The 71,012-nt window shown below is 45.5% G+C and overlaps 3 protein-coding genes across 6 annotated transcripts; 2 read left to right on the plus strand and 1 right to left on the minus strand.

Annotated features, from left to right (window-relative positions):
• The first annotated feature begins 7,053 nt into the window (after nucleotides 1-7,053).
• Nucleotides 7,054-60,405, plus strand: LOC307205593 (T-lymphocyte surface antigen Ly-9-like). 4 transcript variants are annotated; one of them, XM_079958196.1, is made up of 7 exons: nucleotides 7,054-7,192; nucleotides 8,104-8,404; nucleotides 37,050-37,394; nucleotides 38,322-38,621; nucleotides 55,546-55,887; nucleotides 55,994-56,296; nucleotides 59,475-60,405. In XM_079958196.1, the coding sequence occupies exons 3-7, from the start codon at nucleotides 37,271-37,273 to the stop codon at nucleotides 59,588-59,590; spliced, it is 1,185 nt and encodes a 394-aa protein (XP_079814322.1). In that variant the 5' UTR covers nucleotides 7,054-7,192; nucleotides 8,104-8,404; nucleotides 37,050-37,270; the 3' UTR covers nucleotides 59,591-60,405. The 4 variants fall into 4 exon arrangements, 2 of the variants coding, with proteins under 2 accessions (XP_079814322.1, XP_079814321.1); XM_079958195.1 differs by lacking the exons at nucleotides 7,054-7,192; nucleotides 8,104-8,404 and adding an exon at nucleotides 35,446-35,609; XR_013834044.1 differs by lacking the exons at nucleotides 37,050-37,394; nucleotides 38,322-38,621; nucleotides 55,546-55,887; nucleotides 55,994-56,296; nucleotides 59,475-60,405 and adding exons at nucleotides 10,384-10,487; nucleotides 11,267-13,504.
• Nucleotides 15,678-31,838, plus strand: LOC307205735 (uncharacterized protein). The gene is made up of 5 exons (XM_079958505.1): nucleotides 15,678-15,769; nucleotides 22,445-22,517; nucleotides 24,708-25,043; nucleotides 25,123-25,167; nucleotides 30,958-31,838. Exons 1-5 carry the CDS (start codon nucleotides 15,683-15,685, stop codon nucleotides 30,978-30,980), a joined length of 564 nt encoding a protein of 187 aa, XP_079814631.1. The 5' UTR covers nucleotides 15,678-15,682; the 3' UTR covers nucleotides 30,981-31,838.
• A 2,841-nt stretch (nucleotides 60,406-63,246) lies between the features above and the next one.
• On the minus strand, nucleotides 63,247-69,908 carry LOC307205218 (vomeronasal type-2 receptor 26-like; the record flags this gene model as incomplete). Its single annotated transcript, XM_079957414.1, has 4 exons — nucleotides 63,247-64,148; nucleotides 66,078-66,204; nucleotides 67,606-67,764; nucleotides 69,765-69,908. 4 exons carry the CDS (start codon nucleotides 69,906-69,908, stop codon nucleotides 63,247-63,249), a joined length of 1,332 nt encoding a protein of 443 aa, XP_079813540.1.
• Nucleotides 69,909-71,012: the final 1,104 nt, after the last annotated feature.

Raw genomic sequence — 71,012 nt, forward strand, 5'->3', positions numbered from 1 at the left:
TAGATGGGCAGAGAAGTTTTCCTCCCTCCCTCCCTCCCTCTCTCCCGTTACTAGAACGGGTGTGGGGGGGCACATCTTCTCTGGATGCTCCAGGAGGAGGAGAAGGGGCGGACCTCCTCCTCCTCCTCCATCTCGCCGCCCCTCCCGTCTCCAAAACATGCTTCCCATTGGTTTGGCGGCTCATTGGCCGCCTCCTTCCCTTTCTTGCCCTATTCTCTGCACATGAGTCATGTGCCTTGGAATAGCAAATTTTCGCTCCGGCACACCAGGCCGGGTTTTCCATTCCTGCACTTGCGCTTTTTTCTCCTCTCTCTCCCTTCTTCCCCGTGCAGAGGCGAGAGCAGGCATGTCCGATCCGCGAAGGTAAGATCGTAGCGCTTCGGCCGCGAAGAAAGTTTGCAGGGAACGTCGCACACTGATGTTGGGTGGATAGATAGATAGATAGATAGATAGATAGATAGATTCCTGTAGCACCTTAGAGACCAGCGAAGCTGTCAACGTTTCGCTTTTCTCAAGGGAAGTTTTCTTACTCCTAATAGGATTCCTCGCAAGAAAAGGGAAAAGTTGACAGCTATGATGCACACTTCTTCAGATACACACACACACTCTCTCTCTCTATAAGGGTCTGGTGACTTCCTCTTTCAGTGTATCTGAAGAAGTTTGCATGCACACGAAAGCTCACACCCAGAACAAACTCAGGTGGTGTCTAAGGTGCTCCTGGAAGGAAATTTTTTTTTTTTTTTTTTTTTTTTTTTTTGCAGTTTGTAGAAAAGGCTCATGGAACTCCCTGCAATGCAGGAAATCCTTTTGCCTCGAGTCTCGCTTTCCCGATTTAGGCACCTTGGGGAGTTGGTGAAGTTACATGGGCAGAGAAGTTTTCCTCCCTCCCTCTCTCTTGTTACTAGAACTGGGGGCGGGAGGACGACACAGCCAGGGAAGTTTAAGGTTGGGAAAAAATTAAGGACAGATATATTTAAAAAACCCGATCCTTCTTGATGCAGCGCAAACTTGGGGAGCTCCCTCTTGCACGTGGCTGTGATGCCTCTAAAACTTAATCAACTGTTTGTTGGGTGTTTTGTTTGGAATGTTTTTTACTGGATTAATATTCGGTGTTTGCCGCCCTGAGACGGGTCTTGGCCGGGGAGGGTGGGGTATAAATAAAACATTATTATTATTATTATTATTATTATTATTATTATTACTACTAAAAGGGGTTTAGGCAAATTCTTGGAGGAGGAGAGGGCTGTGGATGGCAACTAGGCAAGAGAGCTCTCTGCTCTCTGCCTCTTCAGTCTGAGGCAGCAGCCAGCAGTGCCTCTGAATGAGAGTTGCAGGAAACTTGGAAGGGCAAAGGGGCAGCAGAGTGGTATTGTCTTTCCACTCTGGGGTTTCCCTCTCATTGCAGCAGCTCCAGTCCATTCTTGGCTGTTTGCAGGACCAATTACATCACGCCACTCAACGTCAGTGAAACAGTGACGTCTCTCAAGAAGTGTGCATGCACATAAAAACTTAGACCAAGAGCAAACTTAGTTGGTCTCTAAAGTGCTACTGGACATTTTTTTATTTTTTTATATTTTTCCACCCAACATCAGTGTGTGACGTTTCTTCTCCTGTTCCCAGCTGGTCTCCCCCCCCCCCCCCCCAGTTTCATCATCTGGTAGCTCAGCTCATTGAAATGGGAAAATACCAGCCTTCTGTACAGCTTTTGACAAGAGCGGAGCTTCTGGTATAAGGCTAGCTTCCCTTTGTGGTGCTGTGTGGCAGCTTTTACATTGCCGCCACCACCTCCAAGCCCCCCCCCCCCAATGCAGGCACCACCAGTGTTATGTACTGAAGTTCTCACCCTGGGCCAGCAGGGGGATACTGTACATAGTTATGCAAATGAAGGATTGAAAGTGACGTTCAGTGATTGGATGGATACTGTAGATAGTTATGCAAATGAAGGATCAAGAGTGACGTTCAGTGATTGGATGAATACTGTACATAGTTATGCAAATGAAGGATTGAAAGTGACGTTCAGTGATTGGATGGATACTGCAGATAGTTATGCAAATGAAGGATCAAAAGTGACGTTCAGTGATTGGATAGTTTTAGAAAGTGGTTACAGTTGCGTTGTAGTGGAGCTCTATATAAGCAGGCTGACTGAGCCCTTCAGCTCAGTTTTGTCCTGGCCTGTGAATAAACAAGAGCTGTTTGAAGAATCGCTGTGTCGTCTGATATGTTCACCCACAACTTAACAACCAGCACTCCCAACAGCTGCTTATGGAGGCCAGCTTATGGAGGTTTCTCTCTCTCTCTCTCTTATAATATTTTTATTGGTTTTTACAAATATTTCCATCATAACGTCAATTTTACAAATAAAATAAAGAAACATTTGGCTATATTAGCCGGGAACTTCCCTTATCCTTGACTAATGGTTTTCCAACTTGATCTCTAATATGCATTTTATAAATAATAAATAATTTTTATTTATACCCCGCCCTTCCCGGTTCAGAAAACCCGGCTCAGGGCGGCTAACAACAAATTTAAAACACTTAATTGATGCAACAAAAAACAGCATAAAATACAGTATAAAACGTGAATAACAATAAATTCAGAATTCAAAAATCATTTTTTTTTTTGGGGGGGGAATCCATCCAATAAACATTAGATGATTGCCAGAGCTAGCTCGTTAAATGAGTCCTACTTGGGCCAGTGAGGAGACCAGGGGAGAATTAGCTGTGGGATCCCAGAGCGGGGAATCTTCATAAAAAGGGGAGGGGCGTTTTTTCGGGTGGGGGACCCTGAAACCTGGAAGTACTGGAACGGGTTACTTCCGGGTTTTGGCGGGCGCGAATGCGCAGAAGCGCCGAATCGCAACCCATGCATGCGCAGACACAGGTCCTCCAAGACCGTGATGAACAATAATGGAGGTAACGGACAACTCTGCCTAGTACCTTTTGTAATTTCAAGGCGTGGGTGGGTTTCTCTCCTCGCCCCTGGAACACCCCAAGGAAGCAAGGGGACAGGCCAGGGGCAAGTAGAGGAGCGCCTCTCTGCACCCACCTGCTGTCTAGAGTGCTGGTGCGCAGGGGGCGCACTGGGCTGGCAGCCCTGACCTGGGGCAGCTGCCCACCCAGGCAGGTTTCTTCACTCTGCCTAATCAGGGAGCTGGCCCAGCCCCACTTTTCAACTTCAAAACGAGGAAAGCTGGTCAAAGTCATTGACACCCTTGCTTATCTGGAAACCCCCCAAACCCCACCCCCACCCCTCCATTGAATCATAGAACTGCAAAGTTGGAAGGCACCCTGTGGGTCAATCCCCTGCATTGCAGGAATCTCAGCTGAACTATGCTCGGAGTCGAGAGTGGATTTCCTGCTCTTTAGTGGTGAGGAGGAATGGAAGTTCCCCCAGGATGTCTGCTTTATATACATTATTTACACAATGGGCCCCACGTGATTGGCTAATTCCGGGATTCTCCTGTAGCCCAATCAGGTTGCAGTTTCCCTTCCACCTGGAGCTGGATTGGGTGGCTCCTGTGGACCAACCAGACTGCAGCATTCTGGATCCTATTGTTCTAGGACAAAATCAGACTGCTGCATTCTGGATCCTATTGTTCTAGGACCAACCAGACTGCAGCATTCTGGATCCTATTGTTCTAGGACAAAATCAGACTGCTGCATTCTGAATCCTATTGTTCTAGGACCAATCAGACTGCAGCATTCTGGATCCTATTGTTCTAGGACCAACCAGACTGCTGCATTCTGAATCCTATTGTTCTAGGACAAAATCAGACTGCTGCATTCTGAATCCTATTGTTCTAGGACCAATCAGACTGCAGCATTCTGAATCCTATTGTTCTAGGACCAACCAGACTGTAGCATTCTGGATCCTATTGTTCTAGGACCAATCAGACTGCTGCATTCTGAATCCTATTGTTCTAGGACCAATCAGACTGCTGCCTTTTGGATCCTATTCAACTCAGTACATAACATCAACTATCACACCCAAGGAATACACAGAGGTGAATCACGAACAAAACAACTCTGTAGATGGCTTGTGAAAATTCATTCACAATAATGTAGGACATTTCAACTCCTTCTAATACATGGAATCTTAAATAATATGTACAATGCAAAAATTTCAAAACAATGACAGACGCAGCTCACTATTTTGAAGCCAAACAGTCCAGGTATTCCCGAAATAAGTCCGTGAGAATGACTATGTATACTTGGGCTGGTGTGATCCTAACGGAACTCCCATGACGAGAGACCCAGATTTCAATCCCTGTTTCGTGATTCTCTTTCTGGTCGGCCCAAAAAGGGACTCTAAATGATGCCTGACTTGCTCATAAGAAGTTATTAATTATATAGTAGTTCCTTGAGATTCATTCTGGGGAATGTATATGGGAGAACAACAGCATGAACCAGAATGAATGTAGCCTTTGGTGAAGCCAGGACAAGTTCCCTGTGCTGGGGTTAAGCCATGGGACAGGTGCAGTCCCTTTGAGCATGTGCAGAGTGCATGTTGCGGAGCGCCATTAGCCATCCTCCATACAGTTAGCATTAGAAAAAATACCTGTATTCTCCAGACTGAATTCCAGGCAAACTTGGTGAACGGGGAGGGTGGGGTCTAGGCTGGGGCTTTCCTGGGGAACCCAGAATGGAGAGAGATTTACACCCCCTACATTTAGGATGTCTTCTCTTTTCAGACAGGTACTTGCTGCTAGAGGGACTGAAGACGTGAATCTCTGAGCCAGACTCCCAAGTTCCGATCTGCAGAGACCAAAATCGTGTGCAATCGCCTTCTGATGTGCCAAGCATGGGTGGCAGTCCATTCAAGTTTTTACTTCGCTTTGGAATAGTCATCAACCTTCTCCTTGGTAAGTGGTCCAATTGCCATAGAAGGTCTGTCGCTCAGGTCTGATGGCATTGCCAGGGAGCGTTGATAGGGGTGACCCCAATCAAAAGCCTGGAGAAGTTCTGCCAGTCTGTACACAAAACAACGCTAAATATACTACATCAAGGGAAGTCATGTTGTTGTTGTTGTTGAGTCGTTTAGTCGTGTCCGCCTCTTCGTGACCCCCTGGACCAGAGCACGCCAGGCCCTCCTGTCTTCCACTGCCTCCCACAGTTTGGTCAAACTCATGCTGGTAGCTTCGAGAACACAGTCCAACCATCTCGTCCTCTGTCGTCCCCTTCTCCTTGTGCCCTCCATCTTTCCAGCATCAGGGTCTTTTCCAGGAGTCTTCTCTTCTCATGAGGTGGCCAAAGTCTTGGAGCCTCAGCTTCAGGATCTGTCCTTCCAGTGAGCACTCAGGGCTGATTTCCTTCAGAATGGATCGGTTGGATCTTCTTGCAGTCCATGGGACTCTCAAGAGTCTCCTCCAGCACCAGAATTCAAAAGCATCCATTCTTTGTGATCCAGTGGGTAGGGTAGGATATAATTTTGATAGTTATGTTTAAGAGTGACGCTTATGATGCAATTTGTGCATTATACAGTAAGTCTAATGAATTTAAGGAAAACTCAGTCTTTATAATGGTGATAGGCAGTGCTGTATTTCTAGAAAAGGTGCCAAAACACTTCTCTCGTTCTCTTAGAATGGCAATGGCACCCACCTGAGAGATAAACAAGCCACAATTTTTGAGGTTTCCACATTTAAACCCATTAGTGAATATTCCTGGGTTATCTTCAGGAAGTCTGAGGCTTAAGGATTTCCAGCCGAGGAGCGTGTCCCTCTACCAGTGGGGGGAGGAAAAGTGCTGCCCCACCTGCCCACCCACTCTGTGTGTGTGTGTCTGTGTGTGTGTGTGTGTTGTATTGTGTGCTGAGATTCCTCCTGTCTGGTTGATGGAGCTCCTTTGTAGCACCATGCCCAGGACGCCAGTTGTGCCTGGGTTTAGGTGGGCTCAATTCTGTTTTAGGAGCTGGTGCCAGGCCCAGCACACTAGAGCCTCTTAAGTCTCATCCAAGGATCCTCACCATCAACTTAATTAATTTATATCTGCATATCAGTTCATTATCTAAGTATTTTGTCCCTCTAAATTATCCATAATTTTTGTTACTTTACAAGTGTGGTTAAAATCCTGCTAATGTTTTTGTCTGTCTACAATGGTCTCGTAGATATATTATAATTTTCCCCCATTCTTTTTTTAAAGTTCTTGTTCTTTTGGTTTCTGAGCTTCCCAGTTAATTTTGCCATTTCAGTATAGTCCATCAACTTGGTTTGCCATTCTTCCCTGTCTACATTGTTTCTTCCTTCCATCTCTGGCTAGTAAAGTCCGTGCAGCTGTTGTTACATACATAAAAAGCCTTTTCTGGTCCTTGTGATCTCGGTACATGTAATTCCTAGAAAAGCTTCTGGGTTTTTTATTAAAATAAAAGTTACTTTAAACATTGTTTTCATTTCATTATATATCATCTCCAGAATGTTTCTGTTATCTTGCACTTCCACCACATATGATAAAATGTTCCTTCCTTTCTTTACACTTCCAGCAGATATTGGTTCTTGTTCTATACATTTTTGCTAACTTAGTAGGAGTCAAATACCACCAATACATCATTTTCATATAATTTTCTTTCAGCGTACAAAATGCCTTAAATTTCAAATTTATTTTCCATAGCCTCTCCCAATCTGCCATCTGTATCTTGTGTCCCAACCTCTATTGCATTCTAAACCCTCACTGTGTACAGGACCCAAGAATTGGAACGGACTCAAGGAGTCATTCACACCATCTGGCAAACACGCAACAATATTATGATATCCTGCTCTACCTGATATAAAAGAAGCATCAATATTTGGCACTCCCCATCCCTTCACTGTCTCACTTTCTCCTTTTACTTATTTTTCCCTCCTGAAAAACACTTAGGCCTTGTAAGCAGTCGGGAACCGAAGACTCCTCCGATTCAGCTGAACAGGATCCTGGAAGAATCTGCCTTGCTTTCTGTACATATAACCTCGAACAATACCGTGTCCATCGTTAAATGGATATTCCACCCTCAACATGGCGAGGCAAACGACCTTGGGCGATTCAGCGATGGGAAATGGAAGCGGTGGAATACGAGCGACAGTTTGGGGCAGCGTCTGGAAATGGTTGATGGCACCACGCTGAAGATAAGCAACTGGTGGTGAAGGACAGTGGGAACTACATGGCTTATGTGACGTTTTCCACAGGAGTGACAGAATCACACACATTCAACCTCACTGTCTATGGTATGTACTTGTTTCACCATCACACACTGTAAGGATGAGGGAGAAATTCAGTCTTGTTCACTTTCACCTGCCATGGGGAAAGTCCACCTCCTTCCTTACAGACTCTTTCAGGTGTTGAGATCGGCAGTCGGGACCCTCTTGGTAGTCCTGCCATCCTCAAAAGGTTGGGGAGGGTGGCCTAGGGACGGGGATGGAGAGAGGGCCTTCTTGGTGGTGGCCCCTAGGCTGCAGAATGCATCGCTGTACATGCATAAGAACATAGGAAGGATCTGCTGAACCAGGCCAAAGGGGACCTCTCTAGTCCAGCCTGTCTTCACTGGGCAGACCAGATGCCCATCATGGGAAGCCCACAAGCAGAACCCGGGAACAACTCTCCCCTCCTGTGATTTCCAGCATCTGACACTCTTGTTTCACCAAGCCCATCTGATGGATGTGGAAGTGGTGATGAGGAAGCAGCCAGCACCCCTCCCCCCAAAAAACCCCCCCTAGTCAGTGAAACCCACAGGGGCATCAAAGTAAAACACAGTTCCAAATGTTGGTGCTGACCTTTAAATCCCTAAACGGCCTTGGCACAGTCTCCACCCCCATCGTCCAGCCCAGACAATGAGGTCCAGCTCCGAGGGCCTTCTGGCGGTTCCCTCCTGCGAGAAGTGAGGTTACAGGGAACCAGGCAGAGGGCCTTCTCGGTGGTGGCGCCCAGCCTGTGGAACGCCCCTCCCAATCAGATGTCAAGGGGATAAAGAACTACACAACTTTTAGAAGACATCTGAAGGCTGCCTTGTATTGGGAAGATTTTAATGTTTGGTGTTTTACTGTGTTTTCATAATCTGTTGGATGCCTCCCAGAGTGGCTGGGGTAACGCAGTCAGGCATACAAAGAATAAAATATTTTTAAAAATTCATTTCTAACAGAGCCAGTGCGGGAGCCGCAGGTCACCCATAAGCTGATCTCCAACACGCCTGATGGCTGCAATGTAACCCTGCGGTGCCAGGCGTCAGGAAAGGGTGACTTCCGTGTCTCCTGGAAAAGAGGGAATCCCCTCAGAGCCCTAGGCGAGAGCCCGGACTGGCACCCAACTCTCTGACAACGGGGAAGATCTCCATCTGTTCTGGCATCGCAACGCCTCGGATGCCAACATCACCTGCCTGGTGAGCAATCCGGCGGATCAGAAGAACATTTCCATCAACCTCCTCAGCCTCTGCCCAGCTGAAGGTAAGGAACCCCTGGCCCATTTCCCCATTAGCCTTTCTTTATTTAATGGATTTGTTTCCTGCCTTTCTCCAAGTTTGTTTTATTTGTCAAAATATTTGTATGCTGCTGGGCTGTAAAAAACATATCAAAGCGGTTTACAGCAACAAGACCATAAAAGCATATAAGAAAAGTTAAAAAGAGACATCAATTAACTGTTGTGGGAGGATCAAAATGATTGTAAAATCAGTGGAATGTATAAATCTGAAAAGTATAAATAACATTTTTTTTTTGACAAAAAAGACCGGAGCAATTAAAACTGCAGCTTTCCCTGATATCAGCCCAGCAGGCAAGCAGTGTCTGTGCCTTAGTTTCCAAAGGCCTGTCTGAACGGGAAGGTCTTAGTCTGCTGGCAGACTAAGGAGACCAGAGAGGGAGCCAGTCAAACCTCTTCTCAGGTCACCACCAGCTCTGATGGTGTTGGGACCAAGAGGAGGTGCTCATCTGAGGGCCTTGGCACCCGGCCAGCTCCGTAAAGGGAGATACAATATTTTGGGTAACCTGGATCTAAGCCACGTAGGTCTTTAGAAGTCAAAACCAGCCTTCCTTTTCTCTTTCTCACAGGGAGGGAGGAAGCAAGCACCATGGGGGCACGTGTTGGCGGGTGTGTGGTGAACACACAGGGTCCCCGGACGTTTCACTGTCTACTGATTCCTGGGCCACCACTTTATTTCTCGCTGCCCCCACCCAGGCCCTACCTGGGACAATACTGAGTCCCAGTCAGGGTTAATTTGGAACATAAACCTTTGTTTATTTACAGTGGTACCTCGGGTTAAGTACTTAATTCGTTCCGGAGGTCTGTTCTTAACCTGAAACTGTTCTTAACCTGAAGCACCACTTTAGCTAATGGGGCCTGATTAGCTAATTGGTGTGGCACCCTCCCTGTGGAACGCCCTCACCATCAGATGTCAAAGGGATAAAGAACTACCCGACTTTTAGAAGACATCTGAAGGCAGCCCTGTTCAGGGAAGCTTTTAATGTATTTTAATATTTTGTTGGAAGCCACCCAGAGTGTCTGGGGAAACCCAGCCAGATGGTCAGGGTTATGTATGTATGTATAAATAAATAATAAAAAAATATTAACAATAAATTAATAATAATAATAAGAATAAGTTCTGCAAAGCCCTGGTGCAAAAACAGCATAAGTTTTTCATTCATTTAAGGAGGGTAACCAAGATGACCAAGGGTCTGAAAACCAAGCCTTATGAGAAAGGTTGAGGGAGTTGGGGATGTTTCGCCTGGAGAAGAGCAGAGGGACGTGTGACACGAGAGCCACCTTGGCGATTTGATGGCAATTTGGATGGCCGACTGTCCAGGGATTCTTGAGCTGGGATAGATGAGCCCTGGGGCTCCCTTCCAGTTCTACAGTTCTATCATGTCACCTCCTCTGTGAGTGTATTAACTAAGTTGAAATGAAATGCAGCTTATCCCTTAAAGCACTGTACAGTGGTACCTCTGGGTGCGAGTAGAACGTAACACATGACTGCGCGTCTGTGTGTGCGTGGGTCGCGTTTCACCGCTTCTGCGCATCCCCGTGAGGTCATTTTGAGTGTCTGCGCATGCGTGAGTGATGAAACCCGGAAGTAACACGCTCCGTTACTTCCCGGTCGCCGTGGAGCGCAACCCGAAAGCGCTCAACCTGAAGCACATTTAACCCGAGGTAGGACTGTATTCAGTTTGAGTAATGAGCTGTTAAGTTGGTGGTTCCAGTTTGGCTTCCAGTATTCCAAAACTGCAAAATTGGGATGGAGTGTTCGGCAGTCCAGGCAGCTGTGTGGTATATACTTCATTTGCTCAGCTAAAAAAGCAAATTAAGGTTTTGTGACAGCACAACTCTCATTCTGCCTGGAGAAAAGCTGAAATCAGTTCACAGTCTTTTCTGATGCCCTCCGTTGTTGTTGTTGCTGTCGCCCTCAAGGGAGAATTTTTCCTTATTATTGCAGGTGCAAATTGGAAGATTTTGGGGATTATTCTTGGGATCATGGCTCTTATAGTTGCTGGACTCATCTGTTGGAAGCAGAAAGCATTAATGTCCATATTGCAAACGGTAGGAATATGTGTGTGTTATTCTTCTGCACCTCTCATCTGAGTTTGGGTTGCCACTTATTGTTTTCCCTTCCTCTTTGTTTATCCTGAGAGGCAGAATCTGGCCAGTTCCTCCAAATGATGTGTTTCATTTTATGTGCCGCAGTTTTTACATCTGCAAGGCCAAAGGCACAATTGGGTGCCACCCGATATTAACGCTCCTCTAGTGCTTTCTCTCAAGTATTTCTGCATAAGGTTGGAACTCCACAAAGATTTGAATCCTCTTTACAAAACTGCTTTTAAAAAGAAGGGTGTGTGTGAAGGAGAAGTGTGCTTTGTTCTGCCTGCTAAAGCGGGAGGCGCCCGGCTGATGAACAAGCCACAAGTTTTGAGGTTTCCACATTTAAACCCATTAGTGAATATTCCTGGGTTATTTTCAGGAAGTCTGAGGCTTAAGGATTTCCAGCAGAAGAGCAAGGCGTGTCCCTCTACCAGTGGGGGGAGGAAAAGTGCTGCCCCACCTGCCACCCACTCTCTCTCTCTCTCTCTCTCTCTCTCTCTCTCTGTGTGTGTGTGTGTGTGTGTGTGTGTGTTGTATTGTGTGCTGAGATTCCTCCTGTCTGGTTGATGGAGCTCCTTTGTAGCACCATGCCCAGGACGCCAGTTGTGCCTGGGTTTAGGTGGGCTCAATTCTATTTTAGGAGCTGGTGCCAGGCCCAGCACACTAGAGCCTCTTAAGTCTCACCCAAGGATCCTCATCATCAACTTAATCGACAGCCCTGTTTCTTCCTTTCCCTGCAGGTTTTCTGCCGCAAGAATTCCACATCCAGCGCAATTGAATTGCAGGAAGTGGAAACTTCACCAAGTGCCTCTCAAAATGGCTATTCAAAATGTCCACCTTCAGAGCCAGACAAACCAGCGACTCCACCCCACAGACCACATGGAAACTCCTGATGGGTCTTGGCAGACCTCTTCCTGATTTTTGCAAAGTACCATGCCAAGGACTGTTTTTAATTCGGTTTTTATTACTTTCCTTATTTCTTATATTGCATTTTGTTGCATTACAATCTGCACTGGATATAATTCAAATTGCAGTGCAGTACAATGCAATACAAGGTCTAAATGGAACAGTAAAATGTTCAATGTGAATATTTAATGTGATGGACGGTGCCATCTCCTGCCTTCAAGCACAAATTCACAGACAACCCACAGGGCACCTGTCTGCTCAAAAGATTCCAAAATACTCTTCTTGGAGGTTCTATTAATTGGGACTGTGTGAATTGTATCAGTTCATTTTTGGGATTGCTTCATTTCTCCTTTTTATAAGCTCACATTTGGTTCATCACATTTTCACATTGATTTGCTGGGGAATCCCTAGACTAGGTCCAAGCACTGATCGTGGGTTGGGGGACCATCCAGTCATATGGAAGGCTTCCTGATCTGCTTACGGTTCTCCTAGAAGCATGTCAGCAGCTGTCATGCAGAGTCCACTGTGGGACGCAGTGGACCTCCTGCCTGATGTCATGTGCCGTAAGCTGCGATCAAATGCCGTTTTCTTCTCTGACATTTGAATGTGTTTTTATTTTTAACTATAGCGCTTTTATCACTATAGCATTCTTGGTCTTCCTGAAGGACTTCCAGTGGGTGGGGTAGGATATAATTTTGATGCTTATGTTGGAAGAGTGACACTTATGCTGCAATGTGAGCATTATACAGTAAGTATGAATTTAAGGAAAACTCAACCTTTATTATCGTGATAGGCAGAGCTGTGTTTCTAGGAAAAGGTGCCGGAACACCTCTCTCGTTCTCTTAGAATGGCAATGGCACCCACCTGTCAGATGTCAGAACTGAGTTCTGGCAAGTTCTAGCTGGAAAAATATCACTTCCAAAGGTATAATCTAAAAAGTAATACAAAGTGCATGGAAGCAAGTTCCTTTCAGTTACTGAAATGTTTTAAGACTTCTTTATATCCATTTTAACCTCTTGACCATTCTTACGGGGATGAAATTATTTAACGTTACATAAACTGGTGGAAAATTGTAATTGTATTCAGGTTACTGTGAAAAAGGGCTGTATTTTAAACACTGATCATAGGCTTTGGTAAGGTCTAGTGTTTTTTCATTGCAAAGGTAGGGGGTGAGTCTTGAGCTCCTGGATAGAGTTTGAAAGTGTTTGCACACGGTTTCAACTGGCTTGCTAAACCCTCTGTGATTTAGGGCTTGCCCTGCATGCAAAGACAGGCTCTGGCGAACTGAGCGGGCCAGACCAAGCGTGGCTCCAGCAGTCGAGAAGGCGGTTTCAACACATGCTGTAGAGGGGAGTTGAAAGGCTTCTTTGCCTCTGTGATATTGATTGATTACTTCCTCTAATGTTGTATCGACTGAATGTTATCCTTTGTGAATCCACTGTACATTTTCCGCTTAAGAACTGTGAAATAATGCGTGCTACCAATATTTTGTTAGGCAAAAAGCTGCTAATAACATTTTCCAGGCTTCTGCCCCAGGGAGACAGCTTTGGATTTGATATCCCGCTTTATCACTCCCCTTCAGGAGTCTCAAAGCGGCTCACAATCTCCTTTCCCTTCCTCCCCCACCACAAACACTCTGTGAGGTGAGTGGGGCTGAGAGACTTCAGAGAAGTGTGAGTGGCCCAAGGTCACCCAGCAGCTGCATGTGGAGGAGCAGAGATGCGAACCCGGTTCCCCAGATTACGAGTCCACCGCTCTTAACCACTACACCACACTGGCTCTTTGGTGCTACCAATGCAGCGGTTTGACTTCACTCCTCGAGGGGCACGCCATGATCTCTCGAGACAGATGGATGCCAACTGAGGATGCCAATAGCAATAAAATACGCCAATGAACTAGCTTTTAGAGACTTAAGAGACGATGAATGCACATATACACCTCATCTCTTTGTCTTAGTGTTAGCTCCTTGGAGCCAACCAGCTTGAACCAAGCTGTGAAAATGGAGACAGAAGGACGTCTACATTTTATTTTCCTTCTCTCTCTCTCTCTCTCTTGATGTATCTTTGTTCCTTTTTCTACCTTGTAGTTTTGTAAGCTTTTTTAATGTATATTTTTGTGTTTTTAATTTCATAATTTATTTAAATATATTTGTATGTATGTAGAGATTAAATTAAAATAAAGGACAAAAAGGGAGGTAGAATTACCAGCTGTGCCTTAGACTACGACCAACAATGTATGAACAAATTTATGTAGCTGACACCATGTAGCTTTTGTTGGTTTTGTAATGTTTGAAACTCAAGTCCTTTTAAGTAAAGCTTTGAAAACCATATTTGGGATCGCAGAGTTTTATTTTCACACAAAAGTCAGCAGAGATTAAAAAACAACAACAACCCTCCATTTGCTTCAACACTCTCAATACATTTGCCATGTTGGCAGCTGGAAGCAGGAGTCCAGCGACATCGGAAGGAGGGCATATTTCCCCAAATGTTTGGAGGCTGGAGCGCCATGGAATGAGGTTCGGCCTCAGACAGGCCCCTAAGTCTCAGCTTGCCTGCCTGTGTCATCCGGGGCCACCCCTGCCTTGGCTACAGAGAACGGTGCCTAGTTAGTGGCCTTAGTCTGCAGATCGGGGCCAGATAGCGGGACATATGTGGCCCCCTAGTCCTCTCCATCACCCTGCTGAGCTTGGGGGTGTTGCGGAACTCTCCACAACAGCCAACCTCCCTGACCGTATGCCATGCTGGCTGCTGGGGATGGTGGCCGTTGGGAAGGCCCAGAGGGCAGCATGTTACACAACACACCAGACAAAACAAAATAAAGTTCCTTCCAGTAGCACCTTAAAGGGACCCCTGACCATTAGGACCAGTCGTGGCCGACTCTGGGGTTGCGGCGCTCATCTCGCTTTACTGGCCGAGGGAGCCGGGGTACAGCTTCCGGGTCATGTGGCCAGCAGGACTAAGCCGCTTCTGGCGAACCAGAGCAGCACACGGAAACGCTGTTTACCTTCCTGCCAGTACCTATTTATCTACTTGCACTTGGATGTGCTTTCGAACTGCTAGGTTGGCAGGAGCAGGGACCGAGCAATAGGAGCTCACCCCGTCGCGGGGATTCGAACCACCGACCTTCTGATCGGCAAGTTCTGGGCTCTGGTTTAACCCACAGCACCACCTGCGTCCCTTAGTAGCACCTTAGAGACCAACTAAGTTTGTTCTGGGTGTGAGCTTTCGTGTGCATGCACACTTCTTCAGATACACTGAAACAGAAGTCACCAGGCCCTTATATATAGTGAGAGGGTGGGGAGGCTTCACCCATTCCCACCACCTTTCTGAGTAATACCCCTCCCTGGTCCCTAAGTCAAGTCAAATACACCCCTTTGTTTTGTCTAGGCTTCATCCCACTATGGGATGCAGGTGGCGCTGTGGGTTAGAGCCTAGGGCTTGCCGATCAGAAGGTCGGTGGTTCGAATCCCCATGACGGGGTGAGCTCCCGTTGCTCAGTCCCTGCTCCTGGCCACCTAGCAGTTCGAAAGCACCTCAAAGTGCAAGTAGATAAATAGGTACCACTCTGGCGGGAAGATAAACGGCGTTTCCGTGCGCTGCTCTGGTTCGCCAGAAGCAGCTTAGTCCTGCTGGCCACATGACCCAGAAGCTGTATGTCGGCTCCCTTGGTCAGTAAAGCGAGATGAGCGCCTCAACCCCAGAATCGGTCACGACTGGACCCAAAGTTTAGGGGTCCCTTTACCTTACCTTTACCTTTACCATCCCACTATGGGGCAGGTAGGCATTGTGATTGAGATGGTTATCTGTCTGGCACTCTTGGAGCAGGATATCACCAGTTATGACTTCAGTGATTATGGTGGGCTCTCACCCACTTCCCTGGGACCTAAATGCCATTGGAACTGAGAAGATACAAGAGGTGATTTCTAATGAATGTCTAAAGTTTTCCCACTGAGCCTGTACGTGGATACATTTATCAGCAAATTGCTGCATTTGGTAATGCGCAGCGGAGGCTCTTTGTCTTTGCCTCGTGGTGTGCTGAGGCAAGGCTCATGAGACAATTTCCCGTTAACAATGCCAAACACACACACACACACACACACACACACACACACACACACACAGAGAGAGAGAGAGAGAGAGAGAGAGAGAGAGAGAGAGAGTTTTGTCTGCCTCACGGCACAGTTCCCTGAATCAAGAAGCATTGCAAAATAACCTGTGCAGAGAAAAAAGAAAAGAAAACAGGAAGTGGTGATGTTATCCACACCAAGACACACAGATAAGCGCACTTGTCTCAAGCAAGCATTCCTTGCTGCTGGTCTCTCCAGGTCCTTTGGAAGGGTAAGTTCTGTTCTGGGACTGGGGAGGAAAGACAGCTGATTCACCAAGGTCCAGTCTTTCTGAACTTAGTGCAACTTCATCACTGAACCCAGAGCAGCTGGGCTGATCCCTTGTGCTCCACCTTGACCACTGAGATCATCTGATGGGACACGTCTGGGGGTTCCTCAGGCAGGGCTTTGCTTGGCACAGGGCCTTGTGGGTGGCAGCCCCTACTCCCTGCCAGCAGAAGAGGTTCAGCAGGAATCCTTGCTGCCTGTGAGCCAAGCACTGTGGTACCTCGGGTTACAGACGCTTCAGGTTACATATGCTTCAGGTTGCAGACTCTGCTAACCCAGAAATAGTACCTCGGGTTAAGAACTTTGCTTCAGGATGAGAACAGAAATCGTGCAATGGCAGCAGGAGGCCCCATTAGCTAAAGTGGTGCTTCAGGTTAAGAACAGTTTCAGGTTAAGAACGGACCTCCGGAACGAATTAAGTACTTAACCCGAGGTACCACTGTAGTTGCATGAAGTGGGAAATGTGGTGGGATGGCAGGAGGTTGGTGGGCAGAGCCAGTCCCTGGGACACACATAACTTCACAAAGTCACCCCCCCAAATAGAATGCCTGGGTTCAACCCCCCCCCCCACTTGGCCATCATGAAGCTCCCTGGAGGTCAGGATCTTGGGGGCCAGCCACTGCCTCTCAGCCTAACCTATCTCACAGGGTTGATGTGGGGTTTAAATGAGGAGGGCAATAATAATAATAATAATAATAAATTTTATTTATATCCCGCCCTCCCCAGCCGAAGCCGGGCTCAGGGCGGCTAACAACAATAAAACAGTACAAAAGTACAGCACAAACAACACTCTAAAATCATTTATTATAAAATTAATTAAATTCAAGCCACTGGCCACCATTGGGTCAGAGCTCTGCGAAGATTGCCAAGGGAGGGAGTCAGGCTGTGCCCTGGCCAAAGGAACAGCTCTGTCTTGCAGGCCCTGTGGAAAGATGTCAAGTCCCGCAGGGCCCTAGTCTCTTGTGACAGAGTGTTCCACCAGGTCGGAGCCACAGCCGAAACAGCCCAGACTCTAGTTGAGGCCAGCCTAACTTCTCTGTGGCCTGGGACCTTCAAGATGTTTTTATTTGAAGACCATAAGGGCCTCCGTGGGACATACCAGGAGAGGCGGTCCCGTAGGTACGAGGGTCCTAGGACGTATAGGGCTTTGAAGGTTAAAACCAGCACCTTAAACCTGATCCTGTACTCCACTGGGAGCCAGTGCAGCTGGTGTAGCACCGGGTGAATGTGATCTCGCAGTGAAGACCCCGTAAGGAGTCTTGCTGCAGCATTCTGCACCTGCTAGAGTTTCTGGGTCAGTCTCAAGGGCAGCCCCACATAGAGCAAGTTACAATAATCCAGTGTGGAGGTGACCGTCGCGTGGATCACAGTGGCTAGGTCAGGGCGAGAGAGGTAAGGAGCCAACTGCTTAGCTTGGCAGAGATGGAAAAATGCCGCCTTTGTTATAGCTGCAATCTGCGCCTCTATGGAGAGGGAGGTATCGAAGATTACACCCAAACTCTTAACGGACGGTGCTGGCACTAATTGCGTCCCCGCAAGAGATGGGAGTTGCCCCCCCCCCCAATCTCATATCGTCCCGTCCCAGCCACAGTGAGGCATCTAATCATAAGCTTGCATTTTTATCAAGCTTATATTTTTTGATCAAGGTTGTATCTTAAAAATGAGTTCAAATTCACAAATGTTTCATGCCAGGCAGGAACTAGGCTGGCTAAGATTTTGGCAGATGTTCATCCTCTTGGCCAGAGAGGCCCTCTGGTTTATTGCGGTCATAAAAGGCTGAGCGAGGTCACTGACCTTGCATGTTGCAGAGTACAATTAAGCTACAATTAAGTTGGTAAATAGTAAGAATTATTGTGCCTCCCATTAGAGACTTGAGCCACATTTTCCTAAGGGCAAGAGCTAATGGAAATAGGGAAAGAAAGTGTTTTTAAGTTTTTTCTTACTTCGAAAACGTCTTTGCTTATAAAAAAATTATATATTATGTATTAAAAATATATTGGCTTAAATGTAATTATGCAAAGGAATTAGAAGCTAAGAAATGTTAAATCCTTATGCTAGATTCTTATTTCATATAGTTGGAAGAGATCACAGGGGCCATCAGCCACCAGCCTAGCCCCCCCTTGCTAAGCAAGAAAGCACCATCAGAGCACTCTAGACAGATGGTTGTCAGGTTTTTGTTTAAAGGAACCTCCAATGAAGGAGATCTTTCATTGATGATGCGTACAAAAGATCTTTGATACCTGTTTAAAATAGAATTAGCCACCATCTGTTTTAGCCATCTGCTCTATTTTAGGATTAAGGGGGCAAAGGTGATTTGGTAATTAAGGTGCCTTGTAGAGGTTAATGGCTACTTGTTTGCCAATTATAAATATAGCTTTTATTTCCCATAAAAGGGCAAAAGGAAATGGGTGTATCTTTTGTGATTGGTTCTAGCAAACAGCCAATAGGAATTTCAACCAGGCTGATTGGACAGAGGCAGCCACAGGAGGAGCAAGGGGGCTGGATTAAGGAAATATAAGTGCTGGCCAGAATGGCAAGAGGCCAGGCCAGAGCTTGGTAACCATATACCACTGTGCCTCATATTTATTTGTCTGACAAATAAATTATTATTTTAATTTCTCTATTGCTGCGTTGAATATTTCATTCCAGCTAAGCGTTAACCACAAGCAGGGTGCTACAACAGGACCTCTATCTTCGAAGGATTTAGCTTCAACCGGCTCCCACGTAACCATCCAGCCACAGCTTCCAAACATCTGGTCAGTGTGTCTGGGGCTGAGTCAGGATGGCCATCCATCAACAGATAGAGTTGGGTGTCATCGGCATACTGATGGCAAACCAGCCCCAAACTCCAGACAAGCTGGGCGAGGGGGCGCATAAAGATGTTGAAAAGCATCAGGGAGAGTATCGCACCCTGAGGTACTCCACACCCCAAGGAGTGGCGCGATGACAATTCCCCCCCAAAGCCACTACCGACCTAAAGAGGGGGTGGGGTTGTGGGCTCACGCCCCATCATCAATCTCGCGGGGCTAGGGTTAGCCCCGTGAGAAGCAGGGATTCCCCCAGCACATTAGTATTCACCGCCCACAGCGGCAGCCAATCGGCTGCTGCTGAGGGCGGGACTCCCCAGGATCACTTAAGGTCGGGGCACCCCTGGCTCGCCCCTTTTCGTTCTCACAGCAGCTGCAGTTTTTTCCCACCCACCCGCCCTCTAGGTTTGCATTTGGACTTTGCTATGGGCTTCGGCTGGTCGCCGCAAGGGGCCTGGTAGGAGTTTTTCCATTTGGCTAATTGGCTGCTTTGAAGCCACTTGGTTTTTTCGCCTACCTCGTAGCAAAACGTCACAACTCCTTGGTTTTGGCGGTTAGGCATTGGCAGGGGTATTGTTATGGAAATGAGGTCGGGGGGGAGGAACGCCTAACCTCCCCCAAAGCTTGAAGGGTAGTTCGTTAAAGGACTCCGGGGGGCGTCGCCTCGTCCGAAACCTACGGAGGCTAGGGCCTAAAGCGCGCTCCCGAGCGGTAACCCCCTGGGGAGCGCCCCAGGGATGTGCATCTCGGGGGCTCCCCCGGTTGGTGCTTAACCCTTCCCGGTTAGACCGGATAGTCTGGTAGGGCCAATGCCTAAAGCCAATTACCACTCTTACCTGTAATCAATAAAGTTGTGGCCATTTTCGCCCATTAACCTAAAATTGGTGTCCTGTGTCATTATTTACTTCATCTTTGGGATGGGGGCGGGAATTGCCACGCAAGCGCCACCCTCTGTCCCCGACCAGAGAGAAACGAGCGCAGCCATTGAAGGACTGTGCCCTGGATCCCCACGTCGGTAAGGCCGTGGTCCAGAAGTTCGTGATTGACTATGTCGAAAGCTGCTGACAGGTCTAGAAGAATCAGCAGCCCCGACCCGCCTCGATCCAGCTGTCTACGAAGATCATCTGTTAGGGCAACCAGAGCCGTCTCGGTTCCATGACCAGCGCGGAAGCTGGACTGGAATGGATCCAGAGCCGATGTTTCATCCAGAAACCCACCAAGCTGTTCAGCAACCGCAAGAACCATCTATGCCACCTTGAGTAAGTAAGTAAGTAAATAAGATTAAGCCTTGAGATGTGTAATGTGGCAACTCGGGAGAAGAGAGCCCCTGAGCATCTAACCAAGTGCTGTTGTCGTTTTAAACGAGCTACAACTATTGTTGCACTCAGTGCAGAAATTAGGGAAAGGCTGTAATACGGGTAGTTGCAAGCTACATATATGAAATTCGATATATTAAGAATAAGTTTAATTATGATAAAAGTGTGTATTGGCAATAAGTATCATGAAATTGAAATATGGAATAGACGGGAGGTTGGGTCTTTAGTGTTAAGACCAATATATGTTATATTGGTTGTTAAGAAAATTATGTGTCTATTAAGCCTTGAGATGTGTAAGATGGCAACTCGGGAGAAGAGAGTCCCTGGGCATCTAACCCAGTGCTGCTGTTGTCATTTTAAATGAGCTACAACTATTGTTGCACTCAGTGCAGAAATTAGGGAAAGGCTGTAATATGGATAGGTCCAGTGCTTTCCCCCCAAGACAAATACAGCGGAACCTCGGTTCTCAAACGTCTCCGTTGACCAACGTTTCCGAACCTGAACGCCGAAAACCCGGAAGGAAATGCTTCCATTTTCAAACACACCTTGGAAGTTGAATGGCTCCCCCTGCGTGTTTTTCAATTTTCTCAGAAGAATTTGCTGACGTGCCTTGGTTTCCGAACGTTTCAGAAGTCGAACGGTGTTCCTGAATCACATTTGAAAACTGAGGTTCTGCTGTAAGTGCTGGAACTTGCCATGAAGTGGTTAGAGTAAGTCGACTTGGGGCAGCCCTGAACTCATGCTGGTCTGACTACAGCCAGGTTCTCCACCGGCAGAGGTGCTATCAAGTATGGCAAGCTGTCTCCCTCACTGCTTTGGGAGTTGCCCCTGGTTCTGGTGCAGGTCCGTTAAATGTGGCCTGGCTCCCTTCTGCTCTAGGCCAGCTTGGAAGAGAGCCCTTTTGCAAAAGCTCATGCATGCCACGGGAGAGACTTAAAGCTGGCCGTCGCTACACGGGAGTTGGATCGAAGAAAAGGAAATAAGAATTGGCTCCACTCCACTGGAGAGACCTGTCAGGAGTAAGCATGGAACAAATGGTACCAAATAGTATGGGAAACAGCCCTACTAGAAAAATTAACCAATAAGCTGAAACTGACACGGGGACAAATAGAAGAAGACGCCTTCACCCCGGTATGGCTCCCCTTTATCACACACACAGCCCAACAAGACAACGACAAAAATCCACCAACAGCATACAAATCAATATGGCTAACCTGATCCAAAACACCCACCCACCCCACTCACACACGAAAACAAAGGCCACCACAGCCAACCACAAATGAACAGCCACACTTTGGCCAACCCCAACCTCTCTCACCATCAAAGGAACACAAGTGAATAGCAGAGAACCTGCACAAGCAACGCTGACACCAAACCCCACATATAGTACGTAAAATAGAAACATCGCCACCCACCCCCACCCCCACTCACCTCCCCCCCTCTCCCTCTACCTCTTTCCCCCTTTTCTTCCTAATGTCTCAACAAATGAAACTGATTTGTAAAAATGTTACATGGAAAAAATACGAGAGAGAGACATTACACATACTTCTGTAAATCAAGAAAATCTTTAATAAAAATACATAAGAAAAAAGAATTGGCTCCACTCCAAAGCTTGACCAAGTGTGGCTGGGAGCCAGATGGAGTCGTAGGTCTAAAAGAAGTGTAGACTCGCATGCGCTGGCCAGCTTCTGTTCTGATTTGAAATGTTTGTTTGGGGCTTCTCAGAAGTACATAAAGGCAAGAAGCGGGCGAGGGGAGTGCTGGCCTGCAATGGTGCCCACCTGAGAGGTGCCAGAAATGTGCTCTGGTGCCCTCTGGCTGGGAAGAAAGACTGGGCAGGTCCCTAATGCAGGCGAATAAGGTAAAGGTAAAGGGGCCCCTGACCATTAGGTCCAGTCGTGGCCGACTCTGGGGTTGCGGCGCTCATCTCGTTTTATTGGCCAAGGGAGCCGGCGTACAGCTTCCGGGTCATGTGGCCAGCAGGACTAAGCCGCTTCTGGCGAACCAGAGCAGCGCACGGAAACGCCGTTTACCTTCCCGCCAGAGCAGTACCTATTTATCTAATTGCACTTTTGGGTGCGCTTTTGAACTGCTTGGTTGGCAGGAGCAGGGACCGAGCAACGGGAGCTCACCCCGTCGAAAGGATTTGAACCGCCGACCTTCTGATCAGCAAGTCCTAGGCTCTGTGGTTTAACCCACAGCCCCACCTGCGTCCCTAATGCAGGCGAATATGTGACATCAAAAAAGGAAGTGCAGGTTGTACTGTGTAGTGGTGATAATTGGACAGGATGTGTGTTTGGAGGGAAGGAGCCTGACATGAGCGTGAAGAAGGAAATCTCACCCCCACCGCACTCCACAGCGGCTCTCCTGGACTTGCACCACGTGCCACCGCTTGTGCCTTTGCAGGAGAAGGAAAGCAGAAGTCTTGCTTCTTGAACCACCACTTCAAATTGCTTCCGCAATAAAGTTGTTGATGCATCTATCTGTTCACCACAGGCCAAGATGACTGCGAGAGCTTCAAGCGAAGGCTCCTTCACTCTCTTGGGGGTCCTCATCGGCTTGTTCTTTGGTGAGTTACCAGAGGTTCACCTCAGAGGTTTCCTTGGACAGGTTTTCTTTAAAATGTATGAGCAATCACACGGGGCTGCTTAAACGGATTGGGAATATGTTTATGAAATATACTTGGAGTCGAGAGTGGATTTCATGCTCTTTATTCAGCTCCTAGTGGTGAGGAGGAATGGAAGTTCCCCCAGAATGTCTGCTTTATATACATTATTTACACAATGGGCCCCACGTGATTGGCTAGTTCCGGGATTCACCTGTAGCCCAATCAGGTTGCGGATTCACTTCCACCTGGAGCTGGATTGGGTGGCTCCTGTGGGCCAATCAGACTGCTGCATTCTGGGTCCTATTGTTCTAGGACCAATCAGACTGCTGCGTTGTGGATCCTATTCAACTCAGTACATAACAGTTTAACTCTGTCATATGCTATTTTCCCGGTCAAAATCCTCCCTAAAAACAGCCGCTGTTAGACTCTGTGTGCCAGGGGCCCTCTCTTCAAAAGCCTCAGGAGCTATTAGGTTGCAGTGGCTGAATAGATCCTTCATGTTCAGAGGCACTCTACCTTGGAATATCATTCACTGCTGGGTGGTGGGGAGGCAGAGAGAGGAAGAAGAGAGCAAGGAACACCTTATGCTTTTACGCATAAGGGAGTTATTCTTCATTTTTAAAAAACAGTTTTCAAATTTATACAATAATATTTAAGAAAATACAAACCATACATTTGTCATTGACTTCCCTCGCCCCCGTCTCCCCCGTCCCCGGTTCGTTTTATTAAACATTTGCCACTGCATATTTTGATTTTTCTGCATTCTCTCTTTCCTACTTCTATTTCAGTATCATCATCATCACTTTTAATTTGTATCCCGTCTTTCTATCTTACAATACTCAAGGTGGTTTACAAGCTGAAGAAACAAAGAATGTACACCTTATAACAATCTAATGCAATACAAAAATGTGATAATAAAACAGCTTTAAAATAAGCATTCTACATATACTTCATACTGCTGAATTTATCCTAATCCTGTTATCATTTTAATATGTTAACAATGCCAGTCTGTGCAGACACTGCTGAGTATAATGGTCTGACTGTATAAGGCAGCTTCCTATGTTCCTATGCATAGCTGTCAACTGTCCCTTATTTGGTGGGAAAGTCCCTTATCCCAGCGCCATGTCCCGCTGCTGTCCCTTATTGATGATGTCCCTTAAATTTCCCGGGTTTCAAAGGAAGCAGCTCCTCTCCCTCCCTCCCTGCCGGCCAGGGAGGCTCCAACTGTGTTGCTTGGCTGCGTTGCTCACCCAATAAGGAGTCGAAGAACGACTGGGGGGTGAAGCTTGCATGCCTTGTGCCGATCAAATTGGCCGCGTTGCTGGGGACTCAACTTTGCTCAGCGCTTCCCAGCGGAGAGGTGACGCTGGTTTTCCTTGCTGCATCCCCTTTGCCGGGTTGCTGCGCTATGGGAACCACCACTTGAGGCTTCGTTTGGCTGCTGGTTGACTAAAATCCCTTATTTTGGCTGCTGATCCCTTATTTTCGAGGCTGCTGGTCCTTTATTTTCAAATCTGTAAGTTGACAGCTATGTTCCTATGTTCCTATGATCCAAGATGCAGCCACCAACTTGCACAGCTTTCAAAGAGGAAGGAGGAGATTGTTGTCAGCCTCAATGGATATGTTTCCCTCCCACTGTTGGACGCAGCAATGCTTCTGAAGACCAGTTGCTGAAGCCCCAGAAGGAGAGAATAGCAGCTGTGCTCATGTCTTGCTTGTGAGCTTCCCTTTGGGGTACCTGGTTGGCTACCAGGATGCTGGACTAGATGGGCCCCATTGGCCTCATCCATTACGCTCTTCTCATGTTCTTATGGAGCAGGATATTGTCCAAACCAATAGCCCCAAATACAACTCTCTCCAAGCTTTACATCATGTCTCGGAAGAACAATTGTTTCTTCTTCTTCTTCTTCTTCTTCTTCTTCTTCTTCTTCTTCTTCCTCTTCCTCTTCCTCTTCCTCTTCCTCTTCCTCTTCCTCTTCCTCTTCCTCTTCTCCTCCTCCTTGATTTTCCTCTTCTTTCTTGACCTTCTTGATTTTTTCCTCCTCCTCCTCCTCCTCCTCCTCCTCCTCCTTTTCCTCCTCCATTTTCTTGTTCTCATTCTCTGGATCTTCTTCTTCTCCTCAACTCTTTCTTCTTCCTCTTCTTCATTAGGTGCTGTTGCTAACCCGAAAAAAGCTCCTCTTCATCAGGTTACTGGGATGGCTGGAAAACCAGTCCTTTTCCCTTTAAACATAACCTCTGGGAAAACTGTGCTGATGATCAAATGGGACTTATACCCCCAAAATGGCACCCCCTTTGAGCTTGCTGTGCTCAGGAACGGACAACTGAGGACTTCTAACCTGAAAGACATGGACAGACTAGACGTGCTTAATGAGACCACGCTGCGGATCAAGGCCTTGCAGGAAAACGAGACTGGGGTTTTGAACTGTCGAGTGACATACACCACCTCCAAGATGGAAATATTCTCATTCAATCTCACTGTCTCTGGTAAGTCACGACGAATCCGTCCATTTTTGTCCATCCTTCTGAGCAATTAATAAGATGGCTGCAACTTTCCCCCTGACAGTTCCTGCACCAGAGAGTGACCCACCTGATGTTTCCCAAAGTGAAGGTAAGCAATTCATTGCTCCCCTACCACATTCTCCACATTTTCTGCCTGGGAAATTTAAGCATTCATATATAATTCATAGGGACACAGGTGGCACTGTGGTCTAAACCACAGAGCCTAGGGCTTGCTGATCGGAAGGTCGGCAGTTCGAATCCCCGTGACGGGGTGAGCTCCCATTGCTCGGTCCCTGCTCCTGCCAACCTAGCAGTTGGAAAGCACGTCAAAGTGCAAGTAGATAAATAGGTACCACTCCGGTGGGAAGGTAAACGGCGTTTCCGTGCGCTGCTCTGGTTCGCCAGAAGCGGCTTAGTCCTGCTGGCCACATGACCCGGAAGCTGTACGCCGACTCCCTTGGCCAGTAAAGCAAGATGAGCGCCGCAAGCCCAGAGTTGGCCACGACTGGACCTAATGGTCAGGGGTCCCTTTACCTTTACCTTAAGTTGTGTTTCGCTGGAAATTCTGTTGTGTGTAACTGAAGCCCCTTGTGTTTTCAGTGTTCCTACATGCTTAGCTTTGGAGCACACAGAGCAGCTCTGCCTCAGTGCCCCCCCCTTGTGCCCCCTTGCCTCTTATTCCACGGCCTGCTGGGGGGGGGCTGTCACCCACTCTGGGAACTACTGAGTTAAAGCTATTTTCAAATGCAGGGGCAGTTATTAACACACACCATTAAGGTGCACCAAATGCCTGAGTTTTTATCACTTCGATGGCTTTGTCCTGTCCAGCAATCTATAAACATTTTAATAGAACAAACCCCTTCAATTTAAAACTATGGAGAACTTAATAGTTTTGGATTGCAAATTGAACCCATTTGCTTATTTTCATCATTTAATATCCTCATTTTACCTTGGGATGCGCAAACTGGCATTTCGATTGCAGAAGCCCCTAAGGAATAACGGAGGAAGACCCTGGTGTGCTTCATTGTTGCCATGACGGTTGCAGGTTTTCGCTTCATGCAAATAATTTTCAGAAGGTCTGGAAGAGGTAGGGAAGAGGCGTGTGTTTGTTTATTCATAAGACTTCTTACCTTCGCCATACGGTCCCAGGGTGGGTTACAGCCAGGCCTAGACCATTGTAAGGACAGATTAGAAAGGACCCAGCCAAAATGATGATGGCGGGGATGGAACTACTCCCTGATGAAGAACGGTTGAAGCATTAGCTCAGTTGGTTAGAGGGTGTTGTTGATAATGCCAAGGTTGTGGGTTCGATCTCTGTACAGGCCAGTTGTGTATTCCTGCTTTTCAGGGGTTGGACCATGATTCTGTGAGTGGCAGCCAGTGTCATTCTGAACATTTGGGACTTTTTAGTTTGGAGAAGAGGCGAGGAAGAGGCTTTCAAGAATTCTGCTCATATGGATCCAGAGCAGATTCCAATGTATAGTTAGCAGAGTAAAAACTTAAAACACGTTGCAGGATTCCCCCCAAAATAGACCAGAGGCAATTCATATTTCATTCAGCAAAGCTACTGAAGGCAAAAGAGCATAATGGTCACCAATCCATATACATTCAGGATTGTCCATAAGAAACCCAGTTGCGGCAGACTTAACTTAAAACTTTGAGAGAGCCAGTGTGGTGTAGTGGTTAAGAGCAGTGGACTCGTAATCTGGGGAACCGGGTTCGCGTCTCCGCTCCTCCACCTGCAGCTGCTGGGTGACCTTGGGCCAGTCACACTTCTCTGAAGTCTCTCAGCCCCATTAACCTCACAGAGTGTTTGTTGTGGGGGAGGAAGGGAAAGGAGAATGTTAGTCGCTTTGAGACTCCTCAGGGTAGTGATAAAGCGGGATATCAAATCCAAACTCCTCCTCCTCCTCCTCCTCTTCTTCTTCTTCTTCTTCTTCTTCTTCTTCTTCTTCTTCTTCTTCTTCTTCTTCCAATAACTTATAGTAAGACTAAAACCTTAACACTAAGCAAATGATAAACAGAACACCACACCAAATGCAAACTGACAGAGGCAACACAATAGAAGTTCATTAAAAATGTACATGGCATGGAAAATGTGGTTAGAGAAAGGGTTTTCTGCCTCTCTCATCACACTGGAATTTTTTGGCCTGCGACAAAGCTGAACATCGGAAGATTCTGGACAGATAGAAGGCATCCCTCCTTCACACCGAGGTAAACTATGGAACCCCCTGCCACAGCATGGATTCCTTTAAGAGGAGATGATAGACATTCATGGAGGACAGGGCTATTGATGGCTACTGGCCACAACAGCTACACTCTTGTCTCCACAGTTGGAGGCAACAAAGCTTCTGACGACCAGTTGCTGAAGGCCACAGGAGAGGTCGGATCCTGCTTGTGGGTTTCAGCCACTGTGAGAAGAGGATGCTGGGCTAGATGGGCCGCTGGCCTGACCCAGCAAGCTCTTCTTGCATTCTTATGTACTTATGACTCCCTGCCTGAAACCCTCAAGAGCTCTTCCTGGTTCAAGTAGGCGATAGTGAGCTGGATGGACCAGGGCCTGTGGAAGGAGAAGGCAGCTTCCTCTGTCCTACCATGATGGCATTGGGTACGCCTCTGCTGGGGGGAGAGAGTTCCACAATTTGGGGGCCACCCCCACTGCTCTCTTGAGGATATAGGGAGGCCAACTTTGGTCAATGCAGTGACATGACCTGTATGTATTTCATTACACCCCACAGTGCCGAATAATAGACCTCCCCTGAGCTTCATTATGGGGAAGAAGCAGAGGAAGAAGAGAAGATCCTTTACAGACAAGAATTGTGACCAGGTGAGGCGATCTTGCAGAGCGGCATGTAATAAATGGAAATCTGCCCTTATTCCCTTATGGGGGACACAATAGCCCTTATAGAGTCCTTTGTAGGTTCTCCATCGGCCGGAGGAAAAAACAGAGGCCAACCAGAGAATATTGAGAAGCAAAGCAGCTAGTAAGCTTGATCTTTATTAAAGCTGTTGCAACTGGGTGCTCCCCTCACATGCAGGAAAGGAGGAGGACCCAGAACCAAGGTGTGTCCACCCTTATATAGGCATTTTAAATTGACCGCCCTGGAGTACAGACCACCCACAGAAACATCATATCTACATCACAGAAAGGGCGGTCTACAACAGAAATCTGAGTGCGTTGTTTACCTCCTGTCTGGCAGGTGACCTGTTAATGCTCACTTGATTGGATACCCTGGGGAGACTGGCCAGTCTTTTGTAATGATAAGTACTTACTTTCTGAGCCAAGTCACAGGCTCACACCCTATTCATACACAGAGAGACTTACCCTTAAGACAGGATTTGTGGAGGAAAAGACAACGGGGAGGCTCCTCCATTTGACCTTGCAGAGAAAACACCTGGTCAGCCTGGGAGTCAAAATGGCTCCATAGCTGCTCTCCTGTGCAGCTTCAACATGTGGCCTATATATCTATGTACGCGTTTGCTTGGTACATTTATGAACCTTTATTATATACATAAGACCTTAATTTATTTATTTCAGGCGGAACACTGGGGTGCTTTTCATTCACTCCCTCCATCAGGTGGTGCATGCACTGATAGGAACAGAGCCCAAACCAGAAGGAAGTCTCCAAGTGTTTGGGAGAACCTCAAAGTTTGCTGAAGAAGAAATTAAAAGTGAAGGGGGCAAATGAAGCCCAGAATTAGGCTCCCTAGCAAGGGAAGGGGGAACCAGGCTGGGGCCCTCCAGATATTGATGGACCCCAGTTCCCATCCTGCTCCCCGACCAATGGTCCTGCTGGCTGCTGGGGCTGAGAGGGAGTGAAGAGTCCAGCAACCATGATGGTCCTTTCAGGCCAAGACCCACGCCCCCCAATTGCCACTTCCCGCAAATTCCAGTAACTCTTGCCAGTGTTGCCCAGAACTGTCTCAGCCTTTGTAGCACCCTGCTTGTGGTTAACGCTTAGCTGGAATGAAATATTCAACGCAGCAATAGAGAAATTAAAATAATAATTTATTTGTCAGACAAATAAATGAGAGGCACAGTGGTATATAGTTACCAAGCTCTGGCCTGGCCTCCTGCCATTATGGCCAGCACTTATATTTCCTTAACCCAGCCCCCTTGCTCCTCCTTTGGCTGCCTCTGTCCAATCAGCCTGGTTGAAATTCCTATTGGCTGTTTGCTAGAACCAATCACAAAAGATAAAACCATTTCCTATTGCCTTTTATGGGAAATAAAAGCTATATTTATAATTGGCAAACAAGTAGCCATTAACCTCTACAAGGCACCTTAATTACCAAATCACCTTTGCCCCCTTAATTCTAAAATAGAGCAGATGGCTAAAACAGATGGTGGCTAATTCTATTTTAAACAGGTATCAAAGATCTTTTGTACGCATCATCAATGAAAGATCTCCTTCATTGGAGGTTCCTTTAAACAAAAACCTGACAACCATCTGTCTAGAGTGCTCTGATGGTGCTTTCCTGCCTGACAGGGGGGGCTGGGCTGGTGGCTGATGGCCCCTGTGATCTCTTCCAACTATATGAAATAAGAATCTAGCATAAGGATTTAACATTTCTTAGCTTCTAATTCCTTTGCATAATTACATTTAAGCCAATATATTTAATACATAACATATATAATTTTTTTATAAGCAAAGACGTTTTCAAAGTAAGAAAAAACTTAAAAACACTTTCTTTCCCTATTTCCATTAGCTCTTGCCCTTAGGAAAATGTGGCTCAAGTCTCTAACGGGAGGCACAATAATTCTTACTATTTAGCAACTTAATTGTAGCTTAATTGTACTCTGCAACATGCAAGGTCAGTGACCTCGCTCTCAGCCTTTTATGACCGCAATAAACCAGAGGGCCTCTCTGGCCAAGAGGATGAACATCTGCCAAAATCTTAGCCAGCCTAGTTCCTGCCTGGCATGAAACATTTGTGAATTTGAACTCATTTTTAAGATACAACCTTGATCAAAAAATATAAGCTTGATAAAAATGCAGGCTTATGATTAGATGCCTCACCTTAACTAGTCACATGAACTGAGCCCCCAAAAAGAATCACAAAACAAACTTCTCATCACAAATCTGTGTGTATAAATATGCACCACCTGCCTCAGAGGTCAGGAAAGAGACACACACACAGAGGTGATTTATTTGGTTGGCCTAATAAAGGTATTATGGGACGTGGGTGGCGCTGTGGGTTAAACTACAGAGCTTAGGGCTTGCCTATCAGAAGGTCGGCGGTTCGAATCCCCACGACGGGGTGAGCTCCAGTTGCTCGGTCCCTGCTCCTGCCAACCTAGCAGTTTGAAAGCACCTCAAAGTGCAAGTAGATAAATAGGTGCTGCTCCGGTGGGAAGGTAAACGGCGTTTCCATGCGTTGCTCTGGTTCGCCAGAAGCGGCTTAGTCCTGCTAGCCACATGACCCAGAAGCTGTACGCTGGCTTCCTCGGCCAATAAAGTGAGATGAGCACCGCAACCTCAGAGTTGGTCACGACTGGACCTAATGGTCAAGGGTCCCTTTACCTTTACCTGATAAAGTTATTGCCCTTTGGATTTTTTCTGTACAGGCCAGACTTTACTATTTTTGGATGAGTGGGACATGGTTTCCAAAAACGTTTTAAAAAGAAATGTAGAACAGATAAAGTGGAAGGAAGTTGTTCATTGATCCAGTAGAAGGGCACACTGGCCAGGGTTTGATTAATGTTTGGCTTGTTCAGGTGGACTTGGGTTACCTGAATCTTTTCTAAGCTGCCGCCTGGGCCTGCATTCTGGATCTGGTCAGGTCCTGCATAGCTGGTTCTTCATTCTTCAGCCGCTCAGTTCATGCATAGCTGGTTCTGCATACTGGAATGGCTCAGATCCTGCACAGCTTGTTCTGTTTTTCTCTGTCCTTGCAGGTGGATCAGAATGGAGACGGTAAAAGGTAAAGGACCCCTGGATGGTTAAGTCCAGTCAAAGGCGACTATGGGGTTGCAGCACTCATCTTGTGGCCAGCAGGACTAAAACGGTTTTGGCACAATGGAACACCGTGATGGAAGCTAGAGCGCATGGAAATACCGTTTACTTTCCCGCCAGAGTGGTACCTCTTTATCTACTTTCACTGGCGTGCTTTTGAACTGCTAGGTTGGCAGGAGCAGGGACAGAGCAACAGGAGCTCACGGGGATTCGAACCACCAACCTTCTGATAGGCAAGCCCAAGAGGCCCAGTAGTTTACACCACAGCGCCACCCGCATCCCAGAATGGAGAACGGCAGTAGCTTTCTCCCTGCCAATGGACCAGTTCTCTCCACAAAGTTTGGAGTTGATTCAGGTGTGAATCTCAGGAGCCACTATTGTTTACATCCAGCCGGCTGATGGCTTTTCTATTTTTCTTTTTAAAGAGAAGGTTACCTGAATCAGTATGCAAACTGAAGCACAGCTGTCCTTTGAAATGTGCTAGAGGTGATTTCATTAAGAGCTTTCCCTGTGTATGGAATTGCCCAAAAAAGATGCTACTGTTTTCATATGCCACTACAGCGGCAAGACTTTTATTAGCTAAAAATTGGAAATTGCAAGAAATACCAGCAATAGAAGAATGGCAGATGAAGATGTTGGACTTTTTGGAGCTGGCTGACCTGAGTGGAAGAATCCACGACCAGAAAGAAGAGGAGATACAAGAGGATTGGAAGAAATTTAAAGAATATTTAGCTAAATATTGTGATATGAGATAAATAGAAAATTCTTGGAAGTAATAAATAGGCTTAGGGGTAGAATAAGAACATGTGGTAGTAAATATTAAGGATTAAAGGTAAAGGTAAAGGTACCCCTGCCCGTACGGGCCAGTCTTGACAGACTCTGGGGTTGTGCGCCCATCTCACTTAAGAGGCCAGGGGCCAGCGCTGTCCTGAGACACTTCCGGGTCACGTGGCCAGCGTGACATCGCTGCTCTGGCGAGCCAGAGCCGCACACGGAAACGCCGTTTACCTTCCCGCTGGTAAGCGGTCCCTATTTATCTACTTGCACCCGGAGGTGCTTTCGAACTGCTAGGTTGGCAGGCGCTGGGACCGAGCAGCGGGAGCGCACCCCGCCGCGGGGATTCGAACCGCCGACCTTTCGATCGGCAAGCCCTAGGCGCTGAGGCTTTAACCCACAGCGCCACCTGCGTCCCAATAATATTAAGGATTAGAATATTAATAAAGGAGAAGAGGTTAGTTAATGAAAGGAATCAACATAATTAGAAATATGAATTTGGAGAACTGTCATATAGGGTGGTATAATGAAATTCAATCAGAGGGGATTCAAGTAAGTCAGTTATCAATGTAAGGAGAATTAGGTATTTGAAGAAATAATTTTTCTTTGTGTTTAATTTTATTGTAGTGTAGCGTGTTTTTCTGTGTTGTGTGTTTTGTTATGTCATTTTGTGATAAATGGAAAATCAATTAAAAAAATGATTATTATTATTTTTTTTGGGAAAAAGAAAAAAGAGCTTTCCCTGTGTATGTGAAAAAGTGGGCAATCGCTGGGCGTCCCTGGAACCACACCTGAGAAACACGCCAAGGCCTGGTTTGCTCTCTGTGACTATTCAGTGATCCGGTGTTGCAGTTTCCCTTTGGAATCTGCTGGGGAGCAAGACTGCTGTGAAACTCCCATCTTATTGAGCTCGGCGGCCTGCGTATGTGTGGGAAGGAAGCTTCATGCCGGGGAAGCTCTGCAAGTCCCCAGCGTTCTTCATTCAGAGGAGATGAGGCTTAGCTTAGCATGAGAGACTCTCCTTCCCCCAGCAGAGGGAGGAAAGGCCAAAGGAAGGACTTCTCTTCACGCAGGGCCACCGTGGTTACATAGTCATGCCTCTGAATGACGCCACTTCCTGGAAATCAGAAGTGGGGTTAATGCCAGCTGTTTATCACCTTCTATACAAATAGTAGTCTGGGATAACAGCTTGCGCTATTCGGTTGTTATTTTGTACGTATTGCTTAAAGAGCAGCTTCTGGGTCCCTGTACTGGGAAATGATGTACAGTGGACGCTGCGAGTTGTTTACGTGATCCGTGCAGGATGCACGTTTGCAACCACGGCGGCACGTCTGCGCATGCGCGTGTTGCGACTCGGCAGTTCTGCACATGCACAAAGTGCAATTTAGCGCTTCTGCGCATGCGCGACCGCCGAAACCCGGAAGTAACCTGTTCTGGTACTTCTGGGTTTTGGCGTGTCCGTAACCTGAAAAAACGCAACCTGAAGCATTTGTAACCCGAGGTCTGACTGTATAATGAATTGAAAAGAATGTTCAAAATAACTTTTATTAAAAAACAACAACTCAGAAGCTTTTCTTTTGGGAATTAGTGGGACAGAACTACCTAAATTGTATAGTAATTTTTTCATGTATGCTACTACAGCAGCAAGAATGTTACTTGCCCCAAAATGTAAAGGAAGAATGGATACAAAAACTTATGGAATATGCAGAAATGGCAAAACCTACCGGAAGAATAAGAAATCAAGATAAAAAACTTTTTTTAAATAAAAGAATGGAAATGGTTTATTGAATATTTACAGATAAATTGTAAACAGATAAAAGCATTAGCAGGGTTATTGTAATAACCTGCAGTTTTATAAGAGAATATATTTACAATGGATAATTAAAGGAGCAAGTTAAATGAATTTGGATACGCAGAAGGTTTTAAAAATAAATTTAAGGAACCGCAGAAAGAGGGGGAAGGAAGTCCAGTTTTGAAATGATAAATGGATTGTAGAACTAATGAAATTTGAAAAGTATAAATAAAAAACTAACAAATAATAACAATAATTTAAAAAAATAAACTGCTTCTGGCTTAGGGTGGCCCTCTCTCCTGGATGCTTGAGCTGAGATTCCCGCATTGCAGGGGGCTGGACTAGATGACCCTCGGGGTCCCTTCCAAGATGCTATGATTCTGTTATGTATCTGTGTGCTGTTATATGCTGAGAGAATTTAATAAAAGGTTAAAAAAAGGGGGAGGGGAGGGAGAAAACAAGTTGCTGCTGCATTCAGGTCCTGCTTGATCTTGCCTTTAGTGATGGCCAAACTCGGCCCTCCAGCTGTTTTGGGACTACAACTCCCATCAACCCTAGCTAACAAGACCAGTGGTCAGGGATGATGGGAATTGTAGTCCCAAGACAGCTGGAGGGCCAAGTTTGGCCATCACTGCTTTAGGGCATCTGCTTGGTCCCTGTGAGAAGAGGAGGCTGGACTACTCTATCCTGCTCTACTTGGGGCTGCCTTTGAGAAGTGCTCAGAAACTTAAACTGGACCTTTGACCGGGATGGTTATAGGCAACAGATGGTTCTCTTGCTAGAAGAACTCCACTGGCTACCTACCTGTTTCCAGGAACAATTCAAAGTGCTGGTTATGACCTATAAAGCCCTCCTGCATGGCCAGCGTCTAAGCCAGTGGCGGCCAAACTTGGCCCTCCAGCTGTTTTGGGACTACAACTCCCATCATCCCTAGCTAACAGGACCAGTGATCAGGGATGATGGGAACTGTAGTCTCAAAACAGCTGGAGGGCCAAGTTTGGCCACTACTGGTCAAAACTCTCTGAAAAGCCACATTCCCTCATATGAACCTGCCTGGGTTCTGAGATCTTCAGGGGAGGCCCTTCTCTTGGTCCTGCCACCTTCTCAGGCCTGCTTATGTTCTTCTTATGTTCTTAGGCAGTTTCCGAAAGAGCAGTTAAGAATGAATGCAGGTTTCAGGTTGCATCTAAGGCTCCTTTTGTTGTTTAGTCGTGTCCGACTCTTCGTGACCCCCTGGACCAGAGCATGCCAGGCCCTCCTGTCTTCCACTGCCTCCCTCATGCTGGTAGCTTCGAGAACACTGTCCCACCATCTCGTCCTCTGTCATCCCCTTCTCCTTGTGCCCTCCATCTTTCCCAACATCAGGGTCTTTTCCAGGGAGTCTTCTCTTCTCATGAGGGGGCCAAAGTCTTGGAGCTTCAGCTTCAGGATCTGTCCTTCCAGTGAGCACTCAGGGCTGATTTCCTTCAGAATGGAGAGGTTGGATCTTCTTGCAGTCCATGGGACTCTCAAGAGTCTCCTCCAGCACCAGAATTCAAAAGCAGCAATTCTTCAGCGATCAGCCTTCTTGATGGTCCAGCTCTCACTTCCACACATCACTACTGGGAAAACCATAGCTTTAACTATACGGACCTTTGTTGGCAAGGTGATGTCTCTGCTAGAAAGAAGATATAAACAAACTGCTCAACTCCCCCCTCTTGAGACACACACCCACACACACACACACCAATGGCTCATAAGGACTCTTCCCTCTTGTGGTGAATGAGTTATGCAGGCTGCCAGAAGTTCAGCAAGGAAACTGACTCACTTTTACTGACTAATCAGCAGATCCCAGGTGACCAGTCTGAGCCCTGGCTTCACTTTGCCTGCTTTCTTGCTGACTTTGTGTCGTGATTTGTTTAAACACAGCCCTGAGCTCAAAGTTTTGCGCTTTGCTTTGCAGCACATGAACAGCCATGGCTGCGAAATGTGCCGGCAAAATCTCCATGGCCTGTCTTCTCTGGGGCACTTTCATCTGCTCCTTCCTTGGTAAGTTCTGCAAATCTTGCTCGCTTGTTGAGGGGGGGGGGCGAGGTTGTTGAAGAGAGTCCGGGAGTGAGGTTTGTCATGAAAGAGGAAGCCGGGATGGCTAAATTACAGCTGAATGAGGCGGCTCAGAGAAAGCGCTCACTCAGTTAACAGGAAGGAGCTTCTGCCCATAAATTTTAACCATGTGCAGACAAATCAGAAAGAATTATGCAAAGATTTCTGTCCTGCACTTCCAGTGCTTTGATGTAACTCAGGGCAGCTGCAGAGAAATTAAACCATTAGCATTCCACAAAAGGGAACAACATGGAAAGTGGAGAAAGCTTTTCTTCCACTGCTCTGGAGGGCAGATTCAACCAACAGATTCAAGAAAGGAGATTTGAGTAAAACATTAGGGAGAACTTTCTGATGGTAAGAGCCTCAGAAGGTGGTGGACCTAGAAGGTTTTGAAACAGAGGTTCGCTGGCTGTCCATTAGCCTGGAGGTCCCCATCACTTAGTTGTAGCTCTTGCAACCTGGCCCTCTCTTTGGCGATGCTGACGGGGACACTTAAGGGGCCAGCTTAGGTCATTCTCTTACAAAGAAACTTGTCCAACTGATTTAGCAAGTGAAACCTTTATTGCATTCTTTGTTTTTGTTTTTATTTTGGAAATAATTTTTATTTGATTTTAAAAAAACAAACAGCATGTGTCTGCTCTGACAGCTCTGACAGCATGTAACAAAACCATTTCTAAATCCATATACAGTGGTACCTCTGGGTGCGAACGGGATCCGTTGCGGAGGCCCGTTCGCAACATGAAAAGAACACAACCTGTAGCGGTGCATCTGCGCACACGCGGGTTGCGATTCGTCACTTCTGCGCATGCGCATGATGTCATTTTGTGCTTCTGCGCATGCGCAAGCGGTGAAACCCAGAAGTAACCCTTTCCAGTACTTCTGGTCGCCTTGGGACGTAACCTGAAAGAATGTAACATGAAGCGGATGTAACATGAGGTATGACTGTACAGTGGTCCATCGGTTTAAGAACAGTTTAAGAACAATTTGGTTTAAGAACTCTGCAAAACCGGAACCTCGGTCTAAGAACGGAATCCAAACGGTGGAAGGGCACTGGTGGCGGGAGGCCTCATTAGGGAAAGCACGCCTCGGTTTAAGAAGGGTTTCGGTTTAAGAGCGGACTTCCAGAACGGATTAAGTTTGTAAACCGAGATACCACTGTACAGAGATTACTCTGAATCCTCTATTGCATTCTAACCCTCACTGTGTACAGGACCCGAGAACTGGAAAGGACTCAAGGAGTCATTCACACCATCTGGCAAACGTGCAACAATATTATGATATCCTGCTCTACCTGATATAAAAGAAGCATCAATATTTGGCACTCCCCATCCCTTCACTTTCTCCCTTTCTCCTCTTACTTATTTTTCCCTCCCCAAAAACACCTAGGCCTTGTAAGCAGTCAGGAACCGAAGACTCCTCCGATTCAGCTGAACAGGATCTTGGGAGAATCTGCTTTGCTTCCTGTACATATAACCTCGAACAATACCGTGTCCATCGTTAAATGGATATTCCACCCTCGACAAGGCGAGGCAAACGACCTTGGGCGATTCAGCGATGGGAAATGGGTACGGTGGAATACGAGCGACAGTTTTGGGCAGCGTCTGGAAATGGTTGATGTCCTCACGCTGAAGATAAGCAACTTGGTGGTGAAGGACAGTGGGGTCTACAGGACTCATGTGACATTTTCCACAGGAGTGACAGAATCACACACATTCAGCCTCGCTGTCTATGGTATGTACTTGTTTCACCATCGCACACTGTAAGGATGTGGGATAAATTCAGTCCTGTTCACTTTCACCTGCCATGGGGAAAGTCCACCTCCTTCCTTACAGACTCTTTCAGGTGTTGAGATCGGCAGTCGGGACCCTCTTGGTAGTCCTGCCATCCTCAAAAGGTTGGGGAGGGTGGCCTAGGGACGGGGATGGAGAGAGGGACTTCTTGGTGGTGGCCCCTAGGCTGCAGAATGCGTCGCTGTACATGCATAAGAACATAGGAAGGATCTGCTGAACCAGGCCAAAGGGGACCTCTCTAGTCCAGCCTCTGTCTTCACTGGGCAGACCAGATGCCCATCATGGGAAGCCCACAAGCAGAACCCGGGAACAACTCTCCCCTCCTGTGATTTCCAGCATCTGACACTCTTGTTTCACCAAGCCCATCTGATGGATGTGGAAATGGTGATGAGGAAGGAGCCAGCACCCCTCCCCCGCAAAAAAAAACCCCAGTCAGTGAAACCCCAGAGGCATCAAAGTAAAACACAATTCCAAATGTTGCTGCTTACCTTTAAATCCCTAAACGGCCTTGGTCCAGTATACCTGAAGGGGCGTCTCCATCCCCATTGTTCAGCCCGGACACTGAGGTCCAGCTCCGAGGGTCTTCTGGCGGTTCCCTCCCTGCGAGAAATGAGGTTACAGGGAACCAGGCAGAGGGCCTTCTTGGTGGTGGCGCCCAGCCTGTGGAACGCCCTCCCATCAGATGTCAAGGGGATAAAGAACTACACAACTTTTAGAAGACATCTGAAGGCTGCCTTGTATTGGGAAGATCTTAATGTTTGGTGTTTTATTGTGTTTTTATATTCTGTTGGAAGCCTCCCAGAGTGGCTGGGGTAACGCAGTCAGGCATACAAAGAATAAAATATTTTTAAAAATTCATTTCTAACAGAGCCAGTGCGGGAGCCGCAGGTCACCCATAAGCTGATCTCCAACACGCCTGATGGCTGCAATGTAACCCTGCGGTGCCAGGCGTCAGGAAAGGGTGACTTCAGTGTCTCCTGGAAAAGAGGGAATCCCCTCAGAGCCCTAGGCGAGAGCCCGGACTGGCACCAACTCTCTGACAATGGGGAAGATCTCCATCTGTTCTGGCATCGCAACGCCTCGGATGCCAACATCACCTGCCTGGTGAGCAATCCGGTGGATCAGAAGAACATTTCCATCAACCTCCTCAGCCTCTGCCCAGCTAAAGGTAAGGGACCCCTGGCCCATTTCCCCATTAGCCTTTCTTTATTTAATGGATTTGTATCCTGCCTTTCTCTAAGTTTGTTTTATTTGTCAGAATATTTGTATGCTGCTGGGCTGTAAAAAACATATCAAAGCGGTTTACAGCAACAAGACCATAAAAGCATATAAGAAAAGTTATAAAGAGACATCAATTAACTGTTGTGGGAGGATCAAAATGATTGTAAAATCAGTGGAATGTATAAATCTGAAAAGTATAAATAACATTTTTTTTGACAAAAAAGACCGGAGCAATTAAAACTGCAGCTTTCCCTGATATCAGCCCAGCAGGCAAGCAGTGCCTGCGTCTTAGTTTCCAAAGGCCTGTCTGAACGGGAAGGTCTTAGTCTGCTGGCAGACTAAGGAGACCAGAGAGGGAGACAGTCAAACCTCTTCTCAGGTCACCACCAGCTCTGATGGTGTTGGGACCGAGAGGAGGTGCTCATCTGAGTGCCTTGGCACCCGGCCAGCTCCGTAAAGGGAGATACAATATTTTGGGTAACCTGGATCTAACCACGTAGGTCTTTAGAAGTCAAAACCAGCCTTCCTCTTCTCTTTCTCACAGGGAGGGAGGAAGCAAGCACCATGGGGGCACGTGTTGGCGGGTGTGTGGTGAACACACAGGGTCCCCGGACGTTTCACTGTCTACTGATTCCTGTGCCACCACTTTATTTCTCGCTGCCCTCACCCAGGCCCTACCTGGGACAATACTGAGTCCAGTCAGGGTTAATTTGGAACATAAACCTTTGTTTATTTACAGTGGTACCTCGGGTTAAGTACTTAATTCGTTCTGGAGGTCTGTTCTTAACCTGAAACTGTTCTTAACCTGAAGCACCACTTTAGCTAATGGGTCCTAATTAGCTAATTGGTGGTGGCACCCTCCCTGTGGAACGCCCTCCCATCAGATGTCAAAGGGATAAAGAACTACACAACCTTTAGAAGACATCTGAAGGCTGCCTTGTATTGGGAAGATTTTAATGTTTGGTGTTTTATTGTGTTTTTATATTCTGTTGGAAGCCTCCCAGAGTGGCTGGGGTAATGCAGTCGGGTGGGCGGCATACAAACGATAAAATATTTTTAAAAATTCATTTCTAACAGAGCCAGTGCGGGAGCTGCAGGTCTTCTCTTTCTCACAGGGAGGGATGAAGCAAGCACCATGGGGTATTGGTGGGTGTATTGGTGGGTGTCTTGTTACAATCACCCTGAAAAGACAATAATTGCTTTTTTCAGGCAACCGGGCATTCTGGTTGATTCTCTGGCTTTTTCAGAATCCCCGCATTTTAGTTCCAGTCATATCAATCATCTTGTTAGTGTTCTTCGGGGTCATCCTGTATAGGAAAATCAAGAAATGTCAGACCACAAAGGTAGGAAGCATCTTTTCTTACTCTCTAGTACATGTCAACTGGAGTTGGGTTGGCAAATTATGTATTCTTCTTTCCTGAGAGAACAGTGCTTGTTAATCTTATGGAATAACACATTTCTGCTGTTGGGGCCAGCGATGCTTCTGAATGTTGTGGGAATGTTCAGGGATGCAGGAGAGGATATATTGTCTGATAATAGCCTTTCCAACTTGTGTTAACAAGTTGACAATTTAGCAGAGTAACATTTCCCTTTTTAAACTCACAGCGGATGTGTTTGCTCAGGCTCGCTAAAGCCTCTAGAAAAACTGTTCTGGTATTTTCCCCTTATTCCCTCATAAAAGATAAGACACGACACAGTCTTCTATAAAAGTATAAAAAGGTTTACTCACACATCATTCTGTTCACAGTCGGATCCCAGAAGGCAGACTTAGCTTAGAAAAGTTATATACACCTGGAAACTATCTCATAAGGAGACAGTCCCTTTGTCCTCTCTTGGCTAGAAGCCAAGAGAGCATCTTTGGCTAAGCAGATGTTGCTTCTTCGATGTATGTAGTCAAAGAGAGAGAGATGGCTGCCCTGCCCTGTGCTTTTGTCGTTACCTGCACAGGTGAGGCCACGCCCACCTCTAGTCACATGCAGATGACCTGCTGGCTGGACAAACATTCTTCCCAATGTGTAAACATGTTCACTTTAGGAAGGTTGTACTTGACTGCTCTTGTGTTTCACATCCCACAAACGTCAGCTGCAGGAAACCACAGGAGGAGAGAGCTGCTCTTATGCTCAGTTCCTACTTGCTGGTTTCCCACAAGCATCTCATGTAAGAACAAGATGCTGGACTAGGTGGGCCCCCTTTGGCATGATCCAGCAGCCAGGCTCTTCTTACATTACAGTGGTACCTTGCTTCCTGGATGGCTTGGCTCCCAAACAAATTGGCTCCCGAATGCCGCAAACCCGGAAGTAAGCGTTCCGGTTTGCAGACGTTCTTTGGAAGCCAAACTTCCATTTCGGGTGTCGGCACTGTTTCTGGGGCCAATCAGCCAATCAGAAGCTGCCTCTTGGTTTGCGAATGTTTTGGAAGTCGAACAGATTTCCAGAATGGATTGAGTTCAAGAACTAAGGTACCACTGTATTATGTTCTTAATGCACAAGCAGACGTGTGGATGAGCCCAAAGTGGAAGTAGGATGTGTGTCAAACCAGTAGAGTAATAATAATAATAAATTTTATTTATATAGTGTACAGGATTTGATTTATTCCTGGTTTGCTCCAGCAGCCTCAAATCTTCAGGATCTGTTTCCTTAGTGTGTAGTTGGCCCTGCATTATGAAAACTCTTACATTTCTCTTTCTGCCTCTCTCTGCAGAGTGACTAGAACACAGAACACCTCTCTCTCTCTCTCTGACAATGACTGAGCTGCATCAACCCCCAGTTCCCCCCCCAAAGAGGAGACGGAAAGCCCTCGAGTGAGTTTGGATCTCCCTGACGCTGTCTCTGAGAGCAACTCTAGTTGCATTTCTTAAGATGAAAAATTGGAAATAAGAATTATTGCACATGCTTTGAGTGAAGAAAAGGGTATGTTAGCTGCAAATTAAGCCTGCCACTAGAAGTTAAGAGTGATGGAATGGACTGGACAGAAGATAACATTAAAGAATAACATCTATCCCAGTATGTTGAAACGGAACGGAAAGGAGGGGGGGGGGGGACTTTTCCTTTTTTTTTACTACAATATTATCATACAACTTATAGCAAGTGAGAGTGGAAAATAAAAATATCAACTAAAGCCTTTGTTTTGTGAAAGATTTGGAAAGAAAATAAAAGGCTCTCTTGTGACGCAATTTTTAATCGGGATCCGCCATTACGAGACAGACTATGTTGCGAGATTAATAGTCAGAGGGGGAGGCGAGCCGTTGTTCTGTTATCATGTTTGTATTCTAAGTTCGATGGCAAATCTTCTCTGGAAAGACTGATTTATGGTGCAACTTGTCTGGGAAAATTAATGAGCAGATGCTTAGATTTTATTTCATCGGAACTGAGAAAGATGGCGCCTGCCGCCCAAGCAGGAATTCTGGATCAGCGTGTGAGGATTTATTGCAAACAAAAGGCTTACCAGCTTTAAAAAAGGGAGAGTCTTCCAAAGTTCACACAGAAGCATAATAATGTTTACTTTAACTCGCCTGTGGAAACACTCCGAGGCTATTAAGAAGAAAAAGGATATCAACAAGAAGATTGAAAGATGGGATTGGTGAACACTAAAAGCAGCAGAAATATGAGATGATTGGACCCTTACTGAACTCGAAGCATGGGAACCCCCAACAAAAAATTATAATTTGACAAAATACTTGGACTTTATGATATATATTGGTATAATTTGGAATAATTAATGTGATATGATTGTTAAATGGAAAACTTAATACAAATTATTATTTTTTAAAAAAAGAACAAAGGTGTGTCAGCCCTTATATAGACATTTTAAATTGCCCGCCTTGGAGTCCAAAACCACCACCAGAAACATCATACCTACATCACAGAAGGGGTGTAGCTCAAGACCACCCCCCCCAGATACATCATACCTACATCACAGAAAGGGCAGCCTACAACAGAAATTTGAGTGTGTTGTTTATCTCGTCTGACAGGTTATCTGTTAATGCTTACTTGATTGGATTGCCTGGGGAGCCTGGCCAGTCTTTTGTAATGATAAATACTTAGTTCCTGGGCCAGGTCACAGGCTCACCCTATTCATACACAGACATACCCTTAAGACAGGATTTGTGAGGAAAGAGACAATGGGGAGGTTTCCCACTTTGACCTTGCAGAGAAAACATTTGGTCAGTTTGGGAATCAAAAATGGTTTCAGGTTGGTCTTCCTGTGCTGATCTATGTACGTGCTTGGTTGGTACATTTATGAACATTATTATATATCTAAGACTTTAAAAGGGACGCAGGTAGCGTTGTGGGTTAAACAACACAGCCTAGGACTTGCTGATCAGAAGGTTGGCGGTTTGAATCCCCATGACGGGGTGAGCTCCCATTGCTCGGTCCCTGCTCCTGCCAACCTAGCAGTTCGAAAGCACGTCAAAGTGCAGGTGAATAAATAGGTACCGCTCCAACAGGAAGGTAAATGGCGTTTCCGTGTGCTGCTCTGGTCCGCCAGAAACGGCTTAGTCATGCTGGCCACATGACCTGGATTTATGCCATTCCAACATTGTTCTACTCAGAAGGAAAATGGCTAGCAGGTGTTATGTACTAAGCTTGGATCCTAGAACAATAGGCAAGTAGGACCCTAGAATGCAACAACTGATTGGCTTGCAGAAAAAGACCAATCAGGCTCCAGGAGGGAAGCAGAATCAGACAGGACTCATTGTGTAAATAATGTATATAAAAGCCTGAGGTTTTGGGGAAAATTCAATCACTGTTTTACAAGCTGCAATAAAGAGCATGAAATCACTACAGGACTCTGAGTATATTTCACAGGGGAGGCGCTTGGGACATGGGTAGGGGCAGCCATAATAGGCTCCACTGCCTGGGTGATAATCGCTGGCATTCTGGCACCTGAGTGCCAGACAGGTAGTCATTCCAAGAACAATCCCAAACCCAACCTTCATGGATTGGGGGTCTCAGTCAAGACAAAAGGGTGTGCTTAACTTGGCTGGGAAAACAGGAAAATGTAAATTCTTACCTTTGTTTCACCTAAAGATTGGAAGGGGGAGGTCAGGTTTCTGCCAGAAGACCCCTCCCAATTCATGACATAGTTATGACAGATGTATGATCCTTTAGTAAGGGTGTTATGGGTAATTTGGGAAACCTATAAAAAGGGGAGCCATCCTTTGTTCAGGGCTTCTTTCTACTTCTTCCATGTTGTAGTTTGAAGTCTTGTTGCAATGATAAAGATCGGGCCTATTGGCTGCTGTTTTGCTTCTATAATCTTGGCTGGAGTCTTTGTTTGATAATCTGTGGGAGTCATAAAGCCAAGGCAGAGGCTTGTAAATACCACAGGGTGCCCCCTGACCTCGGCTGACCAGCACTCTGAGCTTTACAATGTATAGGAATGTATTGACCTTAAATAGAGTTGTGTTTCCTCTGGGCAGTGTTTCCTTATATGGAGAGGGGAGTGTCAAACCATTACCAGGCATGTAACGTGAGACATTGCCAGATGATCATGCTGTTGGTGAGGACAAAGGATAAAAAAAGTTACCGGAGGAGAGAGAAGTCGAAGAGCTGTCCTCCATCCTGAGAATAAGAGCTGCCTCTCTGTGTCTTTTTTCTATGCTATGCTAAGCACCAATTTAATGACGGCTGGCTTCCGTCAATAATCCAAGTGAGCTGGGGAATTTTTCCTGTAACATCCAACAAGACACTTCCTGTCTTATAATGATGAATGACTTGTGTCAACAAGAGAGCCTCCACATGGGGGCTCTCTTCACAAAACAACCATGCAGAACATTATCCCAATCATAGCTGTCAACCGTCCCTTAGTTGCCGGGAAAACTCCCTTATCCCAGCGCTGTTTCCTGCTGTTGTCCCTTATTGATGATGTCCCTTAAATTTCCCAGGTTTCAAAGGAAGCAGCTCCTCTCCCTCCCTCCCTGCTGGCCAGGGAGGAGGGAGGCTCCAATTGTGTTGCTTGGCTGCCCTGCCCACCCCCCTCCGGCCTCCTCTCACCAGCCTCGGCCCCCGGGAGCCCCTCCCTGCCGGGACTACCGCAAGCCTCAGGTCCTTCTGCCGCCATCCTCCTTGCGGCCACCGAACTGAGGGTCTCTGCCTGGGGCCTCCCTTCTGCTCGCTGCTGCCGCTAGGCTGTACTGCGGCTGCACTGCCAAAGGACCCAAATGAGATGGGTAGCCTGGCGCGGCCTATGTATTGCTGAGGAGCCTTGAGAGGAGAGCGAGGGCAACCATAGAGAAAGCAGTTCAGAGAGAGGACGAGGAGGCGGAGGCGCGGGCAGGTGTTGCAAGGGCTACAAGGGAAGGACCGCAAGCGCTTCTCCCATAGATTTGTAGTGGTAGACTACCATAGATGGTCTGATCTGCGGGTTTACTTTGGGTGCTATCTCCCCCCCCTTCCTCCCGCCCCACCTGATGGAACCGAGAGCTGCAGATGGAGCACGAGAGAAAAGATACAGAACTGCAGCAGCATCTTCGTAGCTTGGACTTTGTTTTGCGCGAAAAGTGGTTGCTGCTTGTAGTTATTCAATTGCAGTGTTTCATCTTTTTTTATTTTTTATATATAAATGTCAGGGACTCAGCAGGAGCGCAGGGAGGAGAGGAGATGGAGAGCGAGGGGGAGCAATCCGAGGGCAGCGTAGGAGAAGATGACAGCAGCCCGATAGATTCCATGAGCCTCTCCAGCGAATCGGAAGATTCACAGAAGGGGGCGCCGATGGGCAGGGCAAGGGGGGACCCAAGGGGGACACCCCAGAAGCAAGGGGCCAGCGGGGACTCCCAGAGCAGCAGTTGGAAATCAGGACCAGCTTCCCCACCAGAGCGTAGTGGGGGGGAGGAGTCCCAGGTATCAGAGCCCACATATGCACCACCAGCGAGAGAAGATGAGTCAGGGTTGGCCATGCCTCCATCGGAGAGCGAGGGAACGGTCAAGAGGAAAGTTGCAGGCTGGGCGCGCGCGCCAAGTTCAAATGTACAGGCGAGCGGCACAGAAGGTAGCCCGGATAGGGAACCAGGTCCTAAAGCCCGCCGGAAGGAGGGGGAAGAATCATCAGGGTCAGCATCAGAGGAGTCCAGAAGGGATGAAACCCTAGCGGGCAGGAGGGCCCAGAGGAGAAAGGAACTTAGGAAGAGGTGGAGCAAAGCGAGAGTGTTAAACTGGTGTGGAAGGGGCGGAGACTCAGACGGGACTTCGCCGGTCTAAGGTCGAGACGTAGAGCTGCGCGCTGCGGCTTTAAAATGGAAACTGAACCTCAATAAAGACTTTTGTACATAACTACAGCCTAGCGTTGGTCCTCTGTGAGCTGGGACCTGGAGGCAGCTTTGACAATAAATTTTTATTAATTAACATCAAAAAACAAAACAAAACATATTAGTTTCACATCAAGTTTTTCACAACTTATATCTTTTTTAGGACTTCCTCCAGCTGTTCCGTAAATCATCCGTAGTTGTTATTTAAATTACGCATTTCTCAGATTTATATTGACATTATTTATCTCTTTTTTCCTATTCCCTTTAGACAATACTTCTTACTTTTTCACAGTGCTTCTTTAAATCCCTTTAGCGTCATCTGTCCCTCACTTATATATTCTAGATATTCCACAAATTTCCCCCAGTCCTCGATGAACTTTTGGTCTCTTAAGTATCTAATCTTCCCTGTCAGTTTATCTAACTCTGCGTAGTCTAACAGTTTCATTCTCCATTCTTCCACAGTCGGTATTTCTTGTTGTTTCCATTTCTGGGCCAGTAACACTCTTGCTGCTGTTATTGCATATTGAAAAAATTTACAGTCTTTTCTTTTTATCTCATTTCCTACTATTCCTAACAGAAAGACTTCTGGTTTCTTTATAAATGTATATTTTAAGATCTTCTTCAGTTCATTATATATCTTTTCCTAGAAGTCTTTCACTTTCTTACATTCCCACCACATGTGATAAAAAGTACCTTCTTTATCTTTACATTTCCAACACTTATTACATGTCTTATACATTTTTGCTAATTTTGCCGGTGTCATATACCATCTATAAAACATTTTCATCACATTCTCTTTTAACGTCATAAAGGTAAAAGGTAAAGGTACCCCTGCCCGTACGGGCCAGTCTTGACAGACTCTGGGGTTGTGCACCCATCTCACTTAAGAGGCCAGGGGCCAGCGCTGTCCGGAGACACTTCCGGGTCACGTGGCCAGCGTGACATCGCTGCTCTGGCAAGCCAGAGCCGCACACGGAAACGCCGTTTACCTTCCCGCTGGTAAGCGGTCCCTATTTATCTACTTGCACCCGGAGGTGCTTTCGAACTGCTAGGTTGGCAGGCGCTGGGACCGAGCAGCGGGAGCGCACCCCGCCGCAGGGATTCGAACCGCCGACCTTTCGATCGGCAAGCCCTAGGTGCTGAGGCTTTAACCCACAGCGCCACCTGCGTCCCTTTAACGTCATACATGCAGTAAATTTTAAGCCTTCCTTCCATAATTTGTCCCAATCCTCAAATTGTATATTATAGCCCACATCTCTGGCCCAACGAATCATTACCGATTTAACTTCTTCATCCTTTAAATTCCATTCTGACAACAGCTTGTACATTTTGGATAGATTTTTACCATCATTATCTATAATTTCACTCTGAAATTTAGAATCCTTGTCCGCAAAACCTCGTTCTTTACCATCTTTTCTAAACATCTCATTTGTTTGGAAATAATGCAACCAATCATATACATGTTCTTTAACCTGCTCGTAAGGTTTTATTTTCCATTTTCCTCCCTCTTTAAATAGCAGTTGACCATATGTTATCCACTTACTTCTCATATTAGTTTTCTTTACACTCATAACTTCTAGAGGTGACAGCGTGGCGTTCTAGGTTCTAATAGGTTTTTATACCTATTCCATACCTCAATTAAAGGACCTCGGAAGATGTGGTTCTCAAAACCTTTATGGACTCTCTTTTTCTCGTGCCATAAGTACACATGCCATCCAAATCTATTATCAAACCCCTCTAAGTCCAACAATTCATTGTTTTCTAATTTAATCCATTCTTTCAACCAGCAAAGGCATGATGCCTCATAATACAATTTCAAATCCGGCAGGGCAAAGCCTCCCCTTTCTCTTATGTCTGTTAGCAACTTAAATTGAATTCTTGGCTTTTTGCCCTGCCAAATATATCTTGAAATCGCTCTTTGCCACTCTTTAAAAATTCTATTCCCCTTAATTATGGGGATAGTCTGAAATAAAAATAACATCTTTGGAAGCACATTCATTTTAATTGTAGAGATCCTTCCCCAAAATGACAATTTCATTCTTCCCCACACCTCCATTGCAGTGTTTCATCAGCTGGTGTCTTGAGCAGCAACCTCTGGAAACGAAGGGCTAAAAACTGAAACCAAAATTATCTGGTCCCTTTTAACTTTGCATTTCAGCTGGTTGACTAAAATCCCTTATATTGGCTGCTGATCCCTTATTTTCGAGGCTGCTGGTCCCTTATTTTCAAATCTGTAAGTTGACAGCTATGATCCCAATGGGTGAGAGGGAAAACCAGCATGATTAAATGGGCAGTGCAGTTATGGTGAGAATGCAACAGCTTCTCTGAAGACAATTCCATCAAGTCATGATGGCTACATAATGGCTCCAGTTTCAGAGGCACCATGCCGCCGAACAGTAACGCTGACTGATGGGGAGCAGAAATGGGGAGAGTTATCAGGCCCCCTTTGGCCTGATCCACTTGTAGGGCTCTTTACATGCTCTTAATACAAGCAAGCAATGCAAGAGCGGAAGTCAGTCGATCGGAAGCCAACCTAACAGCCAATAAGGGAGATCTCAGAACTGCATAGGAATTTGTTACAAGGTGTACGTATGCTTGAACCTACATGGGTGTCCGGCATGTATATGAACTCATCATAACATGTCAGAGGGGAATGGAACCTTTTGTGTGGAGTCAGGGTGTGTGTTCATTTAAAATGTGTGCATGCTTTTAATCCATACACCCAATAAAGAGCTTTTCTACAAAAAGAGTTGTACACGGAAATGAAAGAGGTGGAATGTACGAGTGCTGCTTCAGACAGCGAGGTAGCAGGCATTATCATTAACAACCACACAGCTTAATTCCAAAGTTTGTTGTTGTTGTTTAGTCGTTTAGTCGTGTCTGACTCTTCGTGACCCCCTGGACCAGAGCACGCCAGGCACTCCTGTCTTCCACTGCCTCCCACAGCTTGGTCAAACTCATGTTTGTAGCTTTGAGAACACTGTCCAACCATCTCGTCCTCTGTCGTCCCCTTCTCCTTGTGCCCTCCATCTTTCCCAACATCAGGGTCTTTTCCAGGGAGTCTTCTCTTCTCATGAGGTGGCCAAAGTCTTGGAGCCTCAACTTCACAATCTGTCCTTCCAGTGAGCACTCAGGGCTGATTTCCTTCAGAATGGACAGGTTTGATCTTCTTGCAGTCCGTGGGACTCTCAAGAGTCTCCTCCAGCACCATAATTCAAAAGCATCAATTCTTCTGCGATCAGCCTTCTTGATGGTCCAGCTCTCACTTCCATACATCACGACTGGGAAAACCAGAACTTGAACTATACGGACCTTTCTCAGCAAGGTGATGTCTCTGCTTTTTAAGATGCTGTCTAGGTTTGTCATTACTTTTCTCCCAAGAAGCAGGCGTCCTTTAATTTCATGACTGCTGTCACCATTTGCAGTGATCATGGAGCCCAAGATAGTAAAATCTCTCACTGCCTCCATTTCTTCCCCTTCTGTTTGCCAGAAGGTGATGGGACCGGTGGCCATGAACTTCGTTTTTTTGATGTTGAGCTTCAGACCATATTTTGTGCTCTCCTCTTTCACCCTCATTAAAAGGTTCTTTAATTCCTCCTCACTGTCTGCCATCAAGGTTGTGTCATCTGCATATCTGAGGTTGTTGATATTTCTTCCGGAAATCTTAATTCCGGGATTCATCCAGCCCAGCCTTTCGCATGATGAATTCTGCATATAAGTTAAATAAGCAGGGAGACAATATACAGCCTTGTCGTACACTTTTCCCAATTTTGAACCAATCAGTTGTTCCATATCCAGTTCTAACTGTAGCTTCTTGTCCCACATAGAGATTTCTCAGGAGACACATGAGGTGATCAGGCACTCCCATTTCTTTAAGAACTTGCCATAGTTTGCTGTGGTCAACACAGTCAAAGGCTTTTGCATAGTCAATGAAGCAGAAGTAGATGTCTTTCTGGAACTCTCTAGCTTTCTCCATAATCCAGTGCATGTTTGCAATTTGGTCTCTGGTCCCTCTGCCCCTTTGAAATCCAGCTTGCACTTCTGGGAGTTCTTGGTCCACATACTGCTTAAGCCTGCCTTGTAGAATTTTAAGCATAACCTTGCTAGCATGTGAAATGAGTGCAATTGTGCAGTAGTTGGAGCATTCTTTGGCACTGCCAAACAGTTAAGGATCCCTAAGTACCCAGAAGTCTTAGATTGCAGCAATGTGCCATAGTAACCACTAGGGAAGGGAAGGTATATACCCAGTCTTGGAGCAAGAGGAGCACAAAGTCAGGGCGTTAAGATCTGTGCCTTCTGAGAGTTATGCTTCCTACTTCAGATTCCTGTGCCAGCGAGGTAACAGTCTCTCACCCATTCCTTGGTCCAGCAAAGCGTTGGGTTGGTCCATGAGATGCTTGAGGAGCAAAGAGGGGGTCCCATTGCAGCTGTGAGCTAACTAACCATTGAAAATCTGAGGTTTAAGTTTGCTTAAATGTATACCTATAGAGAGCCAGTGTGGTGTAGCGGTTAGAGTGTCGGACTAGGACATGGGAGACAGGGCAGGGTGATATCAGGTTTTCAACATCGTGCTGTATCACCAGGCAAACATCACAATATAGTGATACATCACAGTGTCTGAAAGGAGGAAGGAGGAAATAGGATGGGAAGAAGCAGCCAAGATACATCGCCCAGCCCTAGTATCGGCCCCACACCCGAGGAGCACAGAGGGAGAGGAGATTGCGAAGTGGGACAGGCTTGGCACTGTTCACACAAATGAGGAGTCCTGGCCCACATTGAAAACTGCAAGGCACTGGGTTGAAACCACCACTGCTCCTGCCACCACCACTGCCTGGAATGCAGAGGGAAAAGGAAGGAGCACTGGCCCCACCATCGCAAGGCCCAGTGGTGAAGCTGCTGCTGCTCCCGCCATTGCCAGCGCAAGGAATAAGGCAGCCCACCTGCTCAGCCAGAGAAGGCGGTCAAGGTGCTGGCCGGCCAGCTAGTAAACCCCACCTGCAATATACTGCCTTGGTCAAAAATCAGGTAATTGTCACCATGCTCTGGCTCTCAGACTTGTTCTGGACAATGCATCAATACATCTTCCAGACCTACTGGGAGACCCAGCTTCAAATCCCCACTCAGTCCTGAAACTTACTGGGTGACCTTGGGCCACCTCACAGGGTTGTGAAGATAAAATGAAGGGCAGACCCTCATACACTACCTTGGGCTCCTTGAAGACAAATGTGAGATATAAGTGCAACAAACAAATCTTTGGTGGTTCTTTTATTTATTTTTTATTTTTTAATCCCCCCCCCCGAAAACAATAATTGGGAATACAGTCTTAAAAATGGATTTATTTCACAAACTTTCTTACGAATATTCAAAATAGTGCCCAACACAATAATTTAATTACTACAGAAACTGATTGACAAGAATTACCACCCCTCTGTATCTTCTAATTGCCTGTGGCCTCTTTGAGATAAAGAGCTTTTATGGGATACGAGAAAAACTCAAGTTGTCCTATCCTAACAGTATTCCTGGGACTAACAAGTCATGTTCCTTCCTATTAGTAGCACAGCCAATACAGATCAGCTGTGGGTTGCAAAAAAGGATTTATTCTTAGCACTTGACTCCATGGCTTTTTTGTCTATGAGAGCAGCCAAAACCTGAAGCTGTGCTGAAAATCTTTGGTTCTTCTAACTTTATGGAGAGAGGGGGAAAGAGGCTTCCTTAGTGGGTGAATAATGTAACCCCGTAGTCCCGAGAACTGTTGTTGGTTCCTTCTTGTACATTGTTGTTTTGTAAGATGAGTTTGAAGTGAAGAGTACCTGGCCTTAATTTTTGGAAGACCATATCCACATCTCTCTAGTTCCTGAACAACAAACTTATCTCAAAAGAGATTTTGAATGTCTTCGTCAAGACCTGTTCCCGCAAACAGGAGGAGGGTTATTACATTTTCTGGTAAATACAAGAGACAGATATATATTTAATTAAAATACATGACTGGCCAGAAAAATACTTCCATGAAAGTATCCCAAACCTTATTTTTTTTTAAAATGATATTTATTAAGATTTCAAAAAAGTTACAAGTATATAAAAAAGAAGAAAAGAAAAAGAAAGAGAAAAACATACAAAACACAAAAAACAATTAAAAACAAATCAACCTTTCCATGTCTTGACTTTCATTTGCTTGTTTCCCTGACCTCCTCATACCCCCTTTTTTGTATTCTAGTTCAACTAGTTATTTCAGCAAATCCTTTCCATTTTTGCTTTTATCTTAATAATTTATCTTAATATATTATAACTTTACATTCTCACCTGTTAACAATCCATCTTTAAATACTCCTTTATAACATTACTGCTAAAGCCACATAACTTCATTCCAGCATCCTTCTAACATTCCTTAATTTTGCACTATTTCTGTAGATAGACTTTAAATTTCTTCCAATCTTCTTCTACCAACTCTTCTCCCAGGTCTCGGATTCTGCCAGTCATTTCCGCCAGTTCCATGTACTCCGTCACCTTCATCTGCCAGAAAGTATCCCAAACCTTAGAGCAGCAGCAAAAAACATTTCCAATAAAGTGAGCAACCCACAGGTCCCTTCTGATGGAGCAATCTGCCAGAGTTTGGAGCTCTCTCAGTTTCGTACGGTTCCAATCTTCCGTTTGCTGCCTCAAGGTGGTGTACATGGTTCTCTCCCAGCTCCTTTAATCTCTACAACAACCCTGTGAGGTAGGACAGACTGAGGGGTAGTGACTGGCCCAAGGTCACCCAGTGACCATCGTGGCCGAGTGAGGATTCGAACCCTGATCTCCCAGGTCCCAATCCAACACTCTAACCCAGCGGTTCTCAACCTGTGGGTCCCCAGATATTGTTGGACTACAACTCCCATCATCCCTGAGCTCTGGCCTTGCTAGCTAGGGGTGATGGGAGTTGTAGTTCAACAACATCTGGGGACCCACCAGTTGAGAAAGGCTGCTCTAACCACTACAGCATGCTGGCTCATTTCAGTGTGCATTTATCCCACAAAAGCTTGGTTCCATTTTGCCCAATTCCCTCCTTTTTTGCAAGCAAATTTCCCCGAAGAGTATGTGCTTTAGTATATTGATCCCCTGGATATATGCATTTTTCTGCACCATTTCCCCTAATAAACACACACACACACACACATTGGCCATGCAGAAATTCTCAGAAGCATGAATTTTGGAGGACAGATGAGTTTCGTTTCACCTGCTGTCATCCCTTCTGCTGGGTCATGCAGCCAACTTGTCAGCTCTTATCTTCTTTGATCTGCCACCAAGGAACCCAGGGCCAGCACTTCTGAGGGCTGGGGTGAGAGGGCCTGACTCGACTGCTGCTTCTGGCAGGGAAGTGAGACTTAAAGTGTCAAGCATGGGGGCTGAAGAGGAAACTTGTGGTTGGTTAGGAGGCCTGAAGGCAACGCAGGAGGGGCTGAAGACTGGTGCAGAGAGGGAAGACCACACACAAGAACCTGTTTCAGCACTGGGGGAGGAAGGTGACAGAGAACGGAGGCAAGGATGGAAGCCCACAGCACCCAGCTCATGCTTCTACTCTCCATTCTCCAATTCCCAGGTGAGCGGTGGAGAAAAGGGAGACAGGAATCTCATAGCCAGCCTAACAAGACCTACCTCACCTGACAGAGGCTGGTTTCTGGATCCCAAGTGGGGGGGGGGAGAATCCTGTTTGTTGCACTCAGGTCCTGCTTGTGTGCTGGTTTCCTTTGGGTCATCTGGTTGACTGGGCTAGTTGGGCCCCCTTTGGCCATATCCGGCTGCTGCTGAAAGACCCTTCTGATGTTCTCAGGACCCAAAACAGTCAAGGGTGCTCCTCATCTCCAGCGCAAGTCCTTAGAGGAGTGATGCATCCCAATGGAAAGAGCTGGGGTGGTTAGATGGTTGGACTAGAACCTGAGAGAGACCAGGGTTCGGACCCCCACTTGGCCATGAAGCTCTCCGGTTGGGACATTGGGGCCAGTCACCATCTTTCAGCCTAGCCTACCTCAGAAGGTAGTTGTGAAGTTAAAATGGGGAGGAGGGAAATCATGTACACCACGGAGACCAAGGAAATTACGGTAGCTCAGCTTGCCCATCTGGCAGCCATTCTCCTGAAATTCAAGACCCCCCCCCCAAAAAAAAAAAACACCACAGCAGCAGCAGCAGCAACTTTGTGAAATGGGAACCATTCTGTTGTTCCAAGGAAAGCCAACAGCCGTAAGTTCCAAGAAGGTTTTGACACCTTCAGATTTTAAGACTTTAATAGAAGGATTTTCGCTTTCCATTGTAGGGAAGCAAAACTGCAGGGCTTACGCAAATCGAAAGTCAAAACAAAATAAAAAAATTCCTTCCAGTAGCACCTTAAAGACCAACTAAGTTAGTTCTAGGTATGAGCTTTCGTGTGCATGCACACTTCTTCAGATACACTGAAGTGTGCATGCACACGAAAGCTCATACCTAGAACTAACTTAGTTGGTCTTTAAGGTGCTACTGGAAGGAATTTTTTTATTTTGTTTTGACTATGGCAGACCAACACGGCTACCTATCTATAACTGCAAATCGAAAGGACACAGATAAGATGGAAAAAGCTAAAGGGATAGAAAAGAGAATCGTTAAAAAGCAATTAAGCTCTAATAGAACTAAAACAATATACAAAATGGTTTATTAAAACACAGATAGTAAAAACAGCACATCAATATTTAAAGCTGTTTCCTTAAAAACAACACAAAAAACAGTCTATAGTATCTATAGCTTTTAATGTTTGATGTTCTATTGTGCTTTAAATATTTTGTTGGGAACTGCCCAGAGTGGCTGGGGCTATCCAGCCAGAAGGGCGGCATATAAATAATAAATAATTATTATAAATGATAAAATTATCATTGTTGTTATTACAGTGGGGACGTATGTTTTCTCCCCCTATAGTTATTATTACTATTATTAATTACTGTTGGCATCCATTACTGCTATTAATTATTACTACTAGTAGTAATTATTACTATTAATAGTAATTATTACTAGTAATTACTGTTACTAATAATTATTATTACTATTGTAGGAGTAGTTTGCTTCCTTTTTTAAATAATAATTTTTATTTATTTTTACATATAAATTATCATTCATACAACAAAACTTCATTTCTTATACAGTCTTTTTGGACTTCCATCAGCCCCTCTGATAGTCTTCCGTTCTTATCACTTATTCTGCATTTCTTAAATTCCTATTGCCTTTAATTATCTTAACTAACAGTCCCCCTCGTTACCTTTGTGTGTGTGCAATATTTCAAATAGTCCACCTTACAAAACTTCTCGCAAACTTACAAGCGTAATCTGATCATCACAATCACTTTCCAAATTGTCCGTAAATTTATTCCAGTCTTCTCTGAATCTCTGGTCCCGCAGATTTCGAATCCTTCCTGTTAATTTATCTAATTCTGCATAGTCCATCAGTTTCATCCTCCATTCTTCTTTTGTCGGTAAATCTTCTTGCTTCCAATTTTGTGCCAATAATATTCTTGCTGCCGTCGCTGCATATAGAAATAATTTACAGTCCTTTCTTTTTATATCATCTCCTACAATGCCAAGTAAAATTGCTTCTGGAGTAGTTTGCTTCCATTTCTTATTGACTTCAGGTGCTGCTCAATTTCCTGCGCAAGATCCCCCCAACCAGCTGCACGGGATACTTGGTGGGTCAGTCTTGTTTCGCCTAAATGTACCCCCCCGGAAAAGAGTGGATGAGGTTGAATGGAAATTCACCCCCACAGGGGGTCAGCCGCTCCTGGTTGCCGAATTCGCCGAGGGGAAGCTGAGGAGACCACATCCAAGCAACAGTTTTGGACCACGGGTAGAAATGGTTGATGAGACCACGCTGAAGATGAAAGACCTGACGATGGTGGACTCTGGAGTGATGGATGTCCGCGTGAGGTTTGCTTCCTCAGCGATTGTGGAGTCCTTCTTCAACCTCATAGTCCATGGTAAGGGACTCTATCTTCTTTGCCTATCTCACAACCAAGTGAGGAGTTGGCCATCAAACTTTTGGTGTGCCACAGAGCGCAAACATCTATCGTTTTTATCCAACAGAGCCGGTGCCGTCACCACAAATAAATCACCAGATCGTTTCCAGCACTGCCAACCGATGTAATGTGACGCTGCATTGTCGGACGTCTGGAAAGTCAGATTTGCATTTTTCCTGGGAAAACAGAAACCTACTCAGAACCTCAGAAGCTTTAGACTGGTATCGCCTCACCAACGACGACAAGGATCTTCACCTGTCATGGCGGCCAAACACCTCAGATTCCACTTTCACCTGCCTGGTCAGCAATCCAGTTGATCAGAAGAACATCTCGTTTGATGTGTTCAACATCTGTCAGGATGAAGCTCAAGGTCAGTCAAATTCTAGCATGACCCTGTCACTGTTTTACAGGCTCTATTCTCTGGATTGTTGTTGTAATTAAAAAAAACTTTTAAAACTTTATGTTATGCTTTAATATATTTTCTGTAAGTTGCTTAGAGACACTTTATGGAGCAAACAGCTAATCAATAGCATTTATTAGGATTAGCTGACTCTTGGGGTACATCCCGATTCTACAATTCCATGATTCTATGAAAAACAATTCTGGGTGTCGTTCAAGAATGGTCCTACTCAGAGTAAACCCACGGAATTCAATGGACATGACTAACAGAATAATAAAGTTGGAAGGGACCCCCAAGGACTCCCTATTTTCTGGTTGTACCTCTTGTTCATCACAGAATCATAGAATTGCAGAGTTGGAAGGGGCACCAAGAGCTATCTAGTCTGGCCTCCTGCACTGCGAGAATCACAGCTAACAAACCCCTGGCAGATGGTCTTCCAACCTCTGTTTCTAAACCTCCAGGGAAGGAGGGAGCCTGTTCCACGGTTGAATGGCTCTTACCACCAGAAAGTTCTTTGTAATGTTTAATCAGAATCGCCTTTCTTGTAATTTGAGTCTGATTCCGGTCTTACCCTCTGGAGAAGCAGGAAATAAGCTTGCTCCATCTTAGGCTCCATCATTTCACTGGGTATGCTCTAAGTAGAACTTTGCTGAATACAGCTAAATATGAATACCTTAAAGTTAGGAGTATATTATGTTCAATTGATGGGTTAAATATAATCCTCTGTTAGTTTTTTATCCGAGTGGGTCAGACACCCACCAAAATTAAGGTATCCCAGATATTTCTCCATAGCCCGGCACCCAAGACACCTTGGCAAACCAGTCTAGTGGGTGGCCTCAAGACCCAGACTTTTAGCTACGGGGCTGCATCTTACTGGAAAACATTCAGTATATCGTACAATGTAATTTGTTCCTTGTGCCTTATAGGGCTTCTTCTGAGGGCCATGGGACTGCATTTTTGTTTTAGTAGCAGCAGCAGCAGCAGCAGCAGCAGCATTAACATTGCTTAGATTTCTTATTCATCTTTGTCCATGAAGTCTGAAGACAGATAAGAGCTCACTATTAAAAACAGCTAAACCTGATTGCAGTCAGGAGAATAGGGTGCATCCTAAATTTACAAATTAACAGAACACTGTAAACAACTAAATACTTCGGCAGTATTTGAGTAACGCTTGCAGTGTACTAAAAACTAAGGTAAAAATGGATTATTTTGAGAAAAATAGAGAAAATGTATGATGCAGTTGTAAAAGATTGAAAATGGAAACCATGGAAGGGTGGAGAGAAATCTAAAGATTCAGGGAATCCTAAATGTTGATGATTACATCTAATGTTTGAATTTAAATGTGTAGTTTAAAACTGAATAAAAAAGATTATATTAAAAAAAATAGGGTGCATCCTAATATATATATATATTTCTGGTTTTGAAGACCATGCTTCACTGTCCTGGTCTATAACCACAATTTTACAAGAACGTAAGCGACAGATTTTTAAACCTGGTTTTAAGCTGAGCCGAAAGCCGAAAGTTACATTCAAGGTTATCGATTGCCTCTTTCCATTTAAAATAACTGAATTCTTTTACCCTTAAAATGAATAAATAAATGAAATCTATGCTAAACTAAGCCTCCCTTTTTGATGTTAAGCTGACTCTCCCACTAGCTGGGTCTGTGTGCATAAGGATAATTCCTTGCTCCAGGTCAGACATCCAGCCAGGGTACTGAGTCCTGTCATTATTCCAGCTTCCCATTTCTAATTCTTTGACTCCCCCCACGCCCCAAATGGTCACCAAACTCTTTCTTAGGAAAGGAAGGGGAGGGAATTAACATGAAAATGGTGTGTGTGTGGAGGGACTGGGGACAAGATTTTAGGAGCCAAGACGAAAAGAGGGAGCCTCTCAAAATTGGTTTGAATTGTTAAGTGATATTAATAAGCCTTTTTATTTTTTAAAAATGGTGTACCTGGGAGAGGAATTTATTGCTGTGCTGAAAAGTGAAAACTAAAAGATGAGCTCTAAAGGGAGAAGTGAAAGAGGAGAAATGTGAGGTTTCATGAAGAGGGAGCAAGCTCTATAAAGGTCATTATTTTGGGAGCTGAAGGCTTTCCCAGCTGAATATATGAACCTTTGCTCCTAGCATTTACTGTATTTTTCTGTGTATAAGACGCCCCCATGCATAAGGTGCCCCCTATTTTTTGAGTTCAAGATTAAGAAATAAATAATTGCAGCATTCCGTGTATAAGATGACCCCCAATTTTAAACTTATTTTTTTTTTTTGGGGGGGGGGCAAATATAGTCTTATACACAGAAAAATACAATATTTGTTAGGGCTTTAGTCTTGTTTTTAATGCATTTGCTGATTATGTGTTTTTAACGCTTTTTAATCATCTGATGTATAAGTCTCATTGAGACAGTGGATTAGAAAGCAATGGATAAAAAATAGAAAGTAATAAGAAAAATAAAACACATTAATTTATTTTATAAAATGTATACAATGCTTGATTGTAAGAAAAAAACCCTCTCAAAGTGGTTTACAAAAAGGATGAAACAAATTATCAATAAGAAAAAAATAACAATAATTTAAGACTTTTGAAAAGTTAAGTTAACAACAGACTAAAACTTGCATCAACTTTCTGGGCAAACTTATCTAAAGAAAAATGTTTTCCCCAGGCACTGGAAAGAGTACAGTTGAATGCGCTTGCCTGATATCTTGCATTTGTTCTGTTATTAGTTATCTTAGCTGTAAGTTTCACTGAAACAGTGGTTTCCAAGATGATTGAGAAAACAATACTAAAAATAGCAAGGGCTGCCTCTAACCAAGTTCTAGACAGAGTAGGCTCATTGAAAGGAATAAATCCAAATCAGTCATAGATGTTCACTTCAGTGGATCTACTCTGAGTAGTATTAGCAATGGGCACTGTTTTGAATGCTTGGGCAAACAGCATCGTTTCAGTGAGAGCTCATTTCCCCCCTGCCGTCTCATCAGTATGTCAGATTGTGACAAGTAAATATAAGTTAACAGAATTAAGCAGCAATTGGGTGAGAGATTATGGATAACAATTGGGGTGGGGGGCAAAGGTCTGAAAGTCCACCGTTCTCCATTTTGAAAGACCTCTTCCATCCATCTCCACCTCCTCCCCCTCCTCCTCCCCTGCAGATGGATGTAGCTGCTTCTCCTGGGTGAGGACCGCCATGGCCGTGGGGCTGGGCCTCCAGGTTGCCACCATCATCTTGTTAAACGTCCTGAAAAGGAATGTTGGAGACCAGTGTTGAGTCGGCGTAGAACCACGAACTGCTAACCTGGAGCCCACGGGCGCCACCAGTAATTACTATGGTGGCCTCTGCAGTAGGTTTTGATAAATACCTCCTTTTTGAAAAGCCACAGGATGTGAGGGACTGTTTGCTCTTCCTGCTTGCAGTGGCTCAGACTCTCTTACCACAACTCTGCCACGTTTGAGATCAGACCCCCCCTTCCATTCCAGACAGAGGAGAGGCGCCAAGAGATTTCCTCTGAGAGCATCGTGGCGGTGGCTGAAGTACGTGCTTTTCTTTCTGTTGTAGGAGGTGGCTGGTGCACCTTACTAGCTGTGACAACCATTTTGTGCCACGTCCCATATCCCACGGCAGCCGTTTTGTGCTGTACTCCGCACCCCACAGTAGCCATTTTGTAACTGGCAGCCACAAAATTTCAAATCCACCCAACGCCCAAAAATGTTTGGCGACCCCGGTGTGGTTTGTTGGAAAAGACACCCTGTCCGGTTTGCAAAGTAGCCACTGCCTGCTTACATTAAAGAGAGACTCTCCCCCCACAAGGCAAGAAACAACAAAGCTCCCCCTGTTGGGAACCTCCAGATTGCCTTTTAAAATCATGCCTACTGAACAGGAATACCACATCGGATTGAAAACTTACTCACGTTTGTTAGTGTATGAGATGGTGACGTTTTGCAATGTTTAGTGGTTTAAGCCAATTGGTTGGTCCAATAGGTGGGAGGTAGTGGTGGTGGCAGTTGGAGTCCAACCACACCTGGAGGGAACTTGGAGGAAAAGGTGAAACATAAATGCAACAGATAAATAAACCATGGCAAAGGTTTGAGACTCCTCCAATTCTTCATTCTTGAAAGCAAGGAGACAATATTTACCACCCCTTCAAAAATAATGAATAACAGAAGTTCCCTAGCAGTAATATTCTGAGCGATCACCATACGTGTTAGCAGACAACAGCGGAAGTGGAGAAGATGCTGTCAGATCAATGTTCACTAGATAATTCCCCCCGCCCAGTTGGTTTCTGGCTTACATGTTTCACACCTCGGGTCGAATGCGACAAAAGGCAGAGAGATGTTTACCACAGTGGAAAGGATAACCACAAGGTTCTCTTCTATAGCTGCAAACGTGATACACATGAGAACATGATGGATTGGGACAATGGCCCATCTACTCCATAGCTGTCAACATTTTCCTTTTTTTAAGGGAAATTCCCTTATTCCGAATAGGATTCCTTGCAAGAAAAGGGAAAAGCTGACAGCTATGATCTAGTCCAGCACCCTCTTCTCACCGTGGCCAATAAGGTGCCCATTGTGGAAAACCCACAGAATATATGGGATGAACCAGGACTAGAATGCAACTCTCCCTTCCTGCAGTCCCTGGCAGCCAATATTCAGAGGTGTTCAGAGCAGGGTTGCCACATCTGGTCAGGCAAAATAAGGGACAGGAATGTGGGGTGGGGATTAAAAATGGCTGTACCTGTTGCAGAAATGACTTCAAAGCAACCCATTACAATGGGTTGTTTCCAGTGCTGGTCATACTCATGGAGCAGACCCAATAAAATTTATGGATCTAAGTTAGCGAAGCACATTCATTTCAATGAATCACATCCTCTCCACTTACTGAGTTTCTGCCTGTCAGAAGAATGGCAAACGTAGAAACCCAGCCAGAAAAAGGGGTGGAGATAGCGACCGTTTCTGTTTCTCTTCCTCACAGAACTTGGCCTCCAACATCCCTTTCTAAATAGCTGCATACAATGTTGCTGAGTTGTTTAGTCGTGTCCGACTCTTTGTGACTCCATGGACCAGAGCATGCCAGGCACTTCTGTCTTCCACTGCCTCCTGCAGTTTGGTCAAACTAAATTCCTACACACATGCACCTAATCAAATCTGTAAGGCTTCAGAAGGAACTTTTAGGAGAGGAGTACAAAGGATAACTCATAAAGTTATCAGAGTTGACTTAGCTGCACCTGGTCACCCATATCTGCCAGGGCTTCTTGGATATGTTACAGTAATTATGTTTATGCACTATGAATGGTGAACATAAAGGACCCTTGGGTGGTTAAGTCCAGTCGAATTCAACTTTGGGGTGCAGCACTCATCTCTGTTTTCAGACCATGGGAGCTGGCATTTGTCCACAGACAGCTTTCTGGGTCATGTGGCCACCATGACTTAACCGCTTCTGGCGCAATGGAACACTGTGACGGAAACCAGAGTGCATGGAAACGCCATTTACCTTCCTGCTGCAGCAATACCTATTTATCCACATGCACTGGTGTGCTTTCAAACTGCTAGGTTGGCAGGAGCTGGGACAGAGCAACAGGAACTCACATCGTTGTGCAAATTCGAACTGCCAACCTTACAACTGGCAAGCCCCAGAGGCTTGGTGGTTTACACCACAGCGACACCTGTGTTCCTTAGTCACTGACTGTCAGTGTTGAGCACACTAATAGTCTAACTCAGCATAACACAATTTTCCATGCTTCTAAATGTTCTTTTTTTCCCTCTGGCTTCCAAGAAAGAGGTGATTTGTGACATTTATAGATTTTTTTAGTTATAGGAAAAATAAGGGGCTGGGCTGCTAAGTTATGATCTGGGTGATCGCAATACACCTGCATCTTGAGAATTCATCGTATTAATCAGGTGCTGTATGAAGTACATCAGATACAATTGAAAGCTTAGTGAATGGCTAGTATTGTAACATCAGAAGAGGCGAGGGGTGTTAGGAATGAGACTCCCCCAAATATCCTAATATTTATGGAAGTTAGTCTATCTTTAAATACCCAGAAGCTATCCCTACCACTCCAGAAAAGCAGGGAAGAGAAGGCTGTTACAATCAAAGAGCAGTCTCTGCGGTCGACATCCCTCAGAAGTGTGGGAAAATGGCCAGAGAAGACCTCTCTGCCACCAGCAGGACAGTGGCCACATCCCTGTCAGAAGCCAGGAGAGCAGTGGCCCCCAGCCTTCGCTACCCCTCTGTCTGCCACTGGGAGGGTGCTTCCCCTTGGGATCTTAGCAGATATGGGGAGTGGGGGCAGCAGTAAAAGGAAGGGAGGATGGTGAGGAAAGGAGAGAGAGGCAAGGCAATACTTGCTTCAAGAAGCTGCTCTTCTCCTGCCCTGTGCTCATCACTGCCACCTCCTTCTGCTCTGAACCAGCGTGGTGTAGTTTGCCCAAGTGGGAATATTAATAATTGGACAACAGTTATCACAAACCTTATAGCCCAGGGAGGATCTCTTGGGGAGAGGGTACACTATAAAATCTAAAGTTTTCAAATCCCAGTGATGGCTTATCTTCTAAATTTATAGATGAGAAGCATATCATTCTGTAATAATTATGGACTAAATTTCTGAAAACAGCACAAATAAACCACCTCAGAAATGAGCCAAACTGAAATATCTCCTGGCTTTGTCATACAATTCTTATTTGATGAAGAGTAGAGTCTGTAATCTGTGCTTGACTAAACCCCTTTCCTCACGGCACATGCACTCTAATGTGGGGGGGCGGGGCGGAATATGAAATCAGACAATAAACTTCCAGAAAGGATTAGTTCTGGTTAACAACTGTTTATGTGAGTTGAATAAGTTGTTCATGGTGATCTCCAGTGCCTTAAAATAAATAACCAATTTTAGCAGAATGTGAGGCATAGGCACCTACTGTTTAGCACCTTTAATTTATTCTTTGAATTAGCTGTCCCCTAGTGTTCAACTCAGGCCTAACCACAATGATAAAGCATTTTGGTAAAAATATACACATCAGTAACCCCGCACTGGAAGCTAAGATGGAGAAGATCTCCACGGCCACCGTGTATTTTCCCTTGGTGCTCTGGTAGGTGGGAACAAAGGACAGCCAAACACTGCAAAACAGAAGCATACTGAAGGTGATAAACTTGGCTTCATTAAAACTGTCAGGTAATTTCCTGGCTAGGAAAGCCACAGTGAAGCTGACAATGGCTAGGAAGCCCATAAAGCCCAAAACACAGTAAAACATAATAACTGAACCTTCATTACATTCCAGAACAATTTCTTCAGTCACTGAGTGCATGTCAAAATACAAGAATGGGGGAGAGGTTGCCAGCCACACAGCACAAATAGTGGTTTGAATAAGGGAGCACGACAGAACAATGGAAAAGGCCAGTCTTTTCCCTATCCATTTCCTCATCCTGGACCCAGGCTTGGTCGCCGTGAAAGCCATGATGACGGTGATGGTTTTGGCCAACACACAAGAAACTGCCAGTGAGAAGATAATGCCAAACGCAGGTTGTCGAAAGAGGCATGGTATCTTCTCAGGCTGACCAATGAATAGGAATACACAAAGGAAGCAGAGCAGTAGGGAGATGAGGAGACCGTAGGTGAGGCTCCGGTTGTTGGCTTTGACTATGGGAGTGTCTTGGTGCTTAATGAAGACTCCAAGCACCAGAGCTGTGAGGAAAGAGAAGGAAAGAGCAAAAATGGACAAACTGGTCCCCAGAGGTTCATCATAAGACAAGAAGCTTATCTTTTTTGGAACGCATAAATCCTGGCCACGGTTTGGATATTGATCTTCTTGACATTGAATGCAGTCATCCATGTCTGGAAAAGAAAACACGGCTTTTGATATATACATTAAACAACCCTTAGCATTCAAAACCCTATCTGAGCATAGGGTGCTAGGGGAGAAAGATACAGAGAACATCAGGCTCCTTCAAATTTCATGTTATTGAAGTCATTGGACCTTTCCTTTGGTCCTGAATATTTTTTGGTAATTGGTATTTATGTTTGATTCGTGTGAACAATTGTGATTCTTAACATTTTTTAAAGTCCTAGAGGGAGGCTGGTCCTTTGATGTACCACAGACATCCCCAAACTTGGCCCTCCAGATGTTTTGGGACTACAACTCCCATCATCCCTAGCTAACAGGACCAGTGGTCAGGGATGATGGGCATTGTAGTCCCAAAACATCTGGAGGGCCAAGTTTGGGGATGCCTGATGTACCATGTAACTGTGTTTGTAATAAGTTATAGCTGGGTAAGAAACAGAGATCATAGAAATAAAAAATAGTCTTGTGACACCTTAAGGACTTGTGCATTTTTATGGCATCAGCTTTTGTGAACTAAAACTCACTTCTTCAGAACATCTGGTCCAAAGGAAAGCTCAGCCTCATCACTGCTCTCCTTGCATATCAAAACTAGGAAGTTAGCATCATCTCAGTTTTTTTTGGGTATCCTACAATATCCTTTTACTTTCTCTCTCAGATGAGGCCATCATCTTCATCACCACTGAGCAGCTTTGGATACTGTGAATCAGAGCCAGCATGCATTTTTTGGAAACCTACTCTGTACTAATTGTTAGGATATTGATGTTCTGTTCCACCTAAAGAGGAACAGATATGTGGAGTTGTGGTTCGAGGACCCGACCCCCGCAATGTGGAATGAATACACAAGGACACGTGATAGAAGGTTAATGGGCAAGAAAAAGCCACAACTTTATTGATTACAGCAGTGATAAGGTATTGGCTTAGGCATTGGATGTCTAAAACAAGGGGGTTTATTCACCAGTAGGTGGAGCCTGTTCATGCTAATCCAACTATAGGCTCTCCCCTGATGTCACCGAGGGTCGTGCCATAGCCTCCCGCCAAGCAGGCATCGGACAGAGTACACGACAACGGATTCCTTTAACGGAATACCCAAAAATTGAAGGCATAGGCGATAGCCACACCTAGCTCTTCGACACACCACAACACATTATTCCAATGCCTAACCTACCCACCAATACCACGAAAGTTGTGACGATTGCTACGAGGTAGGCGAAAAAACCAAAAAGCCTAATGCCAAATGGAAAAATTCCTACCAGGCCCCCTGGACAACCAGGGCGACCAACCTAAGGTCCATAGCAAGGCCAAGGAACTAAGACCCTGAGCTTGAAGGGAGTGGAGGGTGGGTGACTCGCGACGAGACGACGGAGAGGAGAATAAGGCCGAGGAGGGGCTGGCGCCACAGCACATAGGCTGCTGAACACGCCCTCTCGGAGGCACCTGGCTGGGTGCCTGCCGATGGGCGTGGGCGCAAGCCAGGTGAGTGGGGGAGGCAGGGGGCTACTGCCCCCTGCTAGGGGCGGGGCTCGGGCTCCCGCCCACAACCACTCCCCTCTCTTCCAGGGAGGAGAGTCTTTGTTGTATGTCACATGTCTGTTTACATTCCAGCACAGCTTGCTGGGAACTTCCGTTTTGTATAGATTTGCTTATGCTTTTTGCTTGGACACGAAGGGGAGCAGACATGTTTTTCCTTTGTTCTGATGCTGAATAAAATGCTTGTAAATACGCTTTACATATGCCTCTCTCTGCCCTTCTGTTGCGAAGAGTTCTAAACTCTTCAGCTAAACTCTGCTGGCTTGCGTGTCACAAATACATGCTGTTCCAAGGACTGGAGTTTGCCCGGCTGCCGGCCGGTGGGCTGCAGCCAACTGGGGGTCTGCCAATTGCCCCTGTCTCCTTGGAAGCACCCCAAAACTAATATCTCTTACCTGTTTTGTTTGAGATCTTTCCTTCTGGGCATGGAAGGCAATCATAGCAGCAGAATGGTGCCCCTTCCTTCTTTGTCTTACTGGACCCCGAATGGCAATTGTCATTACACACAGAAAGAGGCGGCATCTGTCCATAAATGAAAGAAGATACTAATTTGGAAATATTCTCAGGAAATACATTTGGGGAGTTTGCTTCTCCTGAGTCACTCTGGATTTTAAAAATGGGCTAAGGCTGGAATCACACAATGGCGTCACTTACAGTTTGCTTCTCTTGAGTCCCACTTTCTCAACATTTGTAAAATGAGTCAATGCATTCCAAGATAAGCATGGACCCTACCTGGTTGAATTTGTCTGGCCATACAATGATATCTTCATGAATAGTGAGCACATTTTCCTTGTGGGCCTGTGGGTCTACGCTTCCAACTCTCACTCTGAGAAAGGATTGGTTTGGGAATGTGACCCAGTTGATAATATCAAATCCAGCTGCTAATGACCCATTTTCATCAAAGGAAATGGTTTCCCCAGCAGTATTGTTAAAGGAAACACTTCTCAGATAATGGTGCAGCTGAAGGGGGTAAGTAAAAAGAAAAAGAAAAAAGAAAAAAGGTGAAGGTTCAATGTACAAGATACCGTATTTTTCGCTCTATAAGACGCACCAGACCACAAGACGCACCTAGTTTTTGGAGGAGGAAAACAAGAAAAAAAATATTCTGAATCTTAGAAGCCAGAACAGCAAGAGGGATCGCTGCGCAGTGAAAGCAGTGATCCCTCTTGCTGTTCTGGCTTCTGTGATAGCAGCGCAGCCTGCATTCGCTCCATAAGACGCACACACATTTCCCCTTACTTTTTAGGAGGGAAAAGTGAGTCTTATAGAGCAAAAAATATGGTACTTAAAAACACGGTATGTTTTTTGTTAAATACACATGTGTATATTAAAAAAGGGATACAAAAGTTCTATGGTAGGCTAAAAAAAGACTTGACGACTTACAAAAGTGTAGAAAGCTCTCCTGAAGGAGTCTGCTCAGGATATTACCTGCCATCTCTGTTGATATGAAAATGTCCACCTTCCTTTATTTGCCCTTCCTCTGTGCTTGGAGTTGAACAAATAAATGGCATGCAGCGCATGCGCCACAGCATAGACAGCATTGTAGACACTGTAACTGTGGCCAGTCATGCTCATTTCAAAAACTGACGCAGGGAGAGTCTCCAGCTTTTCCCTTCCGGTACAAATTCTCCCACCCATGTTGTCTACCAGAGAGCCTGGAAATAAACAGCTAAATGCACGTTCCCAGAAGACTCTGATAAAGTCATATTCCTTTTCCAAGGTAGGATTTATTGCATGAAGAAATTTATGGAATGTCTGCAACTCCTTTGAACTTACTGCAAACGATATAGCACCCTGGAGGAAATCTATGTCCCAATTACTCTGAAAGGGAAGAGATGTGAAGTCCATCTGGGCTGTCATAATCCAGACTTTTGTCTTAAGTGGCATGTCCATAAATGTTGGGATGAATAGCAACATTCTCACAAGAATCATGGTCTGAATTTCACCATGGGCAATCAAGACGCTAGCAGTGCTATTCATGATCATCTTTGATTTTTCAATTCCATTTTCCACCATTTGAGGAACGTCATTGGAAAAAGAGAGTTTGGGGAATTTTTCAATGAAGTCAAAGCAGATGCCACTCTGGGAAAACATGGGAAGCACAATCTGGGAAAACCTCTCTCCAGTGTCATCATCCAGATAAAATACCCCAATCCATGTCCATCTGAAATGAAGAAGTAACTGGAGAATCCCTTTATACTGATGGTCCACATCTGGGAACATCTGGTGAAAGAAGACTCCTTGATCTTTGCAATCTACTACAAGAGCAGAACCATATGGGAGCTAAGTAAAGAGCAGATGGAAAATGGTATGTATGTATGTGTGTATATATGTTCTGTGTGTACAGTCAAACCTCGGTTGTTGAACGTAATCCGTTCTGAAAGCCCATTTTTCATTTCTGAGATGTTTGACAACCGAGGCATGGCTTCCGATTGGTTGCAAGAGCTTCTTGCATTCAAGTGGAAGCCGTGTCGGATGTTCAGGTTCTGAAAAACATTCAAAAACTGGACCATTGACATGGGTTTTTTGCATTCAGGAGCCAAAACGCTCGAAAATGGAGCCATTTGGGAACCAAGGTTTAACTGTACTGTCAAAAGAAAACACATATGCCTAAATACAGTGTTCCAATCTAGATTTCATTTTCTTTCTTTCATGAACCAGAAGGGTTCAATATATTATTAATTTTTAAGGCATAGACTTCACATATCCAACATTTCTCAAACCTCTCCTCAAAATCCCCTCAGATGTGAAATTCCTCTTCAGGGCATCAATTGTCCCATCCTTTGTATTCTAGCCTTTGTATTTGGACATAAATTGGGAAAGAATTTGCTTGATCCATTCTGATCTGATATTCTTGAATTTGGTTGTGGATTGAAACAAAATTCCCATTGGGAGTGTGCACATTTCCTGGTTTTGCAATGCATTTCCATGCACAGAATTTTGCATTTCCTTGTAAAGAGCATAAGACACACCTAGTTTTTGGAGGAGGAAAACAAGAAAAAATAATATTCTGAATCTCAGAAGCCAGAGCAGCAAGAGGGATCACTACGATCCCTCTTGCTGTTCTGGCTTATGGAATAGCTGCGCAGCCTGCATTCGCTCCATAAGACGCACACACATTTCCCCTTACTTTTTGGAAGGGAAAAAGTGAGTCTTATAGAGCAAAAAATGCAGTATTTAAACACACTGAAAGTGTCCGTTTTTGTGTAAAAAGTGAGCAGGAAAGTGAAGGGGAAGGAAAAATGGGGTGAAATGTCACACAAAGGCATGCAATGGGATAGAACAGGATAGAAGTGGACCTGTCTTTCAGTGCTAGGAAATGGCATGTAATCAACTGCTCAGTCCACCCCTGTTATATGGACTGAGACCCTCCCTGCCCACAGACTGTCTCGCCAGAGTGGTGCATGCTCTGGTTATCTCCCGCTTGGACTACTGCAATGCACTCTACGTGGGGCTACCTTTGAAGGTGACCCGGAAACTACAACTAATCCAGAATGCGGCAGCTAGACTGGTGACCGGGAGCGGCCGCCGAGACCATATAACACCGGTCTTGAAAGACCTACATTGGCTCCCAGTACGTTTCCGAGCACAATTCAGTGTTGGTGCTGACCTTGAAAGCCCTAAACGGCCTCAAAGGCCCAGTAGACCTGAAGGAGTGTCTCTACCCCCATCATTCTGCCCAGACACTGAGGTCCAGCTCCGAGGGCCTTCTGGCAGTTTCCTCACTGCGAGAAGCAAAGCTACAGGGAACCAGGCAGAGGGCCTTCTCGGTAGTGGCGCCCGCCCTGTGGAACGCCCTTCCAGCAGATGTCAAAGCGATAAATAACTACCTGACATTCAGAAGACATCTTAAGGCAGCCCTGTTCAGGGAAGTTTTTAATGTGTGATCTTTTAGTGTACTTTTGGTTTCTATGGAAGCCGCCCAGAGTGGCTGGGGAAACCCAGCCAGATGGGCGGGGTACAAATAATAAATTATTATTATTATTATTATTATTATTATTATTATTACAGTTTTCTAATGTTTACTAAATCTAAAATGCTGGGTTGGACGATTCTTTATTTTTTGTGTGAGCACAACTTACCTGTGGAATCTTGTAGTTCCTCAGCATAATTGCCATATTGAGATCAACATCAAAATTAGGTCCCCCAATGACTGCTATAAGATTGTCCTGGATATCACACTTGTAGTTAGGGAAGAATTTGCCCTTTGTGGAGAGGAGTTCCATGGAGGCAAGAAATGTTGCGCTGGAACTGAAACCACTGTTATAGAGGTGGGAGCCAAGGCTGATGTTGGGTAAGATCCGGGGACTTTCATTTATCTCCTTCAGAGCAAATACCAAGGCCAGAATGTGCTGGTAGTGGTGGGTCAGTACCCTAAAATGAGAGAAAATACGACCTTGAAGTGGCAATCCCTCTTCTCTTAATTTCAAAAATAACTTCTCATCTAAATAGCTGCCTTAGTTAACCAGCATTTATATTTTAAACAATTCAACAACAAATTTAATAAGAACTTCACTTTGCTGAGTGACACAAACGCCTTTGTTACTTATAAAGTAGCACTCTATGCGCTGGAGCTAAGAAGATCAGGAGAAAGGAACTAGAAAAAAATAGTGGTCAACTGCAGAGGGGATTTGGATCTTTAATTTGGCACAACTTACCTGAGAATCTTCTGCTATTCTATTCTATTTAATGCAACAAATAATTTTAGTAGCCGTGACCATGGTTTTATTGTATGTGTGGTGCCCGATGATTTTTATAGTTATTGTTTTGTTTATTTCTTGTTGTCCTCCTTCTGAATGATGCCATGGCCGATGGCTAGTGCAATAAAAAGTTTAATTGGAAGAACTTCACTTTATTATAGCCTGTTCCTGACATTCTTTATGGGGAAATCTAGCAACACAGAATCAGATGCCATGCTACTACATTCAGTAAACTCTTTAGGTCCCGCAAAGCATTTCATATGTTCTCCAGAACATAGTACCTGCAGCTATTAGGGTGATCTCTTGATAAGGTAAAGGTAAAGGTAAAGGTAAAGGTAAAGGTAAAGGTAAAGGTAAAGGTACCCCTGACAATTAAGTTCAGTCAAGAGCGACTCTGGCGTTGTGGTGCTCATCTCACTTTACTGGCCGAGGGAGCCGATGTTTGTCCACAGACAGTTTTTTTGGGCCATGTGGCCAGCATGACTAAGCCACTTCTGGAGAAACCAGAGCAGCACACGGAAATGCCGTTTACCTTCCCGCCGGTGCGGCACCTATTTATCTACTTGCACTTTGGTGTGCTTTTGAACTGCTAGGTTGGCAGGAGCTGGGACTGAGCAATGGGAGCTCACC

Source organism: Podarcis cretensis (assembly GCF_951804945.1).
Source record: "Podarcis cretensis genome assembly, chromosome: 16".
Taxonomy (NCBI): Eukaryota; Metazoa; Chordata; class Lepidosauria; order Squamata; family Lacertidae; genus Podarcis; species Podarcis cretensis.

Coding starts and splice junctions, on each gene's coding strand:
- LOC307205735 (XM_079958505.1), top strand. CDS start 15,683: ATGTTATCCACACCAAGACACACAGATAAGCGCACTTGTCTCAAGCAA. Junction 15,770..22,444: donor TCTCCAGGTCCTTTGGAAGG/GTAAGTTCTGTT, acceptor TGTTCACCACAG/GCCAAGATGACTGCGAGAGC. Junction 25,168..30,957: donor TGATGTTTCCCAAAGTGAAG/GTAAGCAATTCA, acceptor CTGTCCTTGCAG/GTGGATCAGAATGGAGACGG.
- LOC307205593 (XM_079958195.1), top strand. CDS start 35,537: ATGGCTGCGAAATGTGCCGGCAAAATCTCCATGGCCTGTCTTCTCTGG. Junction 37,395..38,321: donor ATTCAGCCTCGCTGTCTATG/GTATGTACTTGT, acceptor CATTTCTAACAG/AGCCAGTGCGGGAGCCGCAG. Junction 38,622..55,545: donor CAGCCTCTGCCCAGCTAAAG/GTAAGGGACCCC, acceptor TATTGACTTCAG/GTGCTGCTCAATTTCCTGCG.